The 71,402-nt window shown below is 48.0% G+C and overlaps 1 protein-coding gene across 1 annotated transcript; it reads right to left on the bottom strand.

The window, feature by feature from the left end:
• Window positions 1-1,357: 1,357 nt before the first annotated feature.
• Window positions 1,358-58,590, bottom strand: TAOK1 (TAO kinase 1). Its single transcript, XM_087702910.1, has 19 exons — window positions 58,353-58,590; window positions 52,278-52,349; window positions 50,434-50,535; window positions 49,127-49,172; window positions 46,918-47,014; window positions 43,399-43,512; window positions 41,828-41,919; window positions 38,206-38,299; window positions 36,623-36,704; window positions 29,212-29,379; window positions 27,949-28,152; window positions 25,944-26,078; window positions 22,986-23,222; window positions 20,716-20,844; window positions 17,984-18,187; window positions 16,453-16,692; window positions 14,902-15,114; window positions 12,764-12,946; window positions 1,358-3,931 (listed from the first exon to the last, which is right to left on the bottom strand). The coding sequence occupies exons 1-19, from the start codon at window positions 58,482-58,484 to the stop codon at window positions 3,470-3,472; spliced, it is 3,006 nt and encodes a 1,001-aa protein (XP_087559036.1). The 5' UTR covers window positions 58,485-58,590; the 3' UTR covers window positions 1,358-3,469.
• Window positions 58,591-71,402: the final 12,812 nt, after the last annotated feature.

The raw sequence follows: 71,402 nt of genomic DNA on the forward strand, positions 1-71,402 counted from the left end.
CATTACCAAACTAGGTAACATCATCAGTGCTAGAAGGGAGAGGGGTTTGTGGAGGAAGAGGGGGGGAAAAGAAGGCACCAGACTGTTTTGAGATGCTCTCTGAGCTGGGCTGTTTTCTTGCAGGCGTTTCATGACCCAACTAGGTAACACTAGCAGTGCTAGTAGGGACAGGTGTTTGGGGAAGAGGACGACTGTGGGGTCCTTGGTGCTCTCTGACGGTTGTTTTCTTGCAGGCGTTTCATGACCCAACTAGGTAACACCATCAGTGATAGGAGAGGAGGATGACGATTACGAGGCCCTTGGTGCTCTCTCAGCTTATTCTTGCAGACATTTCAGTACCCAACTAGGTAACAGCATCAGTGCTAGAAGGGAATGGGGTTTGTGGAGAGAATATGAGGACTGTGGGGTGCTTGTTACTCTGAGCTTGGTGGTTTTCTTGCAGACATTTCATGACCCAACTAGGCGACATCATCAGTGCGAGGAGGAGGAGGAGGAGGACTGTGTGGTGCTTGTTACTCTCTTATTTTCTTGCAGGCGTTTCCATGGTAGGTAACGTCATCAGTGCTGAAAGCGACCCAGGTTTGATCTCTTCATATACTCCCTGTTTATATGACTGGGGAAGACGGTTTTCTTCTGGGTGTATCCTTGAGTAGGCTGCTTTTCACTTCTAAACTGCCGGCAAACCGCTCGTACATAAACCAAGCGCAAACCCGCCCTCCCATCGAGAACTGATGACGTTGCCTAGCTGGGTCACGAGACGTCTGCAGGGAAACCACCCCACCTCAAAGGCCACGGAACGATTTTGCAAGGCAGGCGAAAGGGAGCTCCCCAAAGAGGATGAAGCGGAGGTTGAAAAATCCTGCAAAACCCCCAATTCTGAAAATGCGCAACTTTCATCCCGGAAAAATCTTCTTATGCGGCTAAACGAAACATTCCTCGCGCCGGAGGAAACGCGTTTCGTTAACGGGCGTGAAAGGAACACTTTCCAAAAACCTGCATTTGTCTCTCCCTGCATTGCGACTTTCAGAAGAGCACAAAGCCCACGGAGGTTTTTGGAGACCCACACACACACGCACACAAACTCTCTCCTTTCCGCACACACCAAACACTGAAGACCAAGGCAGCTGGCGGGGTTTGGCAAATTGTTTTACTTAAAATATTAATTTCATGGAGAGCCTGGCACGGATGGATGTACATGGCAGAGGAGGAGGAGGGGGAGGAGGAGGAGGAGGGGGGCGCGTAGAGAAAAATGGCTTCCATCGCGAATCTTCCCCGGCAACGGAAACGCCAATATCGCATTCGACGTCACTGTCGAGTTTCACTGTCGAGGCAAGCAAAGCTTTTGAGGGCTGGGGGGGGGGGGCGAGTGGGGGCTGGGGGGGCTGCTGGGCATGTCCAGAGTGCAACTCCTGGGTCGGGGAGGGTCTGCTGGCCCCTCCCTCAAATAACCGAGGTCGCGTGGCAGAAGGGGCATCTGGAGGAGTTGAGGAAAGCCTTAAAGATGCCACCTGGGCAAGGAGTTTGGGCTTGGTGGTCCTTGGTCGAGGACGATGGGTGTGTGGGGCCACTGCCCTCCCCTCCCTCCTTGCAACGGGTTCATTGGCTGAGCAGTGCAGACCCCACCCCAAAAGAGAGCTCGCAGCAACCCAAGGACTTACATCGAGTCAGGGGGCTCTGTTGCTCCCCCCCCCCCATGTTGGCCACTATAGCTGTGCCCCATTCAGGGAGCGGTGTGTGTGTGTCTTCTGTCCCCCTCCCATTTTTCAGGCCAGGCTCCAGGCCCCCTTCTGCTCCCCAGTCAGAAGCCGAAGTGGGATGGGGGGGTGGGAGGCGGAAGATGTAGCCGAACCGAAGGAGCTGGAGTGGTGTGTGTGTGTGTTTTAATTTAGCTAAATTAAAAGTCACACCGATTTTAAAAAAAGAAAGAGAGATTGAAAGTGTGACACGTACGAGAGTATATTCTTCTATACAGGTATGTCACGGGGAGACATTTAAAAAAAAAAAACTTTTACGTTTCTGAGCCCTATAGGTGTGTTAAAAGGCAAATCCTAAAGTTAGTAGCTAGTGTTTGCTTTTAAGTGTGCAAGAAAAATAATGTACAACAGAACGCCGGGTGGCACAGCTGGGTAGCGATTTGACCAAGCTGAAGAACCAGCTGCTCCCGGGGACCCCACGGGCACTAAAAGCCAGGCCCCCTTCCCTGCCGTGGCACAGAAGGTACCGAGAGCCAGCTCCCTCTGGGGCCGCGACGGGCCCCGCGTGGCTCCCCAGAGGCCGAGTCGCCCACAGAAACCGAGGCGCCCGCTCGACGCGGGCTTGGCAAGGACTGGCACCCACTCGGCCCTGCCCCGCGACCAACCTCTCCAGTCGCCGGCAGCAGCAGCCGCGACTCCCCGTGGCAAGTCAAACCCTTACAAACGGTTGCGGTTGGACGTGTAAACGAGAAAAATAATAATAATAACAACAACAATAATAATAATCATGTGGCAAGCCCAATAAAAACTGGGAAACGTAGTGTCAGGAGGAGCAGAGACTCCCGGTCTCTTGGCGGCGGCATTTAGGGGGCGATTTATGGCATCGTTCAGAAGAACCTCTGGCATCTGAGCGTGGTTGGCTGCGGGCCGGGAGGGTTCGGAAGGAGAGCAGGTGCACCGGCCGGGAATGTGGGTCCGGCACGGAGTTCTGAGGCTGAACTTGGGGAGATGTCACAGTATTAAGCCCTGAAAAAAAAGGCTCTCCTGCCCCTCCCCTTGGCTCCTCCCCCTCCCCTGCGCGCATGCACTCACGGCCACTTGCACGCCACCCAGCCCCTGGGGCCGAGCTGCACAAAGGGGTTCGAGCAGGTGCATTTTACTAGTGCAGTTCTGTCCAAGCCGCCGCGCGTGCCCGGAAATTCGCGAGGCTGCGCGTCGTAGTGCAACAGAAAACGCGCAAAAGCCCGCGGGCCTGGGGGGGCGGCCTCTTTTGATGGGCAAGGTCCTGGGGAGCTGCTTTGCTTGGGCCCCTCCCTACAAGGAACCCCATGGAGGGGGCGTTGGGGGGGCAGGTGAACCGACACGGGCGAAAGGGAGCTGGGACTCCAGGCCCCCTGGACAAAGTCACCCTCGGAGGTAAAGGGGGGACGCTCTCGCCTTCCTCCTTGAGCTGCAGGGGAGGCGGGGACCCCACTCTCCCCACAGCCCTGAAGAGGGGGAGGCATTCCTACCCCTTGTGCCCGCACGGAGCTTCCTTAAAGCCGGTGCGTGTCGGGTGAGAGAGCCACACTACAGCCAAATACTATGACATCCCAAATAGCAAACGCGGAACGCAATGCTTGCCGCGCAAGACGGGCCCACCGAACGGTACCCGGAGCCTGCGCTTGCCCGGGACCGGTTCCTGGGGGGGAAGAGGCCTGTCGGCAGTTCCTTTGGGCGGGCAGACGGTGCCGGCAGGGCGGCCAGCCCGTAAAAGGGGCACCGAACGGAAGGTATTATGTGTAAGACATGTGTGACCCATTGGATATTTGCGAGGTGACGCTGGCGCTGCGACTCATGCCCGGCTCAGTCCGTCCCCCGGAAGGCGTCCGCCTCAGGGCTTGGGGGCTGTTACGGACCCCGAGTGAGCCACCCCGAGGCACCGCCTGCAGGGGCCCTGAGGGGTGTCCCCACGGCTGGGGGCCCCCTTGCATGGGATGGCCCCAGGCCTGAGGCTGGCCTGCCATGGGGTGGCCCCAGGGAGGGCCCGGACCCCCCGAAGGGTGGTGGGACCAGCTGGAGGCTCCGGGGTAGCTGTGGCTGAAGGCCTCGGGGGAGAGGTTGGAGAGCAGCATGTTGCTGAAGCCCAGGCGCATGCTCTCCGAATCAAAGGCCTCGATTTCCCGCGCCTGGCGCTCCAGCAGGCCCCGGATCCGTTCCGTGCGCTCGTTCTGTAGAGCCAGCATCTCTTCCTCGATCTGGACAGGGAAAAAAATCGGGAAAGAGAAAGGGGATGTTACCCCGAAGGTCCCCCAGAGACCCCTTCCTGCTTTTCCCCTTGGCCGGGGTGGGACTCCCTTTTGCTGTGGCTCTTTGGAGAGTAAGCGGAACAAATCGTGCATTCCCAGTCGTGGGAACCCTCTGCCAACCCTGAAGCTCCCCTGACCGAAGCCGTTTTGACAGCTTCAGGGCTGCCACCCTGGAACTCAGGGCTAGGGAGGTGGGGGGGGGGATTAGAGCTAGCTGGGGTTTTGGTAGCCAAAATAAAACACTTTCTCTTGGGAACCAAGGCCACTCTCACTCCTGGGGAGAGGAAGGAGGAGTGAGGTCACCAGGCAACCGGAAAAGGGAAAGACCTTTTAATTAGGTGAAAACCGTGGGACCCTTCAGAGCTGTTTTTCACCAGATCTGTGCCCATATGATATATCCGTGATGGTGAACCTGTGGCACACGTGCCAGGGGTGGCACACAGAGCCCTCTCTGTGGGAAGGCATGCTGCCACCACTGCTCTTCACGGGCACCTGAGTGCCACAAAATGGCCTGAGAACAGCCGAAAAACTGGCCAAAAACCAGATCATTTTTGGGGCCATTTTGAGGTGCTTTTCAGGCCATTTTTGGGCTGTTTTCAGGGTGTTTCCGGCCCCCAAACAGCATGAAAATGACCCCCAAAATGGCCTGAAAACTGCCCCAAAAACGGGTCTGTGTGCACCGGCCATCCTATCTTTGGGCTTCCGGTGCTCTGTTGTGCATGTGCACACTTGCATGCACGCATGTTCCGATTTAGCAATAACAATAGAACTCGGTGCCAAAAAGGTTCACCATCACTGTGATATATCCCAAAAGCTACCATATTTTTTGGACTACAAGATGCACCGGAGTATAAGACGCATCATGGTTTTGAAGAGGTACATATTTTTTTTTTAAAAAAGGTTTTTGCATTTTGCAGGCCTCCCAAACCCTCTGAACACCTCATTTTTTGCAACAACAACAACAAAAAGGGGCACGCAGAGGCTTTGGGAGGCTCTTAGGGTGCTCCTGGAGGCTGGGGGGGGGGGGAAGGGGGGAAACGAGCAAAAAACCGGGCCATCTTTTGCAAAAGAAAGAGCATGCAGAGGCTTTGGGAGGCTTTGGTCGTGCCAAAAAACAAAAGAATATTGGCGGAAAATCCAAAAGTGGCTGATAGAGATAACCGAAGAGGAAATAGAATTCAAACCAGAACTATTTCTTTTGGGAATCATAAATGATAATTTATTTAATAATACATATTATTAGGGCAGCAAGAAGGGTCTTTGCCCAAAACAGGGAAATCCCACAGGAAGGGGAAATAATTAGGAATGACCGTTGTCTTACCTGAACGGTCCTTCTATGGGTGCTGCGAAGGGAATCCAATCATGGGTTAACTTAGCCTTCTAGCCTTGAGACTGAGTATGCAAATATCAAAGTTACGCCTCCTCTGACTGGACTTCCGCTTCCTCCCCAGTTCTTATTACGAAGTCCACCGAAGAAGCATTATGTCAATCCTCAACAAGCCGCAAGTCATCCGGCACTACGGAGTCAAGTCCAGTCAGTAACTAGTCACAGTCAAATGGAGCCCTGACCAGCCGAAGCTGCGGGCGGGTTTGGATTCCCTTCGCAGCACCCATAGAAGGACCGTTCAGGTAAGACAACGGTCATTCTCCTGTGTGCTGCTCCGGGAATCCAATCATGGGATATATCAAAGCAATGAACTCCCAGGGCGGGAGCTAGGCTGGTCAGGCTCCTCCGCAGACGGAAGGACCCTTTGCAACACTCTCCGCCCAAAGGACGCCTCGGCCGAGGCGAAGACATCAATCTTGTAGTGGCGAATAAAGGGCGAGGGGGATGCCCAAGTGGCCGCCCTGCAAATCTCTTCCACAGATGCTTGCGTCGCCCAGGCCGCTGTGGTGGCCGCACTCCTGGTGGAATGAGGAGTGATCCGCCTTGGAACCGGTCTGGAGTGGGTGTCATACGCCAACGCAATGCAAGCTTTCAACCATCGGCCGATGGTGTGGGAGGACACCTTCTGTCCCATTGAAGATGGCTGGAAGGAGACGAACAGGGCCTCCGATCTTCGGAACGACGCCGTGCGCTTCACATAGCGACGAAGGGCCCTGCGCACATCCAGATGGTGCCACTGACGTTCCCGCGGATGAGACGGGTGAGGACAAAAGTCCGGCAGGACAAGTTCTTGAGTTCTGTGAAACAATGAGTTTATCTTTGGAAGAAAGGTCGGATCCAAACGAAGCACTACCTTGTTCGGGTGGAAGATACAAAGATCCGCACGAACCGAAAGGGCTGCTAGCTCCGACACCCTCCTGGCCGATGTTATGGCCACCAGGAAAGCCGTCTTGAGTGTCAGCAAGCGGAGGCTGATGGAGTGTAGAGGCTCAAAGGGGGCAGCTGTAAGGGCCCTGAGAACCAAGGTCAAATCCCACGTGGGATAACGATGTACCGTCGGCGGTCGTAAGTTGGAAGCACCCTTAAGGAAGGTTCGAACTCGCAAGTGCTGGGATAAGGAGCGGCCTTGGCCACCCCCGACCACCGTTGACAAGGCTGTGACCTGACGGCGAAGTGTGTTTGGTGCCAACCCCTTGTTGAGGCCGGACTGCAAGAAATCCAGAACTTGGGGCACCGAGGCCTTGATGGGATCGACCCCGGTGCGTCGGCACCAGCGGCAGAAGGCCTGCCAGGTAGCTTCGTAAATACGGGTAGTCGACGGGCGACGGGCCGCTTGAATTGTAGAGATGACTTCGTCTGAATAGTGGAGGGCCGCTAGCATCTCCCGCTCACGTGCCACACGGCTAACTGCAACAGCTGAGGGCCCGGGTGCCGGAGAGCCCCTTGGTGGAGCTGAATCTTGTCGTCCGGGATCCTCCAAGGACGCGAAACGGACAGATGGACGAGGTCTGCGTACCAGGGACGTCTGGGCCACATTGGAGCGACCAGCAGCACTTCCGCCTGTTCTGTCAATATCTTCTGAATGAACGACGGAAGGATCGGGAGAGGAGGAAAGGCATAGAGAAAGGCCGGCCGGCCAACGGCTGCGTAGAGCGTCTACCCCCTCCGCCCCCGGAGCCTGGTATCGGGAGTAAAACCGGGGAAGTTGTGCGTTGTGCGGTGAGCGAACAGATCCACCTCGGGGGCAGGCCGAAGCGGCGAGAGAGCTCCTGGAAGAGAATGGGGTGGAGCTGCCACTCCCCCTGATCCACAGTCGCTCTGCTCAGCCAGTCCGCCTGAGTGTTGGCTTCGCCCGAGATGTGCTCCGCCCGAATCGATGAGAGTCTGGGCTCCGCCCAATGGAAACAACCTTTCCGCTTCCAGCATCAGAGCTCTGGACTGCGTCCCCCTTGGCGGTTGATGTGAGCCTTGGAGGCCACATTGTCGGTCAGGATTAACACATGGTGATGAGATACAATGTCCCGAAATTCCAGGGAGAGCCAGACGGATGGCCCGCAACTCCAGCCAGTTTATGCTGTTCGCCAGCTCCTGGTCCACCATCGACCTTGGGCCACCTTGTCCAGGGCATGGGCCCCCATCCGAATAAGCTGGCGTCCGTTGTAACTTGAACGCGGTCCGGCTCCTTGAATGGACATCCCCTGAGGAGCCTGGACGACATCCACCAATGCAGGGGACCGCCTGGCCTTGCCCGGGAGCTGCACCTTGATGTGGGAATGACTGGTATGCGCTCTTTGGAAGGGCAGCAGGAACCACTGGAGAGGACGCGCATGGAACCTGGCCCAGGGCACCACGCTGATGCAGGAGATCATCTTCCCTAGCAGTTTGGAAAGCGACAGCAGCGGTACTCGCCGATGGGATAGCGCATGATGCGCTAGGCGGTATATGCTCTGCCTCCTTTCCGGGGACAGGAAAACCTCGCACGACATCGAGTTGATGGTGGTTCCCAGATGAAGGAGGGACGTGGTTGGGCGCAGGTGGCTCTTGGGCAGATTGAGGACAAAGCCATGGTCCCGCAATGCGGTCCATCGTGACCTGTAGGTCTCGGAGGGCCTGATCTCGAGAGGACGACAGCACCAACACGTCGTCCAAATAACAATTGATGCGTATTGGAATTGAGCGAAGGGAGGCTGCCAATACTGCCAGAAGCTTGGTGAACGTGCGCGGGGCCGAGGAGAGGCCGAATGGCAAGGCCCGGTATTGATAATGACGGCCGTTGAAGTGAAACCGCAGGAACTTCCGATGTGCCGGATGAATGGGCCACATGGAGGTACGCTTCTTTGATGTCTATGGAAGTCATCATGTCGCCTTGGCGGATGGGAGCAAATATGCTCTTTAGAGAGTGCATTTTGAATTTTTGGTATTTGATATACTGATTGAGCTGTTTCAAATCTAGGATTGCCCTCCATCCCCCGAAGTTCTTTGGTACTAGGAACAAGATGGAATAAAACCCTAGGCCTCCCTGCCCTTTGGGAACTTGCTCTATGGCCCTGATGGTGAGAAGATGAGATATCTCGGTGTCCATAAGGCGCCGCTTTGACGGGCACCTGGGCACAGGGCACCTGATGAACCTTCTCGGGGGGATGGGATAGAAATTTCTAGCGTGAGACCCAAACTCACTACTTGAAGGGCCCAGGCGTCTGACGTGAGCTCCGCCCACCGGTGGGCGAAGGCCAAGAGACGTCCTCCTATGGGCCCTACCTCCTGCGAGTCAGCGGTATCTGCGAAAGATCGGTTGCCCGCTCCTCGGAATGACCGTCTACTCTGCGCCTGACTCTGCTGGCGCCCCCTGTCTCTGGCCCCGGCTCGGTCCTGGCCACGGTCCTGTGCCTGGAGAACCCCCTGGTATAGTTGGGGAAATAGGGGGCAGAAGGTAAACCCCGAGTCCCCAGACCGAAAGGGCTGCCGTCTACCATAAGGCTGTGGCCTTCTGGCCACACGGGCACTTGTGGAGGGAAGCACCCTACGTCTGTCCCGAGTCTCAATGAGAATTGGATCCAGCACCGAACCAAACAAGGCCCCGCCCTTAAAGGGCGTGGACGCTAGACGCCACTTGGATTTGATATCAGCTTGCCAGTGGCGGAGCCAGAGCAAACGGCGAGAGGCCACATTGGAAGCCACGGCTCGGGAAGCAAACTTTGCCGCGCTAAGGGTGGCATCAGCAGAAAACTCTAGGCCGCTATCAGTTTGGTGACATCCTGATGGAGGCGCAGTTCCTCCGGATCCAGCCTTTCCTGTAGCTGTCTCAGCCAAACTAAAGGAAGTCCTATTAAAGAAGGAAGCCTGCAGTGGCTGATCGCAAGGCCCACGCTGCTGCCTGATGAGTCTTGCGAAGGACCGATTCGGCCTTGCGGTCCTCGGCCTTCAATCCTTCCGAAATTTCAGAAGGAATTAACGCCGGTGAAGCAAGAGCCGCTATGGGAGCATCCACTGTGGGAAACTGCAGGAGGGCCTCCAACTCTGGGGAAGATGTGAAAAGCTTCCTATCACCAGACCCAGGGGGCTTAACCGCGGTCGGCTCATCCCACTGCTTTTGGATTAAATCAAGAAAAAAGCTTGGGAGATGGGATAAAATCCTGCAGAGCCACCTGCTCAGCAAAGAGCCGCTCGGTGGCATCCAGGCCCACAGCAGCACTTTCTGCAGAAATTGCCTCCCCCATGTGGGTGGTAGTCTTGGCCTTATATAGCAGGGATTTGAAAAGAGTGTGCCTGAAAAGCCCAGGGGGCGGAGGCAGGTCCACAGGAAGGCCCTCGTCACCAGAGAGTTCCCTATCCTGGATTTCACCTTCTTCCACTAAGGGAGATTGTGCGCTAAAACACAGAGTGTAAAGGGGAAGGAGGATCAGTTTGCAGAATGGAAGAATCCCCTTGTACTGCTTGGGGAGCCAGGCCTGAGTAGGCCAGAGTAGGCCTGGAGACCTGGGATCTACGCGCTAATTCCGCATCCACCCCTCTGGAAATAGCCTCTGAGATCATGCTGTAGAATTCAGCAGAAAAGGCCCAAATCCTGGCCTCCAGAGGCCTGAGGCCTGCAGCTGTGGGGGTGAACGTGGCAGAGGGCCCAGCGCGTGGAGGTGAACGAAGAGAAGCCCACTAGCCTCCGAAATAATTGGGGGAGAACGAGGCCCGAAAGCCCCCTACCTCGGGAATAGGGCCCTGGGGAAGTTGAATATCAGGAGACCAACCCTGCTCAACAACCTCACCGGAGACACAGGCTGCTGAACCAAAACCGGAGGGGAAGAAATGGGAGCCCCAGATGCCTTGGGGGGGAAACTTTGGCCTTGTCCTTGCGCTTGTGCGACTTATCCCGAACAGTAGATGAGGCTCGAGGCCTACTAGTAGAGGCCCTGGTCGCGGCCCTGTTGGGCCCAGGGCTGGCCCCTCCTCGCCAGGGGAACGGGGCTCAGAGACTGGCCGGACAGTACCTTGCAATTGATCAGCCATGATATGAGTTTGAAAGAGCTCAATCAGCGAGACAAAGGAATGCAATTGAAAGCACTTCGCCAAGAACGCCACGTGGAAGCAGAGACTAAGAGAAGCGACCTCCTCCCTGAGTCAGCAAACTCGAGTGAGGGAAAAGGGAGGGGCGGAAGCAGTGCGCAGACTCAAGCGCGCGAACAAAATCTGCCTTCTCATCCCAGGCGTTAGAGCGCATGCGTGAAAAGCGCTTCCAAATAAGGTCACCGGCTTCAAAGGCGCGAAAATTCAAAGGAAACCGCAAGGGAAATTCCCAACAGCCGATCCGTGTAATTCTCCGGCAGCCGCTCCAGCGAGGGCACAAAGGAGGGAGGCGGGGGAAGGGGGGGGAAAGCCCCGCTCCGACAAGCCAAGCCCTCGGATCTGACCGCGCCCGCGGGCGGGTGCTATCCGGCAGGGGTGGCAGCGCTGGGAGACTCAGCTTCCTTGGCGCGCTGATGATAAGGGAGGGCAGGCGGAGAAGCCCACTCCAGCTGCAGCGATCCGATATCCCTTTAAGGGAAATAGCGAGGGAGGAATCCGCCTGACAGCAATCTGCCGCTTTACCTCCAATCCAGCAAGAAATCCACAGTGAAAAACCAAGTAATTTCATCCTTAACCTAGAAATATTAGCAATTAGTCAAGAGAGCGTTGAAAATAAGTCTCGTAGCTTGACTGAGTAATAAGGACTGGGGAGGAAGCGGAAGTCCAGTCAGAGGAGGCGTAACTTTGATATTTGCATACTCAGTCTCAAGGCTAGAAGGCTAAGTTAACCCATGATTGGATTCCCGGAGCAGCACACAGGAGAAAATTCTGACTTGTGCTGAAATGGATAAATGACGTGGGGAATTGAAGAACAAAGACGAATCCGAATATTATTAAGATCTGGGACAAATTTTATCGATGGTTGGAACAGAAAAGACCCAAAATAAGGAATGACTAAGATTTATAGAATAGAGCAGTGTTTCTCAACCTTGTCAACTTGAAGATGTCCGGACTTCAACTCCCAAAATTCCCCAGCCAGCATTCGCTGGCTGGGGAATTCTGGGAGTTGAAGTCCAGACATCTTCAAGTTGACAAGGTTGAGAAACACTGGAATAGAGATTAGAATTATGTATGAAATCATAAGAGGGAAAATGTATAAGACAAGAACTAAGCAACAGGGATGGAAATATGATGTCCTGATATTTGTAAATACTGAACAGGCCAATTGTAAATAAACACGGAGGTTATAATATTTAAGTTTATATTTTAGTATGCATGGCAAAGGCATTGCCGGGACGGTTGCACTGGGTCCAATGTTTTAAAAAAGAGCCGAGGTGGCGCAGTGGTTAGGGTGCAGCACTGCAGGCCACTTCAGCTGACTGCTAGCTGCAGTTCGGCGGTTCAAATCTCACCGGCTCAAGGTTGACTCAGCCTTCCATCCTTCCGAGGTGGGTGAAATGAGGACCCAGACTGTGGGGGCGATATGCTGACTCTGTAAACCGCTTAGAGAGGGCTGAAAGCCCTATGAAGCGGTATATAAGTCTAACTGCTATTGCTATTGCTATTAATGTGTGTTTTTATTTTAAAAAATTGGATGCTTGTCAACTGCGCTATATTGACAATGGATTTAGAGGGTCCCTGGCTCAGGTGATCACCACTTGTGACCCTCCCAGCTGGCTTCAAAGCAAAGGCAATGGAGAAGCTGGATTCGCTTAATGACTGTGTGATTCGCTTAATGATGTAGTAATTTGGTTAACGACCATGGCAAAAAAAGGGCCGTAAAACTAGACGGGCTCCCTTAACAGCCGTCTTGCTTAGCAACAGAAACTCTGCTCTCAGTTGTGGTCGAGTGTCAAGGACTAGCTAGTGGGAGTCCCCGACTTACGACCCACAATGGAGCCTAATATTTATGCTGGCAGGTGAGAAATGCGTTAGGTGAGTTTTGCCCCATTTTACGACTTTTTTTTGCCACGGTCGCTAAGTGAACCCCTGCAAGTTGTTAGATTAGTTGTTAAGTGAATCTGGCTTCCCCACCGAATTTGCTTGTCAAGGAGGTCGCAAAGCTGCAATTGTTGTAAATGTGAGTCAGTGGTCAAAGCATCGGAGCGTCAAATCACGTGGCCACGGGGATGAGGGAAACGGTCGTAAGTGTGAAAAGTTGTCCTAAGTCACTTGTTCCAGTGCCGTTGCAACTTGGAACGGCCACTAAGTGAAGCGTTGTAAGTTTAGGACTACCTGTGTAGGTGGAGGGTGGAATTTAAGGGAAGGAAACTGCCGGGGAAATTATGGCCGCCCCAACTGGCCCAACCCCTGGGGACTGCGGGGGGCCTTCCGCGGAGGAGGAGAATTGGGCCAAAGAGGGCAGGAGGAAGACCCTGCTCCCCTCCCCTCCGTACCTTCTGCTCCAGGAGAGCCCTCCGTAGGGACACCCTCTGCTCCAGTTCGCGCAGCTCCCGGTCGTGCTGGGCCTCGGCCTGCATCTTGATTTTGCTCTGGTAGGCGTTGAGCAGCTCCAGTTCCTGCTGTAGTTGCATCTTCAAGACCTGGCACTCCGCTTCCTGGGCTTCGTCCAGACGCAGCTGGAAGACAAGGCCGGAGGGCTCACCGTGACACGCTTGCTCCGGAGGGAACCTGCCCAACCTCGGCCCCTTTAAGACAGGGGCACTCCGCGACACCCGGGACCCCCCAGTTGGCATGCTTTCAGAAATCGGTGGCGGGATTTAGCCGGTTCGCACCGGCTCGGTAGAACGGATGGCTAGCTGTTTGCCAGTTTGGCGAACCGGCTGAAGACTTGCCCCTCCCCTCATAGCCCACTCCTCGCCCGGCGGCTCGCCCGAGCTTATTAGAGCCGCTTCGTGCTGCGACATCACCCGAGGGGAGCGGGAGAAGGAAGGTTCGCTCGCTCTCTTTCTCTGCGTTTGCGCTGTTCGGCCTTCCTTCTCGGCATCCGAGCCACGTGACTACCGCCATGGGCCACCCGCAACTATTCTGGAGCCACCCCGGGAAGTCTAGGCAGGGCTCATGCTGCTGGTAGGTCTCCGACACTCCCCGACTCCCTCCTTTCGGCCATATAGAGCCGAGGTGGCGCAGTGGTTAGGGCGCAGTACTGCAGGCCACTTCAGCTGACTGTTATCTGCAGTTCAGCGGTTCAAATCCCACTAGGCTCAGGGTTGACTCAGCCTTCCATCCTTCCGAGGTGGGTGAAATGAGGACCCAGACTGTGGGGGCGATATGCCGACTCTGTAAACCGCTTAGAGAGGGCTGAAAGCCCTATGAAGCGGTATATAAGTCTAACTGCTATTGCTATTGCTCTGCTGGGCTCATGGCCAAGGCCGTCTGGCCCCCATAGGCCTCTACAACCGGGCCTGGCTGCGGCGGGGAACATGGGATCTCCTGGCAGCAGGGAGGGAGAGGGCGGCCGCTAGCAGAGAGAGGAGAGCTTGAGGTTGGTGCTTCTGGGATGAGTGGCGGAAAATGTCCAGCTCAGCCGGCCTCCTTTTAACCGGTTGTTAAATTATTTGAATCCTACCACTGAGAAGGGTGGACTTCCACTCCCAGAATCCTCCAATTACTGGCTGGGAAGTTCTGGGGCTGGATGTCCACAAAGTTGAGGAAATCTGCCCCAGAGATCCCACTACAACTATCTATCCCTGGTCAAGAGAGCCGAGGTGGCGCAGTGGTTAAATGCAGCACTGCAGGCTACTTCAGCTGACTGCAGTTCTGCAGTTCGGCGGTTCAAATCTCACCGGCTCAAAGGTTGACTCAGCCTTCCATCCTTCCGAGGTGGGTAAAATGAGGACCTGGATTGTTGTTGGGGGCAATATGCTGACTCTGTAAACCGCTTAGAGAGGGGCTGAAAGCCCTATGAAGCGGTATATAAGTCTAACTGCAATTGCTATCTATCTATCTATCTATCTATCTATCTATCTATCTATCTATCTATCTATCTCTATCTATCTATCTATCTATCTATCTATCATCTCTATCTATCTATGTATGTATGTATGTATGTATGTATGTATGTTATGTATCTATGTATGTATGTATGTATGTATGTATGTATGTTATGTATCTATGTATGTATGTATGTATGTATGTATGTATGTATGTATGTATCTATCTATCTATCTATCTATCTATCTATCTATCTATCTATCTATCTATCTATCTATCTATCTATCTATCTATCATCTATCTATCTATCTATCTATCTGGGTGAAATGAGGACCCGGACTGTGGGGCGATATGCTGACTCTGTACACCGCTTAGAGGGGGCTGAAAGCCCTATGAAGCGGTATATAAGTCTAAATGCTATTGCTATCTATCTATCTATCTATCTATCTATCTATCTATCTATCTATCTATCTATCTATCTATCTATCTATCAATCTATCATCTATCCATCTATCTATCTGGGTGAAATGAGGACCCGGATTGTTGGGGGTGATATGCTGACTCTGTAAACCGCTTAGAGAGGGCTGAAAGCCCTATGAAGCGGTATATAAGTCTAACTGCTATTGCTAAGAGTCCTTACCGCTTGCGTGGAGAGCATCTCATTGATGCTGTGGTCGTACTGCTCGGCCAGGATGGCCAGCTTGCGGGTCTGCTCCTCCTTCAGCCGCTTGAGCACGGCCTTGTGCTCGCTCTTGGGCGTGGTCTCCAGCAGGTGGTTGCGCAGGGCCTTGTACTGCCGGGTCTGGATCTTGCAGGTGTCCTGGAACTGCTTCTTGATCTGGAGCTCCTTGGACTGGGAGGGGGAGACGCAGAAAAGAGACAGGCGGGTCAGGCGGGCAGCGGGCACAGGGTGGCATCCCTGCCCACCGAGGATAAGAGGTCCCACCAGTTTCGCAGCAGGAGGGGACCTGCGGCAACGTATCCAGAGGGGAGCGAGATGGGGCAAAACGCGCTGAGCAATTGTCTCACTTAACAACAGATAGTCTCAGCCTCGCATCCCCTTGCCTCGTGCCTCAGTGGACAACCAGTTAAAGACGAGCCAGGCATGTGTGGCAGCAGCCAAAAAAGCCAACGCAATCCTAAATTGCATTAACAGAGGGATACAATCAAGATCAAGGGAGGGACTAATACCACTTTGTAAAGCCTTAGTAAGGCCACACCTAGAGTCCTGCATCCAGTTTTGGTCACCACACTATAAAAACGATGTGGAGACTCTGGAAAAAGTGCAGAGAAGATCAACCAGGATGATGAAGGGACTGGAGGCTCAAACATACGAAGAACAGTTGCAGGAACTGGGCCTGGCTAGTCTAGGGAAGAGGAGGACCAGGGGAGACAGGAGAGCATCTTCCAATATTTGAGGGGCTGCCCCAGAGAGGAGGAAGGGAGTCAAGCAAAGCACCCAAAGGCCAGAGAAGGAAGAATGGATGGAAACTGATCAATGAGAGATTCAATCTGGAAATAAGGAGGAATTTCCTGACAGTGAGAACAATCAACCCATGGAAGAGAAGTTGCCTTCGGAGGTTGTGGGAGCTTCATCCCTGGAGGCTTTCAAGAAGAGACTGGACTGCCATTGGTCAGAAATGGTGTAGAGTTTCCTGCTTGGGCAGGGGGTTGGACTAGATGACCTACAAGGTCCCTTCCAAGTCTGTTAATCTGAATCTAAGACGATCAAAGGCCTGGAGGCTCAAACATAGGAAGAACGGTTGCAGGAACTGGGCCTGGCTAGTCTAGGGAAGAGAAGGACCAGGGGAGACAGGAGAGCATCTTCCAATATTGGGGGGGCTGCCCCAAAGATTAGAGGGGTCAAGCTATTCCCCAAAGCCAGACAAGGAAGAATGGATGGAAACTGATCAAGGAGAGATTCAGCCTGGAAATAAGGAGGGATTTCCTGACAAGTGAGAAACCATCAACCGACGGAACTGAAGCTGCCTTCGGAAGTCGTGGGAACTTCATCCCTGGAGGCTTTCAAGAAGAGCCTGGACTGACATATGTCAGGAATGGTGCAGGGTCTCCTACTTGGGGCCAGAGGGGTTGGACTAGATGACCTACAAGGTCCTGCTAATCTGTTAAAACTCCCTTTGCTCCTGCGAGGCCCGTGACGCCCCCCCCACCCCCCGGGGGGGAAAGGTACCTTCAGACTTTTGGGTTGCTGCCGAACTTCCATGACGTGTTTCCGCCTCAGTTCCCTCTCGCGGCGCTTGTTGTACTCCAGCTGGTTGGTCAGCTCGGTCTGGTGCTGCAGCCGGATGAGTTCGCAGCGCATCTTCTGGATGGTGCTGAGGTGCCGGAATTCCAGCTCCTGCATGGACTCGTGCTGGCGCAGCAGCATGGCGTGTTCCAGGTCCTTCTGGGTCTGCCTCTTGTTCAGCTCCTGGGTGGGAGGAAGGGGGCACTGAGGAAGGGCTGCCTGGCACTGGGAAAGCGGGCGCAGGGAGAGCGGAGGCCGAGAGCGGAGCCTAGGAATCTGGCCGGCCGGCCGAGCCACGAACTGGGCTAGAGTGAGTCACCACCCAAAGGCCAACGAAGACCAGAATTTGCCCACCTACCTCCTCTACGGGTAGGCCACAGAGAGGGCCCTTTGCCGGCTAGAGAGCACCGCAGCCTCCTTCTGCCCACTGCCGCCTTCCTGCAATTTGGCAGTTCGAATCTCACAAGGCTCTGGGTTGACTCGGCCTTCCCTCCTTCCGAGGTGGGTAAAACGAGGACCCAGATGGTTTGGGGGCAAGAGGCCGACTCTGTCAAACCCCAACCCTCAGTCTGTGGCCTGGTGTAGGGCCAAGCAGCCCGTTTGGAACTGGGCCATGAGGTGGTGGGGGAATAGGTGGGCACTGGGGTGTTTTCCGCAGGCACAAAACCATCCCGTCTCCCTCTTCCCTCCCGCTGCCGGTCTGCCAAGATTGAAAGATTGGGGACCACTGCCTTAGGACAGATGGGTGATATAGGAATGTGGGAAGGAAGGAAGGAAGGAAGGAGGGAAGGAAGGAAGGAAAGAGGAAGGAAGGAAAGAGGGAAGGAAGGAAAGAAGATGAGCAAGGTAAAATGAGGGAGGGAAGGAAGGCAGGAAAGAGGGAAGGAAGGCAGGAAGGAGGGAAGGAAGAAAGGAAGGAAGATGACCAAGGTAAAATGAGGGAAGGAAGGAAGGCAGGAAAGAGGGAAAGAAGGCAGGAAGGAGGGAAGGAAAGAAAGAAGGAAGATGAGCAAGTTAAAAATGAGGGGAGGGGGGAAGGAAAGAAGAAGATGAGCAAGTTAAAAATGAGGGAAGGAAGGAAAGAAAGAAGGAAGATGAGCAAATTAAAAATGAGAGGAGGGAGGGAAGGAAGGAAGGAAGGAAGGAAGATGAACAAGTTAAAAATGAGGGAAGGAAGGAGGCAAGAAAGAGAAGGAAGGAAAGAAAGAAAGAATGGAGGGAGGGAGGAACTGAGACGCCTGCTCCATCCTAGCTTCAAACAGGCACGAAGTAGATTGAGGGGAGGTTCGTCATAACTCTGAATGGGTGCTAAGCGACCAGCCGTTAAGTCAAGGACGTATCCTGAAACCCGAGGCAGCCCTGGCCCATCCAGGACAGTGGAGAGAGCCGAGAACCGCTCCTTATGGACCAAGGGCTTCCCAGGGGGCCTCGTCTCCTCCCCGGAGAGGGGGGGGGGGGGGACAGACGCACTCACCTCCCGCACAAGGTCCTGCTCCAGATTATGGCGCGCCAGCAGCATCCTCCTCTTGAACCGCCGGCACTCCAGCTCCAGGTATTGCCTCTGGCGCCGCAGCAGGTTGGCCTCTTCCTCCGCCTGGAAGTGCTGGATGTTCTCCTTCTGCTTCGACAGCCACTCCTGCTTCTCCTTCTTGGGGGTGCTCTGGTTCTCGCTCAGCTCCTGGGAACAACAAGGGACCCCCGGAATGAGGAGCTCTGGGAGTGGGAAGTCCACACCGGGGGGGCTGAGGGGCTCTGGAAGTCCACGCGGGATGGGATGGAATAGAGCAGGGATGGCGAACCTGTTTGGCACCAAGTGCCCCAAAAGGGAACACTTTTACGTGTGCGTATGTCTGGGCCACGACAAGGAAGAGGAGGGGGCCAGGAAGCATGCGCGCGCCGGAAAATGAACTTCGGTTTCTGGCACTGGCATCGGCCAGCAAGTCTTTTTTTTTAAAAAAAATATACTTTTTTATTTTCCACTTTCATAACATACAATCACATGTATACTATTACGTAGAGAGTATCCTATTGCATTAAGTAGTAATTACATCAGTTCCTCTTGTCATCAACGCCCAGAAAGATAAAAACCCATTATTGGCTCTTCTGCTCTCCATACACCTCTTTCCTCTGCCTCTCTCCTACCTCCTTTCTTCCCTCCATCATCCTTTCCTACTCTACTTCCCCTTCCTTTCTCCTTCTCCTCTCTCTTCATTCCACTCCTCCTTATCCTCCTCATCTTCCCCCCTTACCCTCTCTCCTATCCTTCTCTTCCTATCTTTCTTCTCCCTTCTGTTTCCCACTCTTCCTCTCTCCTATCCCTCTCTTCCCATCTTTCTTCTCCCTTCTGTTTCCCACTCTTCCTCTTTCCTATCCCTCTCTTCCTATCTTTCTTCTCTCCTCTGTTTCCCACTCTTCCTCTCTCCTATCCCTCTCTTCCCATCTTTCTTCTCTCCTGTTTCCCACTCTTCCTCTCTCCTATCCCTCTCTTCCCATCTTTCTTCTCTCCTGTTTCCCACTCTTCCTCTCTCCTATCCCTCTCTTCCCATCTTTCTTCTCCCTTCTGTTTCCCACTCTTCCTCTTTCCTATCCCTCTCTTCCTATCTTTCTTCTCTCCTCTGTTTCCCACTCTTCCTCTCTCCTATCCCTCTCTTCCCATCTTTCTTCTCTCCTCTGTTTCCCACTCTTCCTCTCTCCTATCCCTCCCTTCCCATCTTTCTTCTCTCCTCTGTTTCCCACTCTTCCTCTCTCCTATCCCTCTCTTCCCATCTTTCTTCTCCCTTCTGTTTCCCACTCTTCCTCTCTCCTATCCCTCTCTTCCCATCTTTCTTCTCCCTTCTGTTTCCCACTCTTCCTCTCTCCTATCCCTCTCTTCCCATCTTTCTTCTCTCCTCTGTTTCCCACTCTTCCTCTCTCCTATCCCTCTCTTCCCATCTTTCTTCTCTCCTCTGTTTCCCACTCTTCCTCTCTCCTATCCCTCTCTTCCCATCTTTCTTCTCCCTTCTGTTTCTCACTCTTCCTCTCTCCTATCCCTCTCTTCCCATCTTCCCCGAGGTGGCGCAGTGGTTAAATGCAGCACTGCAGGCTACTGCTAGATCAGCAGTTCAGCGGTTCAAATCTCACCGGCTCAGGGTTGACTCAGCCTTCCATCCTTCCGAGGTGGGTAAAATGAGGACCCAGATTGTTGGGGGCAATATGCTGACTCTCTGTAAACCGCTTAGAGAGGGCTGAAGGCCCTATGAAGCGGTATATAAGTCTACTGCTATTGCTATATTCTTCTCCCTTCTGTTTCCCACTCTTCCTCTCTCCTATCCCTCTCTTCCCATCTTTCTTCTCCCCTCTGTTTCCCACTCTTCCTCTCATTGGTGTATTTCAGCTTCTGAGCAAACTCCACTCTATGTTGATGGTATTTATGCTTCCATATCAATATACTTAACATATCTTAGTTTAAAAAATAAATAAATAAGAGAAGACAGTATACATGTGCAATCATATTACATTAAAATCGTCAAGCCTAATATGCATCCCACCCTCTCCTCCACCACCCCCAACCTTCCCTCCCCTGACTTCCCAGAACCCATACACTGGGCCAGCAAGTCTTCTGGTTACTGCCGTGCCTGCACATGCGCCGATCAGCTGGCCGGCACGATGCTCGCGCCGGAAAACAGAAGACCAGCACTGCTGCAGCACAAAAGGACAGCCGATCATCGCGTGCGCATGCATGCTAGAAACCCGGAAGAGGAACAGGTCACTCCGCATGTGCGAGGCAACATGGCTCCATGCGCCATTTCAGGCACGCCTGCCATAGGGTTTGCCATCAGGGGAATAGAGAGAGGAGCTGGATTCCCAGGGAGGGAGGGGGAGGGAGGGAGGGAGGGAGGGAGGGAGGGAAGGGCTGCATCTTTATTGCTCCACGCCTACAGACCAAATCTTGCCGGAGTGAAGTCTACTATCTGCCTTTGCAAAGGAGGAGGAGGAAGAGGCAACTCAGCCTGGATATCAGGTGTGAGAGAAAGAGGGCGAAGAGGGCGCCTCCCTGATAGTTCCCAGGGTGTTTTGCAAAAGGCAAAGACAGCAGACTTCACTCCGGCAAGATTCTGTCTGTAGGTGTGAAGCAATAAAGTTCCCGGGTTGGAAGAAGGGACGTGGTTTGGGGGCCTGGCAATACATGAATGAGTCAACCCTGCCCCCCCCCCGGCCCCCGGTTACCTCTTTGAGCTGCTCTTTGCGGAGCTTGTACTCTCTCTTCTGGGATTCCAAAAAGCTGTTGAGCTCTTTCTTCTGCTGCGTCTGGATGTGTTGCTGAAACTTCTTCTCCTCGTTGGCCATCACTTTCGCCTGCGCAAGAGGAGAGCAAGAGGCTGAGCCCTTTAGGACCCACACCTTGGGGAGCCCCGGGCCTAACCTGGTTTAGGCAGACCGGCACCCCGACCTCACCTCTACGCCCAGCTGCCTTCCTTGTACCCAGTTCTCATAGGATCCCAAGGATGGACAGGACCTCGGAGGTCTTCTAGTCCAACCCCTTCCCTTGCTCCAGCAGGAGATTCCATGTCATTTCAGACAAATGGTTCTCCAGTCTCTTTCTGAAAGCATCCAGGGATGGGAGTACCCGCTACTCCTGGAAGGAAGTGTTTCCTTAGTTCTAAGTTGCTTCTCTCCTTCATTAGTTTCCATCCGTTAGCGTGGACATTGCCCTTCATTCCTCCCTTCCTCTCGTTTTCCCCTCCCTTGCTTCCTGTCTTGACTTTCTCTCTTCTAACCTTTCTTCCTCTCTTCCATCCTCCCCCTTCCTTCCTTCCTTCCTTCCTTCCTTCCTTCCTCCCCTTTTCCCCTCCCTTGGTTCCTGTCTTGATTTTCTCTCTTCTGTCCTTTTTTCCTCTCTCCCATCCTCTCCCTCCCTCCCTCCCTCCCTCCCTTCCTTCCTCCCCTTTTCCCCTCCTTGCTTCCTGTCTGGACTCTCTCTCTTCTTCCTCTCTTCCATCCTCCCCCTTCCTTCCTTCCTTCCTCCCCTTTTCCCCGCCCTTGCTTCCTGTCTTGGCTTTCTCTCTTCTGTCCTTTTTTCCTCTCTTCCTTCCTTCCTTCCCACCTTCCTTCCTTCTGTAGAATCCTAGAGCTGGAAGGGACCTTGGAGGTCTTCTAATCCAGTGTTTCTCAACCTTGGCAACTTGAAGACGTCTGGACTTCAGCTCCCAGAATTCCCCAGCCAGCGAATGCTGGCTGGGGAATTCTGGGAGTTGAAGTCCAGACATCTTCAAGTTGCCAAGGTTGAGAAACACTGTTCTAATCCAACCCCCTGCTGAAGCAGGAGGCCCCTCTAACATCCCAGTCAAAATGGTTGTCCAATCTCTTCTTGAAAACTCCCTTGTTGGCGCACCCACAACTTCCACTGGAGGGAAGCCCTTCCACTCATTAATTGTCCTCACCGTCAGGAAATTACTCCTCAGTTTTCATCTGTTGCTTCTTGTCCTGCCTTCGGGAGCCTTGGAGATGAGGTGGAGCCCCTCTTCTTTGGGGAAGCCCCTCAAATACTAGAATGGTGCTATCACGACCCCCCCTAGTCCTCTTCAATGGGCTAGACACACCTAGCTTCTTGGTGCTCGCTAAGCTTGGCTGTTTCTTTGAAACTAGGTAATATCATCAGGGCTAGTCGTGAGGATGATGTTATCTAGCTGGGTCATGAGACGTCGGCAAGAAAACCACCAAGTTCAGAGAACATCAAAGACCCCACAGTTCTTCTCCTCCTCCTCCTCTCCACAACCCCTACTCCCTTCTAGCACTGATGATGTTCCCTAGTTGGGTCATGAAACGTCTGCAAGAAAACCACCAAGCTCAGAGAGCACCCAGGACCCCCCAGTCCTCCTCCTCTTTCCTTTCCTCTTCCTCCTTTCCACAACCCCTACTCCCTTCTAGAATTGATGATGTTCCCTAGTTGAGTCTTGAAACGTCTGCAAGAAAACCACCAAGCTCAGAGAGCACCAAGAGACCCTACAATCTTCCTCCTCCTCCTCTTCTTCTTCTTCTCCTTCTTCCTCCTCCTTTCCACAACCCCTACTCTCTTCTAGCACTGATGATGTTCCCTAGTTGGGTCATGAAACGTCTGCAAGAAAACCACCAAGCTCCGAGAGCACCCAGGACCCCACAGTCCTCCTCCTCCTCCTCCTCTTTCCTTTCCTCTTCCTCCTCCTCCTCTCCACAACCCCCCTCCCTTCCAGCACTGATGATGTTCCCTAGTTGGGTCATGAAACGTCTGCAAGAAAACCGCCCAGCTTAGCCTTAAGAACCCTGAGCTGCAACTCTTCTCCTTTATCGAAACTCGGCTTCCTCAGACGGTTAACCTCCAGCCACCTTAATCCTCGAGAAGGATTCGTTGCTCTTCTCCGCTCTCTTCCTACGGCCTCAACATCTTTCCTGTCTCGCGGTGACCAGAACTGGGAAGAGTGGCCACAGAGAAGCCTTGGCGCCCACCGGTGCCCCCTCACCTCTTTCTCCATGGCCGCCTGGTGTTTCTTGACCAGCTTCTCCATCTCCGCCGCAAAGTTGTTGCGCTGCGTTTCCAGGTCCTTGTCCAGCCGCAGGCGATGGTCGTCCATCTCCGTTTTCAGCTTGTTCTCCAGCGCCATCAGCTGCTTCTGGTGCTGCCGCCTCATGCGCTTGTAGCCGGACATCTGTTCCCGCAGCTCCGAGTCCTGCTCATGTTCCTGCATCTGTCTGGTCACCTGAGAAGGAACGAGAAGCCCCACCGGGGGGCCCGTTTTTAGGCTGGGACGGTCGTAGTGTCCCGGGGTCACGTGATCCCCTTTTGCAACCTTCTTGATAAGCAGACCTAACGGGGAAGCCGGATTCGCTTAACGACTGGGTTACTGACTTTAAAATGCAGTCGTTCGCTCGACAAATTGGAGCAAAACTCACTTAACAAATTTCTCACTTAGAACATAAATTTTGGGCTCAATTGTGGTCGTTTGTTGAGGAGTACCTGTAACTAATACAGGAAGTGATAGATAGATAGATACGATAGATACGGTAGATAGATAGATAAGATAGATAGAGATAGATAGATAGACAGACAGACAGACAGACAGACAGAAAGACAGACAATAAGATTTTAGATAGATAGATAGATAGATAGATAGATAGATAGATAGATAGATAGATAGATAGGTAGGTAGGTAGGTAGGTAGGTAGGTAGGTAGGTAGGTAGGTAGGTAGGTAGGTAGGTAGGTAGGTAGATATAGATATAGACAGACAGACAGACAGACAATAAGATTTTAGATAGATAGATAGATAGATAGATAGATAGATAGATAGGTAGGTAGGTAGGTAGGTAGGTAGGTAGAGGTAGGTAGGTAGATATAGACAGACAGACAGACAGACAATAAGATTTTAGATAGATAGATAGATAAGATAGAGATAGATAGATAGATAGATAGATAGATAGATAGATATAGACAGACAGACAGACAATAAGATTTTAGATAGATAGATAGATAGATAGATAGATAGATAGATAGATAGATAGATAGATAGATAGATAAGATGGTTCCACCACAAAACCGCGATGCCCTTATCCGCGCCGACATAAGTGCGGAGGCAAATCCGCGGCGTCCGAAGCGCTAATAAAAAAACGACCCTACCGCCGCGACAACAGCGCGGTGACAGAAGGGCGTTCTACATGCTTCGTTCTTTGCCTCCAAAGGTAGCCCTCCTCCTCCAGCTGACAGCGGCAGCGGGCACGGGGCAAAGCGGGCTGCCCAGCAGCAGCAGCCCGCGGGAAGGGTCCAGCACAGCCGCGGGGGGCATCAGGAAGCGGAGGAGGACGCGGCAGCGGCGGCGGCTGAGGCTCTCCCGGGCCGGCGAAGCGGGCTTGCCCGGCGGAGGCAGGCTGCCCTCTTCTTCCTCAACAACATCTCCTTGGACGGGCGGCCTCCGCCGCCGGCGCCTCCCACGGAGGAAGAGGCAGGGCGGGCGGTAGCGGCGGCTGAGGCTCTCCCGGGGCCGGCGAAGCGGGCTTGCCCGGTGGCGGCGGCCGCCCATCCAAGGAGATGTTGTTGAGGAAGAAGAGGGCGGCCTGCCTCTGCCGGGCAAAGAACGAAGCATGTAGAACGCCCTTCTGTCACCGCGCTGTTGTCCCCGCGGTGATGACGCGCGATGATGACGTCGCAACTTTAGTGACGCGATTTAATCTCCGCTATTTTGCGTAGCGCGGTTTTGTCGTGCCACGGATAAGATAGAGCTAGATAGATAGATAAGATAGATAGATAGGTAGGTAGGTAGGTAGGTAGGTAGGTAGGTAGGTAGGTAGGTAGGTAGGTAGATAGATAGATAGATAGATAGATAGATAGATAGATAGATAGATAGATAGATAGATAGATAGATAGATAGATAGATAGATAGATAGATAGATAGATAGATAGATAGATAGATAGATATAGATATAGATATAGACAGACAGACAGAAAGACAGACAATAAGATTTTAGATAGATAGTGTTGTGACAGCAGTTCTGCTGAGAGGTTTTTCGGGATACAAAATTCAGTATGCAGCTGGGGCTTGTGGAAGGAAGTTTGGGAGATAAAAGGAAGGATGCTGCCACGCCCCAGTTGCTGGAGTCAACGTCGTTCCTTCGTGTGTTCCGTGTCTGGTACAATATTGCTTGCTTATTACTCGTGATTATGCCTGTTACACTTGGATAAGTGCTTTGGCGTTTTCATGTAAACCTGATCCGTGGAGACGGTGGAAGAAGGGCAGCGTTTGTAAGAGCTTTTGTTTTGAATTCTTATCAGAGATTTATGTTTATGTTATTTCTGGGCTCGAAGCCAGTTTGAACTGAAAACTGATAAAGAAAAGTCCTTTTAAGTTTGCCTGCCTGCATTTGTTAACGAGCCGTCAAGGAGGGGGTCAGAACAGATAGATAGATAGATAGATAGATAGATAGATAGATAGATAGATAGATAGATAGATAGATAGATAGACAGACAGACAGACAGACAGACAGACAGACAGACAGACAATAAGATTTTAGATATAGATATAGATATAGACAGAGACAATAAGATTTTAGATAGATAGATAGATAGATAGATAGATAGATAGATAGATAGATATAGAGATAGATAGATATAGATTTAGATATAGACAGACAGAGAGACAATAAGATTTTAGATAGACATAGATGACAGATTTTAGATATAAATAGCTAGATTGAAAGCGAGAGAGAGAGAGAGAGAGAGGGGGAGGGAGGGAGGGAGAGGGAGAGGGAGAGGGAGAGGGAGAGGGAGAGGGAGAGAGAGGGAGAGAGAGAGAGAGGGAGAGAGAGAGAGAGAGAGAGAGAGAGAGAGAGAGAATGAATGAATAGTTTTCTGAAAACGAGATGGGCAGCGAGGGGCTGGTCTGAAGGGCCCGCCAGCGCATGGCCAGGGTGTTCAAGCCCGCCTACTCACCAGGGAAGCTGTGCGTATGGTAGCAAAGTGCTCTCGGTTGCGGTAGTGGGCTCGGTGGCGGGTCGCTTGGGGCGGAGACTGGGGCTCCGATCCTCTCAGCCGGGCGTCTGAATCCTCCCTGTAGTTTTCTTCCTCCTGGGGACGGGAGAAGAGAATGGAGGTGGTGAAGGCCATTGGGATGAAATCAAAGGCAGGTCCCAACACCAGAGACTAGGAGCCAAGCTTTTAAGTTCAGCAGCCCCCAAACTTTAAGCACCAGGGCAGTGTTTCTCAACCTTGGCAACTTGAAGAGGTCCGGACTTCAACTCCTAGAATTCCCCAGCCAGCGAATGCTGGCTGGGGAATTCTGGGAGTGGAAGTCCGGACCTCTTCAAGTTGCCAAGGTTGAGAAACACTGCACCAGGGACTGGCTTGTGCGGAAGATAATTTCCCCAAAGACTGCAGAAAGGGGGTGGGGGGTGGGAGGAGTGCGCAACCAAGATCCCTCACATGCGAGGTTTCCTTTGCCTGTCGCTCACGTTCCATCTTTGTGGCTTGGTTCTTAACAGGCCACAGACCGGTACTGACCCCTGGCCTGGGGTTGGGGACCCCCTGTTTTAGTTGACCCCCCCCCCCGAAATGTTAACTTTCTGGTTGAAGCCACAACGGTATCACGAGATCCTTAAAGGAGAATATTTGTAGCTCGGGGCTGAAATGAGGGGTCCTTAGTGCTCTCTCTCTCTCGAGCCGGGGTGTTTTCTTGTAGACATTTCATTACCCAAACTAGGTAATGTCATCAGTGCTAGGAAGAGGGAGGGAAGGAGAAGAGGAGGAGGAGGACGGAAGTGTCCTTGCTTCTCCATGAGCCTGGTGGCTTTTTTCTAGAAGTTTCATTAGGTGACATCATCGGGGCTAGAAGGGAGGGGGGGTTGTGGAGAGGAGGAGGAGGAGGAGGAAGAGAGGAAGAGGAAGGGGAAGAGGACTGTGGGGTCCTTGATGCTCTCTGAGCTTAGTGGTTTTATTGCAGACGTTTCATTACCCAACTAGGGAACATCATCAGTGTTAGAAGGGAGGGGGGTTGTGGAGAGGAAGAGGAGGAGGAGGAGAAAGAGGAGGAGGAGAAAGAGGAGAAAGAGGAGGAGGAGAAAGAGGAAGAGGAGGATGAAGAGGACTGTGGCGTCCTTGGCACTCTCTGAGCTTAATGGTTTTATTGCAGATGTTTCGTGGCCCAACTAGGTAATGTCATCAGTGCTAGAAGGGAGGGGGGGTTGTGGAGAGGAAGAGGAGAAAGAGGAGGAGAAAGAGGACGAGGAAGAGGAGGATGAAGAGGAAGAGGACTGTGGGGTCCTTGGTGCTCTCTGAGCTTAGTGGTTTTATTGCAGACGTTTCATTACCCAACTAGGTAATGTCATCAGTGCTAAAAGGGAGGGGGGGTTGTGGAGAGGAAGAGGAGGAGGAGGAGAAAGAGGAGGAAGAGGAGAAAGAGGACGTGGAAGAGGAGGATGAAGATGGAGAGGACCGTGGTGTCCTTGGCACTCTCTGAGCTTAGTGGTTTTATTGCAGACCTTTCGTGGCCCAACTAGGTAATGTCATCAGTGCTAGAAGGGACGGGAGGTTTGTGGAGAGGAGAAGGAGGGGTGGGGAGGAGAAGGACGACTGAAGAGTTCCTGGATCTCCCTAAGATTCTTGGTTTCCTTGTAGGCATTTCATCACCCAGCCAGGGAACACCATCAGGGTGAGAAGTGCCAGCACCGACGACGTTATTTCGTTTGCGTCGTGAAAGGCCTGCCAGAGAACCGCCATGCTCAGAGAGCTCTCCAGACCCCCCCAGAAGTCCTCCTCCTCCTCCTTCCTTCTAGCACTGATGACGTTCCCTAGTTCAGCTAACGAAACGCTTGGCAAGGAAACGACCCGGCTCAGAGGGAGCCAAGGACCGCCTGGCGGGGCCCTCCGTCCAGACGCGGGTGAGGTCACTTCCTGCCCCCGCCCCTTCGCAAAGCGCCTCCACGCCCCCCAGCCCAATCACCGGCTTCAGGTGGATGACGGAGCTGTTGGACATCACCGTGTGGTCTCCTTCCATGATGTCCAGCTCGCTCTTGTCGTCGGAGGCGTCCGGGAGGCTGTTGACGCTGCTGCTTTGGCTACTGGCGCTGATGGACATACTGGGAATGGACTGGTTGCTCCCCACGCTGTTGACGGTTCCCGTCCGGCCCATGCTGGCGTCTTGCTCCTGCGTAGGGGCGGGGAGAGAAGAGAGAAGGGTTGAGAGCAGGGCCGTCCCGTCCAAGGAGAAGTGCAAAGGGAGTCCTCGACTTACGGCGGTTCATTTAGTGACTGAAGTTACAACGGCACCGAGAGAAATGACTTAAGAGCACTTTAAACACTTATGGCAGGGGGTGTCCAAACTTGGGAACTTTTAAGATTTGTGGACTTCAACTCCCAGAATTCCCCAGCCAGCCATTTCGCCCCCCTCCAACTTTCCATCTTCCCTCCATCATTCCCCTCTACCCTAATACGATACAATACAATACAAAAGCAGAGTTGGAAGAGACCTTGGAGGTCTTCTAGTCCAACCCCCTGCCTAGGTAGGGAACCCTACACCGTTCCAGACAAATGGCTTTCCAATATCTTCTTAAAGATTTCCAGTGTTGGGGCCTTCACAACTTCTGGAGGCAACTTCTGTCCCACTGATTCACTGTTCTGACTGTCAGGAAGTTTCTCCTCAGTTCTAAGTTGCTTCTCTCCTTGATTAGTTTCCACCCATTGCTTCTTGTTCTGCCCTCAGGTGCCTTGGAGAATAGCTTGACTCCCTCTTCTTTGGGGCAACCCCTGAGATATTGGAAGACTGCTATCATGTCTCCCCTAGTTCTTTTCATTAATACAATTACAGTACAACACAATTCAATAGCAGAGTTGGAAAGGGCCTTGGAGGTCTTCTAGTCCAACCCCCTGCCTAGGCAGGAAACCCTATACCATTTCAGACAAATGGCTATCCAACATCTTCTTAAAGACTCCCAGTGTTGGGCCATTCACAACTTCTGGAGGCGACTTCTGTTCCATTGGTTAACTGTCCTCACTGTCAGGAAATTCCTCCTCAGTTCTCAGTTGCTTCTCTCCTTGATTAGTTTCCACCCATTGCTTCTTGTCCTGCCCTCAGGTGCCCTGGAGAATAGCTTGACTCCCTTCTGCTCCTCTTCCTCCACATCACAAACTAGGTAATGAAACCCCTGGCAGAAAACCACCCAGATCAGAGAGCAAGGAGCCTAGAGAGCCTTCCCTCCCCTCCTACCTCTTCCTCCTCCTGGGCTTCCACTGCTGGTCCGTTGTGGGCCTCCTGGAAGAGGAGCTTCTTCATTTTGCGATACTGAAGGTTGTCCAGCTCCCTCACGGCGTCCTTGGTTCTCTGGATCAGGTCTATCAACACCGTTTCCGGGCGGTCTCGGACCACAAAGACATGCTGTGGGGCAGAGCACAAGGAATAGCAATAGCAATAGCAGTTAGACTTATATACCGCTTCATAGGGCTTTCAGCCCTCTCTAAGCGGTTTACAGAGTCAGCATATCGCCCCCACAGTCTGGGTCCTCATTTCACCCAGATAGACGATAGATAGATAGATAGATAGATAGATAGAGAGAGAGAGAGAGAGAGAGAGAGAGAGAGAGAGAGAGAGAGAGGAGAGAGAGAGAGAGAGAGAGAGAGAGATATGATGGATGATAGGTAGAGAGACAGAGAAAGACAGATGGCTGATAGATAGGATAAGAAGATTAGATAGATAGATAGATAGATAGATAGATGATAGATAGATAGATAGATAGATAGATAGATAGATGATAGATAGATAGCCATAGCAGTTAGACTTATCTACCGCTTCATAGGGCTTTCAGCCCTCTCTAAGCGGTTTACAGAGTCAGCATATCGCCCCCACAGTCTGGGTCCTCATTTCACCCAGATAGACGATAGATAGATAGATAGATAGATAGATAGAGAGAGAGAGAGAGAGAGAGAGAGAGAGAGAGAGAGAGAGAGAGAGAGAGAGAGATGATGGATGATAGGTAGAGAGACAGAGAAAGACAGATGGCTGATAGATAGGATAAGAAGATTAGATAGATAGATAGATAGATAGATAGATAGATAGATAGATAGATGATAGATAGATAGATAGATAGATAGATAGATAGATAGATAGATAGATAGATAGATAGATGATAGATAGATAGCCATAGCAGTTAGACTTATCTACCGCTTCATAGGGCTTTCAGCCCTCTCTAAGCGGTTTACAGAGTCAGCATATCGCCCCCACAGTCTGGGTCCTCATTTCACCCAGATAGACGATAGATAGATAGATAGATAGATAGATAGAGAGAGAGAGAGAGAGAGAGAGAGAGAGAGAGAGAGAGAGAGAGAGAGAGAGAGAGAGATGATGGATGATAGGTAGAGAGACAGAGAAAGACAGATGGCTGATAGATAGGATAAGAAGATTAGATAGATAGATAGATAGATAGATGATAGATAGATAGATAGATAGATAGATAGATAGATAGATAGATAGATAGATAGATGATAGATAGATAGCCATAGCAGTTAGACTTATCTACCGCTTCATAGGGCTTTCAGCCCTCTCTAAGCGGTTTACAGAGTCAGCATATTGCCCCCACAGTCTGGGTCCTTATTTCACCCACCTCGGAAGGATGGAAGGCTGAGTCAACCTTGAGCCGGTGAGATTTGAACCGCTGAACTGCAGATAACAGTCAGCTGAAGTGGCCTGCAGTACTGCACCCTAACCACTGCGCCACCTCGGCTCGGTTAGCCCTCTCCCCAAGACCTCCCCTCCCCCAGAGAAATGAGCCTCCAGGGAGATCCTCGATCCGGAATCCTGAAACAGGATGAGATGATGCCCTGGTCTCTTCTCTCGGGCGCGGGGGCGCACGAAGGGGATTTCTCCCGGAAGAAAAACATAGGTAGTTTTGGACTGACAACCGAAATGGAGCTCAAGGTTTCCGTTGCCAAGACAAGACAGTTGTTGAGTGCGCTTTGCCTCGTTTTTACGACCTTTCTTGCCACGGTTGTTAAGGGAATCGCTGCAGATGTTAAGTTAGAAACATGGTTCCCAAGAGAGAGTGTCTTCCAAAGAATAGAATAGAAAATGGAACAGAAATTAGGATAGAATAGAACGTAATAGAATAGAATAGGAATTAGAATGGTAAAGAATAGAGTAGAATAGAATAGAATGCAGAATAGAACAGAACAGAATAAAAAAATACAGAATAGAATAGAATAAAAAATACAGAATAGAACAGAATAAAAAATACAGAATAGAATAGAATAAAAAATACAGAATAGAACAGAATAAAAAAATACAGAATAGAATAGAATAAAAAATACAGAATAGAACAGAATAAAAAAATACAGAATAGAATAGAATAAAAAATACAGAATAGAACAGAATAAAAAAATACAGAATAGAATAGAATAAAAAATACAGAATAGAACAGAATAAAAAATACAGAATAGAATAGAATAAAAAATACAGAATAGAACAGAATAAAAAATACAGAATAGAATAGAATAAAAAATACAGAATAGAATAGAATAAAAAATACAGAATAGAATAGAATAAAAATACAGAATAGAATAGAATAAAAAATACAGAATAGAATAGAATAAAAAATACAGAATAGAACAGAATAAAAAATACAGAATAGAATAGAATAAAAAATACAGAATAGAACAGAATAAAAAATACAGAATAGAATAGAATAAAAAATACAGAATAGAATAGAATAGAAAATACAGAATAGAATAGAATAAAAAATACAGAATAGAATAGAATAAAAAATACAGAATAGAATAGAATAAAAAATACAGAATAGAATAGAAAAATACAGAATAGAATAGAATAAAAAATACAGAATAGAATAGAATAAAAAATACAGAATAGAACAGAATAAAAAATACAGAATAGAATAGAATAAAAAATACAGAATAGAACAGAATAGAAAATACAGAATAGAATAGAATAAAAAATACAGAATAGAATAGAATAAAAAATACAGAATAGAATAGAATAAAAAATACAGAATAGAATAGAATAAAAATACAGAATAGAATAGAATAAAAAATACAGAATAGAATAGAATAAAAAATACAGAATAGAATAGAATAAAAACTACAGAATACAATAAAAACTACAGAATAGAATAAAAATACAGAATAGAATAGAATAAAAATACAGAATAGAATAGAATAAAAAATACAGAATAGAATAGAATAAAAATACAGAATAGAATAGAATAAAAAATACAGAATAGAACAGAATAAAAAATACAGAATAGAATAGAATAAAAAATACAGAATAGAATAGAATAAAAAATACAGAATAGAATAGAATAAAAAATACAGAATAGAACAGAATAAAAAATACAGAATAGAATAGAATAAAAAATACAGAATAGAACAGAATAGAAAATACAGAATAGAATAGAATAAAAAATACAGAATAGAATAGAATAAAAAATACAGAATAGAATAGAATAAAAAATACAGAATAGAATAGAATAAAAATACAGAATAGAATAGAATAAAAAATACAGAATAGAATAGAATAAAAAATACAGAATAGAATAGAATAAAAACTACAGAATACAATAAAAACTACAGAATAGAATAAAAATACAGAATAGAATAGAATAAAAATACAGAATAGAATAGAATAAAAAATACAGAATAGAATAGAATAAAAATACAGAATAGAATAGAATAAAAAATACAGAATAGAATAGAATAAAAACTACAGAATACAATAAAAACTACAGAATAGAATAAAAAATACAGAATAGAATAGAATAAAAAATACAGAATAGAATAGAATAAAAAATACAGAATAGAACAGAATAGAAAATACAGAATAGAATAGAATAAAAAATACAGAATAGAATAGAATAAAAATACAGAATAGAACAGAATAAAAAAATACAGAATAGAATAGAATAAAAAATACAGAATAGAACAGAATAAAAAATACAGAATAGAATAGAATAAAAAATACAGAATAGAACAGAATAAAAAATACAGAATAGAATAGAATAAAAAATACAGAATAGAATAGAATAAAAAATACAGAATAGAATAGAATAAAAATACAGAATAGAATAGAATAAAAAATACAGAATAGAATAGAATAAAAAATACAGAATAGAACAGAATAAAAAATACAGAATAGAATAGAATAAAAAATACAGAATAGAACAGAATAGAAAATACAGAATAGAATAGAATAAAAAATACAGAATAGAATAGAATAAAAATACAGAATAGAATAGAATAAAAAATACAGAATAGAATAGAATAAAAAATACAGAATAGAACAGAATAAAAAATACAGAATAGAATAGAATAAAAAATACAGAATAGAACAGAATAGAAAATACAGAATAGAATAGAATAAAAAATACAGAATAGAATAGAATAAAAAATACAGAATAGAACAGAATAAAAAATACAGAATAGAATAGAATAAAAAATACAGAATAGAATAGAATAGAAAATACAGAATAGAATAGAATAGAAAATACAGAATAGAATAAAAAATACAGAATAGAATAGAATAAAAAATACAGAATAGAATAGAATAAAAAATACAGAATAGAACAGAATAGAAAATACAAAATAGAATAGAATAAAAAATACAGAATAGAACAGAATAAAAAATACAGAATAGAATAGAATAAAAAATACAGAATAGAACAGAATAGAAAATACAGAATAGAACAGAATAAAAAATACAGAATAGAATAGAATAAAAAATACAGAATAGAATAGAATAAAAAATACAGAATAGAATAGAATAAAAAATACAGAATAGAATAGAATAAAAACTACAGAATAGAATAGAATAAAAAATACAGAATAGAATAGAATAAAAACTACAGAATACAATAAAAACTACAGAATAGAATAAAAATACAGAATAGAATAGAATAAAAATACAGAATAGAATAGAATAAAAAATACAGAATAGAATAGAATAGCAGAGCATAGAATAGAACAGAACAGGAACAGAACAGAACAGAACAGAACAGAACAGAACAGAACAGATTTGAAAAGGATCTAGGAGGTTTTCTAGTCTTGCCCCCTGCTTAGGCAGGAAACCCTACACCATATCACATAAATGGCTATTCAGTTTCTTCATAAAAATCTCCAGGGATGGAACACACAGAAGTTCTGGAGGCAAGTAGTTCCATGGATTAATTGTTCTCACTGTCAGGAAATTCCTCCTCGGTTCTAAGTTGCTTCTCCCCTTGATTAGTTTCCACCCATTGCTTCTTGTTCTGCCCTCAGGTGCCTTGGAGAATAGCTTGACTCCCTCTTCTTTGGGGCAGCCCCTGAGATATTGGAAGATGTTATCATGTCTCCCCTGGTCCTTCTTTTCATTAAACTAGACATACCCAGTTCCTGCAACCGTTCCTCATATGTTTTAGCCTCCAGTCCCCTAATCCTCTTTGTTGCTCTTCTCTGCTCTCTTTCTAGAGTCTCCATGTCTTTTCTACATCGTGGCTGACCGCAACCGGAGGCAGGATTCCCCATTGACTTTGCTTGGCAGAAGGTTGCAAAAGGGGAATCCCGTGACTGCAACCGTCGTAAATACAGGTCGCTTGAAGAGCACCTGGATTTTGACCCTGTGACCAGGAGGATGCTGTGAAGGTCACAAATCTGGAATACTGCAATGTGCTCTACATGGGGCTGCCCTTGAAGAGCATCCGGCGTCTTCAGCTGGTGCAGAACGCGGCCGTGCGAGCGATTGTGGGTGCACCGCGGTTCACCCACATTACACCTATCCTCCGCGAGCTGCGCTGGCTACCTGTCGACTTCCGGATGCGCTTCAAGGTGCTGTTAATCACCCATAAAGCCCTACATGGTAGTGGATCTGGATACTTGAGAGACCGCCTTCTGCCAATTACCTCCCTGCGACCAATAAGATCACACAGATTGGGCCTCCTCCGTATTCCATCGGCCAGCCAGTGTCGGCTGGCAACTACAAGGAGGAGGGCCTTCTCAGTAGTAGCCCCGACCCTTTGGAACGAACTCCCCATGGAGATTCGTACCCTCACCACCGTCCAGGCCTTCCGCACAGCCTTGAAGAACTGGCTAGCCCGTCAGGCCTGGGGATGAAGATAGTTGCCCCTCCCGAATGATGAATGCATGTTGGTTACTGTTTTATTATATGTGTCTTTGTTATTGTCTGCATTTCCCCTTCCCTGATTTATGTGAGCCGCCCTGAGTCCCCTCAGGGAAAAGGGCGGCCTACAAATGTCAATAAATCACTAAAATCACTGGTCGTCCAATCGGGCCAAAGTCACTGAACTGAGCTGTCTTGCTTAACAACGGACATTTGAGACTCCACTTGGTCACAAGTGGAGGCGTACCTGTATCCTTTCTCTCCTGGTCCAGCCCAACCCGGCATGGCGGGATGGATTGGGCCTCTCGTCCTCCCAGAGCTCTTAGGGAAGGGGATTCTGGGAAACCAAGGAGCACCAAGGCTGCATTCAGGCCAGGGGTGGGGTTTTTTTTGCTACGGGTTCAGTGGGCGTGGCTAGATGAAAGGGGGGGCTGTGACCGAGTGGGCATGGCCAACTTGACATCACTCACGCACACTCAGTCACATGACCTCCCCCCTCACCAAGCCACGCCCACCAAAACAGTGGTGAAAAGTTTTTTTTTTCCCCCAGGAGTTTAAAAGTTTTTATTTTTCCATTTTGTCATTTTCATACACTCACATATATACTGTGCATAGCTGGCGCCATACAATATTAAACAATAATCGCAATTCCTCTTGTCAAAAATACCCTCCCCCAAATACAAACCCAATATACCTCTTCCCCTCTCCGTATACCTCTTTCTTCCACCCCCCTCCAACTTTCTATCTTCCCTCCATCATCCTCCTCTACCCTACTTCCCCTCCTCTCTCCCGATCCACTCCCTCCCTTCCTTCTCACCCTCCCTCCCATCCTCTCTCCCATCCCTCTCTACCCGTCTTGACAGTGGTGAAAAGTTTTGATATGGGGAGGGGGAAGGGGCTCCAGCCTTGTCGGCGCGAAGGGAGCACCTACAAACTACCCTGTAAGAAAAAAAAGTTTTTGTCCTCCCCCCCACCACCTCCCCCTGGGGGAAGGGAAAAACTCCCTCGGCCAGAAAATGGGCCGTTTTGTTTTTTTTTTGCAAAAACGGAGTCATTTTCCCCTTCCCCTAGCCCTGCTGAAGCCTGCAGAGGGATTCTAGAGGCTGGGGTATGGCAAAAACACCTCAATTTTGGCAAAAAATGGCCCATCTCTGATTCTGGCATGCGCACAGTATTAAAAAAAAAAGGGGGGGGGATACATTTTTTCAATGGAGATTGTTCTGAGCAGGTGGCAGAACAGAAAATAAAAATGGCGGCGCCCAGGGTAGAACCGGTATCGTCACATGTCCAGCCGAGTTGCTACCTATTCGGCCGGACCGGTCCAAACTGGAAGGAACCTCCCTCTGATCTCAAGGTCAAGAGATCCACAGATAACCGGGAAAAACTCTCATGCAGACCCCGAGCTCCAGAGGTTGGGGGGGTGGGGTGTTGGGCTCGGTAGAGAATATGGGCGGAAGCCAGAGCGGAAGAGAGATGGCCCCCCAACTCTCTGCCTCGAAGGGGAGGGGGCCGATGCCGGACCCACCTTCAGGAGCTCCTCGGACGTTGGTCTGTCTTGGGGGATTTTCTGGAGACAGGAATCTACAAAGTTTCGGAAATAGTCAGACCTGCAGAGGGGAGGAACGGAGGGGGACGTGGATTTTAGGCTTCGGGCCCCAAATTCATTTTCCTCTGGAGATTTTGGCTGGCTTTTTTTTTTTTTTTAAAGACCGAGGGGGGGGAGGAGACAAGAGAGGAGGGGCTGACGGGGGCTTTCTGCCCCATTCAGACAGGTGGGGAAAGCCTTTATTGTCATTGTGTGCAAAACAAATCCAAAGAAATTGGTTAAAGAAGGAAAGAGTGGCTCAGAAGCTATGAGAGAAAGATCTTCAGAGGATGGATGGATGGATACACCGGTAGATGATGGGTGAGAAGAGAGATAATAGATGATGCAGATGATAAAGATTTACTGGTTTTCATCCCACCTTCCTTATTTTTAGAAATAGCCCAAGGCTGCCAAGGTGTACAATGGACCTTCCTCTTTCCCCCACAACACCCACCCTGTGATGTGGGTGGGGCTGAGAGAGAGCGGCTGGCCCAAAGACCCCCAGGTGGCTTTCATGGCTGAGGCGGGACTAGAACCCGTGGTCCATTGACAGACAGATTGATCGATTCATAGATAGATGACAGTGACAGGTGATAGATAGACAGACAGAGGCAGACAGAGGTAGATAGGTAGGTGGATAGATGATGGATGGATGGATGGATGGGTGGGCAGGCAGGCGGGCACATGGATAGACAGATAGACAGACAGTAGGTGGATGGATAGACAGACAGACAGACACAGACAAAGGTAGGTAGGTAGGTGGATAGATAGACGGACAGACAGACAGACAGACAGATATAGGTAGGTAGATAGATGGACAGACAGACATGGACAAACAGGTAGTTAAGTGGGTGGGTGGGTGGGTTGGTGGATGGATGGATGGACAGACAGACAGACAGACATTGCAGACAGAGGTAGGTAGGTAGGTGGATGGACAGACAGACAGACACGTAGGTAGGTGGGTGGATGGATAGACAGACAGACACAGGTAGGTAGGTGGGTAGATGGATGGACAGACGGACACGTAGGTAGGTAGGTGGACAGATAGACAGACAGACAGATGTTGGTAGGTAGATGGATGGACACAGACAGACATGGGCAAACAGGTAATTAAGTAGGTAGGTAGGTAGGTAGGTAGGTAGGTAGGTAGGTAGGTGGGTGGGTGGGTTGGTGGATGGATGGATGGACAGACAGACAGAGAGACATTGACAGACAGAGGTAGGTAGATGGGTGGATAGATGGACAGAGGGATGGACAAATGGGGAGATGGACAGATGGATAAATAATGGTAGATGATGTATATGGACAGATAGATGATATAGAGACAGACAGACAGACACGATATATATATATATATATATATAGACAGGTTAATGTTAGAGAAAAAGGGAGGATAGGTAGGTAGGCAGGTAGATGATAGACAGACAGATAAGCCGGCCAACCTGAGGGGGCTGCCCTCCCCAAGGGCTCAGCTCAGTCCCCAACCTCTTCCACGCCCCCCTCGGAGACCCGCCACGACTCACCACTCGCTGGACTGGAGGAGGGGGGATTCATTCTGCGCTATGTGATATAAGGCACTCATGGCGTTCATGTTAAACAACGGGGGCTTCCGTTCCGCTGTGCGAAAGAGAAAAGGGTGGGCTTTAGATCCTGCGGGGGATGCCTCCGCTCTCGCCCCCACTGACCCCCCCCCTCCTGTCCCTGAGACCCCGGGTTTGGGGGGACGGGAATGAGGAAGACCCACCGATGCAACCACACCCGTTGCCAACTCTCCCACTTTGCCCCCAGCGGAGAAAACCGCCCCGGCGGTCGCACCAAACGGATCTGTGAGACGTGGCGATTTAGAGTAGTGGTCCCCAAACCTTTTGGGGTTCCAGGGACTGGCAGTGGTGGCGGCAGGGGGTGGGTTTCTCGCGCGCAACCGAATCCCGCACGGGCGGAAATCAAGATTTGCATGCTCGCCTGTGGTTGTGCGGCAGATACCAGTTCACAGCCCCCAGGGTGTGTGGGGGGGGGGGGGGGTTGTGTGTGAGATATTTAGAGAATGAAGGTGAGATGTTATCCGCTTAATATTAATTTTAATGCTCTAGCTCCGTGATGGCACATGGAGCCATATTTGCCGGCACATGAGCTATCAGCTCCAGTGCACATGTGTGCGCCAGCCAGCTGATTTTCAGCTTTCCAGAAGAGGGGGGGGGGGCGTTTTCAACCTCCCCAGGCTCCAGAAAAGCTTCCATAGTCTGTAGAGCAGTGTTTCTCAACCTTGGCCACTTGAAGATGTCTGGACTTCAACTCCCAGAATTCCCCAGCCAGCATTCGCTGGCTGGGGAATTCTGGGAGTTGAAGTCCAGACATCTTCAAGTGGCCAAGGTTGAGAAACACTGGCCTCGATCATTCTTTATATGTGGACTTCGACTCCCAGAATCCTTTGCAATGATGATCATGGTGGCTGGGGAATTCTGGGAGTTGAAGTCCGGACATCTTCAAGTGGCCAAGGTTGAGAAACACTGGCCTAGGAGGCACCTCCTGATGCCTTAGAGCAGTGTTTCTCAACCTTGGCCACTTGAAGATGTCCGGACTTCAACTCCCAGAATTCCCCAGCCAGCATTCGCTGGCTGGGGAATTCTGGGAATTGAAGTCCAGACATCTTCAAGTGGCCAAGGTTGAGAAACACTGGCCTCGATCATTCTTTATATGTGGACTTCGACTCCCAGAATCCTTTGCAATGATGATCATGGTGGCTGGGGAATTCTGGGAGTTGAAGTCCGGACATCTTCAAGTGGCCAAGGTTGAGAAACACTGGCCTAGATCGTTCTTTATGTGTGGACTTCGACTCCCAGAATCCTTTGCAATGATGATCATGGTGGCTGAGGAATTCTGGGAGTTGAAGTCCAGACATCTTCAAGTTGCCAAGGTTGAGAAACACTGGCCTACATCGTTCTTTATGTGTGGACTTCGACTCCCAGAATCCTTTGCAATGATGATCATGGTGGCTGGGGAATTCTGGGAGTTGAAGTCCAGACATCTTCAAGTTGCCAAGGTTGAGAAACACTGGCCTAGATCATTCTTTATGTGTGGACTTCGACTCCCAGAATCCTTTGCAATGATGATCATGGTGGCTGGGGGATTCTGGGAGTTGAAGTCCGGACATCTTCAAGTGGCCAAGGTTGAGAAACACTGGCCTAGATCATTCTTTATGTGTGGACTTCGACTCCCAGAATCCTTTGCAATGATGATCATGGTGGCTGGGGAATTCTGGGAGTTGAAGTCCAGACATCTTCAAGTTGCCAAGGTTGAGAAACACTGCTGTAGGAGGGTGAAAAACAGGCCCAGTGGGACTACTGGAAGTTCGGAAATGATCCGTTTCCTGCTTCCGGAGGCTGGGGGAGGCCTTTCTTCACCCTCCCCAGGCTCCGGGGGCTTTCCTGAAGCCTGGGGAGGGCAAAAAGGGCCTTCCCCGCCCTCCACCCCCAGAGGAAAGACCAAGCTCAGGTTGGAGGTGAGCAGTGCAGTTCATATGGGGGGGTGGGGGTGGGGTTGTGCACGTATGCGCATGTGGGGGCGCACTTTGCATTATGGGTGCTGGCACACTATCGCATAGGCGTGCTCACATTTTTGATACCCAAGAACCAAAAGGTTAGCCATCCCTAGGCTAGCTTTTAAGGCAGGGGTGTCCAACTTCATTTTTGACCTGGGGGGGGGGGGTTGCGTTGCCAGGGTGGGCATATTGCCAGCTCAATATCACTCGTATCAGGGGCCCCTGTGGTGGTCCAAGTGCTCTGCCAGCGAAAACGGGGCCCCCCGAGTCCCGTTTTCGGCTGGGACGGCCTCCTGCAACCCTCTGCTCACTGGTGGGTTGGCCCTTTGCTATTGCCCCGGGGGGGGGGGGGTTCCCGCACAGCTGGATCTGGCCCGTGGGCCTTGAGTTTGACACCCCCGTTTTAAGGTCCGATGTTTTAATCCCACCATTGTTCGGTTCTGTTATTTAGGGGGTTATAAGCTGAACGTTCGCCTAGTGGAGAGAGGGGGCTGCATACCAATTTAATAAAAAAACAAGAAAAATAGGGGAGGAGAGAGGGAGGAAGGAAGAGGAGGACGACGACTCTGGGAACCTATGGCACACGTGGGCACACGCAACGTCACCAGCTGCACGCTGGTCTTCACTGGCGCTGGGGTGCCAGAAAACAGCCCGAAAAACAGCCTGAAAACGGCCCGAAAACAACCCAAAATTATCAAAAATATCAATATCAATAGCAGTTAGACTTATATACCGCTTCATGGGGCTTTCAACCCTCTCTAAGCGGGTTACAGAGTCAGCATATCGCCCCCAACAACAATCCGGGTCCTCATTTCACCCACCTCGGAAGGATGGAAGGCTGAGTCGACCTTGAGCCGGTGAGATTAGAACCGCTGAACTGCAGATAGCAGTCAGCTGAAGTGGCCTGCAGTACTGCACCCTAACCACTGTGCCACCTCGGCGTGCGCGTGCCAGACAGCTGGTCTTTGGGTTTCCCAGGCTCCAGCTTGCACGGGCATTCTGGTTTGGGCGCTCGGGTGCCGAAAACGTTTGCCATCACTGCTCTAGCCTCTCTGAGAGTATTTGTTTTCTCGCGGACATTTCATTACCCAGCTAGGTAACCGCATCAGTGCTTGTAGGGAGTGGGTGGGGTTTGCTCCGGTTTTATATACTAGCGGCTTGCCCTATCGGTGACAGTGGGAGAGTTCTTGGGGGGTTCCTTATTTATTAGGCTGTTGTCCACCGTTAGGTTGTCTAAGTTGGTGGTTCCTTGACTGGGTGAGGTGTTGTTTACAGTTTGGTGCTTGGGCCTAGTGTCAATCTTATTTGGGTGTTGAGTGCTACGGAGGAGGAGTTTGGGTCCTTTTTCTTCCCTTTTTGAGTTTATGGATTATCTCTTTTAAATGAGGACCCGGATTGTTGTTGGGGGCGATATGCCGACTCTGTAAACCGCTTAGAGAGGGCTGAAAGCCCTATGAAGCGGTATATAAGTCTGACTGCTATTGCTATAAATGGCGTGCAGCTGTGGTTGATCCCTGTGTGCCTGCTGATGGCCGACTTGTAAAGGAGCCAGTAGAACGGAAGCCAGGGACCCAAGTGGACCCACGGGGGGGGGGGGGGGGGCTCACCTAATTCAATGCAGGTGATCCCAAGAGACCACACGTCAACTTTACCATCGTACTGCCCTTCGTCCATGGCCAGGATCACCTCTGGGGCCATCCTAAAAAGCAAACGAAAGACACAGCGTTAGGTGCGAAGAGCCAGATCAGCTGTTCTGCTGCTCCTGCCGTTTTACGCAGGAATGTTTCCCCACATTGGCGGCTGTTGGCACCTGGATGCGACTTAGCTCTGCCTGGTACGGCTTGGCTCCTCACAGCCCCTCAAAGCAAGTTCTGTCCCCACCTCCCTGGCTTCCCAGAAGGGATCTGCTAACTGGCTTTGCGCTCCAAAAGGGGCGTCCCATTTTGGGGGGTGGTTAGTAGTAGATCAGAAGATCCCATCTCCATTCTGTTTGTGAACCGGTCCCTTTTTGTCTCGTTGTTGCTATTAAATTTGTTTGCTGCTCATCTCCCTTCAAAGCAGGCCTTGGCCCGCCTGCAACGTTAAAAGCAATGAAACGATAAACGTTCATTATTTTTAAAAAAACAAAGTTAAAAGGAGAAGAGCAATCCAAAGTAATGGATAGTTCGTGACGACGTTTAAAACCTTTTCATGTTTCCTGATGCACAAATTCTTATGTATTTTATTTTATGACACCGTAACCTGCCCAAAGAGATTTGAAAGGGAGACGGATGGCATATAAATTTAGTAAGTGAATCGTTTTAATTAATTTAATTACTGTATTCCCCTGAAAATAAAACAGGGTCTAATTTTCTTTTGATACCCGCCCCCCTCCGAAATAAGGCTTGGCCTTATTTTTTTGTTCCAAATTTTTTTTTTTTCTCTTACATACCATTGTAAGTATACATTACCATAATTCTTCTTCTTCTTTACATTTGTCATTCTTATACATTTCTTATTCCATTTAATAGGTTATGATACACAGTTTGGGTTGCTTTATTTACCATCCCTTCCTTCTTTTGCAACACCACCTTATTTTCCATTTCTTTTCTCCCACCCTCCTTTCTCTACTTTCTTCCTTCCTCCTCTCCTTTCCCTTCCTTCTTCCCTTACCTCTCCGCTACTCCTACTCTTCCTCTCCCCCTTCCTACCCTCTCTCCTTCTCTTTCTCTCCCTTCCAACTTCTCCTTCCCCTTCCTTCTTCCCTTAACTCTCCCCTATGTTTCCTCTCCCCCTTCTCACCCTCTCTCCTTCTCTTCCTCGCCCTTCCACCCTCCTCTCCTTTCCTTTTTCCCTCCTCTCCTTCCAATTCCTTCTTCCCTTACCTCGCCCTTACTCCTACTCTTCCTCCCCCCCTTTCTAGCCTCTCTCCTTCTCTTTCTCTCCCTTCCAACTTCTCCTTCCCCTTCCTTCTTCCCTTACCTCTCCCCTACATTTCCTCTCCCCCTTCCCACCCTCTCTCCTTCTCTTCCTCTCCCTTCCACCCTCCTCTCCTTTCCTTTTTCCCTCCTCTCCTTCCAATTCCTTCTTCCCTTACCTCTCCCGTATTCCTACTCTTCCTCCCCCCCTTTCTAGCCTCTCTCCTTCTCTTTTAAGCACTTTTAACTTAGGGAACACCCCCCACCACCACCCCGCTTACCAGTAGGGAGTCCCAACAAATGAATTGGCAGGGGACGCGATGGAAGCCGATCCAAAATCCGCCAGCTTCACCTGCCCGGGTTCCGTCAAAAGAATGTTCCCTGCCTTGATGTCCCTGGGAATGGAAGGAAGGCAAGCCACAGGTTGATCCACAAAGGGGGGGAAAAGACAATATGAGTAGTCCTTGACTTACAACCATTCACTGAGCAACAGCTTGAAGTTACAACATCACTGGAAAAAATCCGACCTGCTGGAAGTGCAGAAAAACGCAAGGGACCTTCTATCATATGTGGTGGAGCTGCCCGGAAACTCAAAAGTATTGGATTAAAATTTGGAAATAGATGCAACAAATTACAGAGGGACAAATAGAATATAAACCAGAACTCTTTCTGCTGGGAACAACCATGGGGAAATATAGAAAGAAAATTAAATACATACTGATACACCTGTTGACTACAGATAGAATAATGTTTGCCCAGTGTTGGAAACAAAGTGATATTCCCCCAGATGAATTAGTGATTCAGAAAATTCCAGGTTGCGCAGAAATGGGCAAGTTAACATTAAGATTAAAGGACAAAAAAGAGTCTGAATACTATGAAATTTGGGATAATTGGTATGAATGGTTGCATAAGAGGAATAAAGTTAATTCAGCCGAGAAACAATAAAGAAATGTATAGAATTGTAGGTGAATGTATATAAATATAGAAGCGATATAAGATTGATATATACAGGTATGGTGATACAACAATGTTAATGTGATGATTAGTAAGGTACTACATTTAGGCAAGAAAAACAAATGCACAGGTTCAGTATAAGTGGTACCTTGCTCAACAGTAATAACTGTGAATCGGGGATCTTGGAGTCCTAGTGGAGAACCATTTAAATATGAGCCAGCTGTGGGCAGCAGCTGCCCAAAAAACCAACACTGTTCTAGGCTGCATCAACAGAGGGAGAGAATCAAGATCAGGTGAAGGGTTAATACCACTTTACAAGGCCTTGGGAAGGCCACACTTGGAATATTTGCATTCAGTTTTGGTCACCACGATGTAGAAAAGATGTGGAGGCTCTGGAAAGAGTGCAGAGAAGAGCAAGAAAGAGGATTAGGGGACTGGAGGCTAAAACATATGAGGAACGGTTGCAGGAACTGGGGATGTCTAGTTTAATGAAAAGAAGGACCAGGGGAGACATGATAGCAGTCTTCCAATATCTCAGGGGTTGCCCCAAAGAAGAGGCAGTCAAGCTATTCTCCAAAGCACCTAAGGGCAGAACAAGAAGCAATGGGTGGAAACTAATCAAGGAGAGAAGCAACTTAGAACTGAGGAGAAATTTCCTGACAGTGAGAACAATGAATCAGTGGAACAGAAGTTGCCTCCAAAAGGTGCGAATGCCCAAACACTGAAAGTCTTTAAGAAGATGCTGGATAGCCATTTGTCTGGAACGGTATAGGGTTTCCTGCCTAGGCAGGGGGTTGGACTAGAAGACCTCCAAGGTCCCTTCCAACTCTGCTATTGTATTGCATTGCATTGCATTGTATTGTATTATTGTAAGATGTTACAGAGGGAAAAAACAATAAAAATTTGTCTACAAAAAAGAGAGAGAAAAAGTGTGTTATGACTGTTTTTCATACGACTGTTGCAGCGACCCCCGTGGCCACCTGATCAAAATGCAGGTGCTTGGCAACTGACTCGTATTTATGACCGTTGCTCTGTCCCCCGGGGGGGGGGGAATGTCATGCAATCTCCTTTTGCAACCTTCTGACAAGCAAAATCATTGGGGAAACTGGACTCATTTAACAACCACATTACTAACTTAACGACCGCAGTGGTTCACTTAACCACCGTGGAGCGAAGCATTTGTAAAATGGGGCCAAGCTCAATTAACAACGGTCTTGCTTAGCAACAGGAATTTTGGGCTCACGTTGAATACTAATAATTAACACCCACGCAGGTGGGTAATTTTCTAAAAATTAAAGTTTGCTTCATAAGTTATTTCTTTAAAAAATACAACATTTTTTTAAAGATCCCAATAAATGATGATGACGCTCCATTCTGTCTCCATAAAAGGGAATTTATTTATATCTCCTTTCCCTCTCTGCTGGCCCTACCATGCCACTTCAGCATTGCTAGATTTGTCCTTTGAAACCCAAAACTCGGGAAGGAGAAGCAGAAAACAGCTGATTCAGAAGGTTCACAAATAGAATATAGAACAACTGAAGGGACCTCAGAGGTCATTTAGTCCAACCCCTGCCTAGGCAGGAAACCCTACACCATTTCAGACAAATGGTTGTCCAGTCTCTTCTTAAAGACTTCCAGTGTTGGGGCATCCACAACTTCTGGAGGCAACTTGTTCCACTGGTTAATTGTTCTAGTAATAACTAATAATTCTAATGGGTTGGGTTGGCAATATATAAATCATGTAGCAATGTTGTACCTGTTTCTTTAAATCATACTGTAAAATGTAATTGGTTGTTGTTTTCCTCAATCGGCCATAAGAGGGAGCCAGAATGACTGTTAGTTCTCTCTGTTTTGTTAGATGCTGGGCTGACCTGATCTGAGTGTTTTGGAAGCTGGCTGTTAGGAAGTGCTGTGAGCTATTGTAAGTTTTGCAACTGTTAGCAAACTTTGTATACCGGCCTGTTTATATGATACTGCACTATGTTATTTGGATTATCCCTTAACTGAAAGACATTGATGACTGACTGTCTTATCCGTGTATGACTTGGACTGTTTAATGGACTCTGATATCTCTATTTCAACGACAGTAGAAGCCTATTTAAACTGCAGTGTCTCTGTATGCTGGTTTGTGTGTTCTCCAACACAACTCTCACAACGCTTCGCTGAACGTACTCGCTCGGGGAGCTTACTTAACATAACTATCAGGCAATTTCTCCTCAGTTCTAAGTTGCTTCTCTCCTTGATTAGTTTCCACCCATTGCTTCTTGTTCTGCCCTCAGGTGTCTTGGAGAATAACTTGACTCCCTCTTCTTTGTGGCAACCCCTGAGATGTTGGAAGATTGCTATCATGTCTCCCCTAGTCCTTCTTTTCATTAAACTAGACATGCCCAGTTCCTGCAACCGTTCTTCATATGTTTTAGTTTCCAGTCCCCTAATCCTCTTTCTTGCTCTTCTCTGCACTCTTTCTAGAGTGTCCGCATCCTTTTTTCAATTGTGGCGACAAAACTAGATGGAAAAATTCCAGGTGTGGCCTTACCAAGGCCTTATAAAGTGGTATTAACCCTTGACATGATCTTCATTCTGTCCCTCTGTTGATGTAGCCTAGAACTGTGTTGGCTTTTTTGGCAGCTGCTGCACACGGCTGGCTCCTATTTAAGTAGTTGTCCACTCGGACTGCAAGGTCCATCTCGCAGTTACTACTATTGAACCAGGTACCACCTATACTGTACCTGTGCATTTCGTTTTTCTTGCCCAAATGTAGAACCTGACTCTTTTCACCACTGAATTTCATTTTGTGACTTGGAGCAGGAATCAAGGCAAGGAGAGGCCCAGAGGGAAGGACTCACCGATGGATCAGATTGTGGGAATGCAAGTAGGCCAATCCTTGAAGAGCACCGTGAGTGATTGCAGCAATTTCCACTTCTTGCAAAGGCTTTTTATGAACTGGAGGAAAGAGAGAGAGGCATTGTTAGCAGGGCAGTAATGGCATTAAGCGGGGCGTCCAATCTTGGGAACTTTTAAGATGGGTGGAGTTCAACTTCCAGAATTCCCCAGCCAGCAGAGCTGGCTGGGGAATTCTGGAAGTTAGCAATAGCAATAGCAGTAGACTTATATACCACTTCATAGGGCTTTCAGCCCTCTCTAAGCGGTTCACAGAGAGTCAGCATATTGCCCCCAACAACAATCTGGGTCCTCATTTTACCCACCTCGGAAGGATGGAAGGCTGAGTCAACCCTGAGCCGGTGAGATTTGAACCGCTGAACTGCTGATCTAGCAGTAGCCTGCAGTGCTGCATTTAACCACTGCGCCACCTTGGCTCTCCACCCATCTTAAAAGTTCCCAAGATGGGGAACTCTCATTTCAAGATTTCCTCTTCAGCTACACACAGCCTAAAATTCAAACTACCAATGATAGTTTAGGTAACCTAAAGAGCCGAGGTGGCGCAGTGGTTAAATGCAGCACTGCAGGCTACTTCAGCTGACTGCAGTTCAGCAGTTCGGCTGTTCAAATCCCACCAGGCTCAAGGTTGACTCAGCCTTCCATCCTTCCGAGGTGGGTGAAATGAGGACCCGGATTGTTGTTGGGGGCAATATGCTGACTCTGTAAACCGCTTAGAGAGGGCTGAAAGCCCTATGAAGCGGTTATATAAGTCTAACTATTGCTATTGCTAACCTTCCATCTCTTATGAAGTCCATGAGTGGATATATGCCCTTTTTGCTGAAAACTGCAAGAGGAATATCAAATAAAGGAAAAAGATTATTTCAGTAATAGTTAAGGGAAAAAAAACGATTAGAAATCTTTCTGGCAGTAGGGCAAAAAAGTAAAATAAAAAAAAACCCAGCTGAATTCAACAATCATTATAATATATAATATATTTCCTGCCGTCAGTTTTCTATATTTTTTTTAATGTCTTGTTGCTTGATGTATTGTGACGTCTTAAGTCACTGTGGCTTACAGACCATGGTTATGTGGCACAGTAGTTACAGACCATGGTTTATGTGGCACAGTAGTTACAGACCATGGTTTATGTGGCACAGTAGTTATAGACCATGGTTTATGTGGCACAGTAGACCATGGTTTATGTGGCACAGTAGTTACAGACCATGGTTTATATAGCGCAGAGCTATGGTGGTGCTGTGGTTAGAATACAGTACTGCAGGGCTGAATCACTGCCCACTCCAGGAGTTCAATCCTGACTGGCTCAAAGTTGACTCAGCCTTTCGTCCTTCCGAGGTGGGTCAAATGAGGACCCAGATTGTTGGGGGTAAATAGGCTGACTCTGTAAACCGCTGAGAGAGGGCTGGAAAGCACTGTGAAGCGGTATATACGTCTAAGGGCTATTGCTTGGGAAGGAAGTGAGGGAAGGAGGAAGGAAGTGAGGAAGGAAGACAAGAAGGAAAGAAGGAAGGAGGGGGGGAGGAAAGGAAGGAAGGATGAGAAGGAAGGATGGAAGACAAGAAGGAAGGAAGGGAGGGAGGAAAGGAAGAAGGAAAGAATGTTGCAGTTGTTAGAAGGCAGTATTGCAGGCTAAACTCTGCCCACAGCCTGGAAGTTCGATCCTGACTGGCTCAAGGCTGACTCATCCTTCCATCCTTCCGAGGTGGGTAAAATGAGGACCCAGATTGTTGGGGGGAAAGAGGCTGGCTCTGTAAACCGCTTAGAGAGGGCTGTGAAGCATTGTGAAGCACTATATAAGTCCTAAGGGCTATTGCTATTATAGAAATAGAAATTCAGTGTATTCAACAAGCCACTGTTAAGTAAACATGGTTTTATGGTTTTATGGTTTTATTATTTATAGGCCGCCCTTTTCCCTGAGGGGACTCAGGGCGGCTTACAATATATAGGGAGGGGAGTACAAGACAATAAGACATAAAACAATACATAAGTAAAAATAGTACACAACATTCATCATTCGGGTGGGGACGGATTAACATGACAACACGACACTTCTAACTACTATTAAAGTTTGAGAAACTGTCTCCAATACATTGCCCAAGTCCAATTTTTTGCGTGTAATTAATTAGGGTTCATTAAAAAAATATGAAAAGGACTTACCTTCTAGTAAATCTGAAGCTGATCCTAAACAATATTCCATAACAAGCTGCAGCAGAGAGAAAGGAAGAGGAATTTTTAAGAGGGCAGTTCAGGTGGCGAAGAAAGAAAGATTTTGATTTAAGTCTCCTGTCTTCACCAGTTTGTTCTAGATACAAATGCAGTTTCTCAAATTTATTTCTATTCGTTTTAAGTTTCATTTACAACTTTTTAAAATATATAATTCAAGGAGGTCAACATGCCTAATACTGCCTAATACTACCGGGTTGGGCTGGAAGGAGAATGGTTGATCCAAAATTACCCAGCTGGCTTTCAGGCCTCACGTGGGACTAGAACTCCAGCTGGGTGACTTTGGGCCAATCACCAGGAGATGGTGAGTTCTAGTCCTGCCTTAGGCATGAAAGCCAATTGGATGACTTTGGGCCAATCACCAGGAGACGGTGAGTTCTAGTCCTGCCTTAGGCATGAAAGCCAATTCGATGACTTTGGATCAATTACCAGGAGACGGTGAGTTCTAGTCCTGCCTTAGGCATGAAAGCCAATTGGATGACTTTGGGCCAATCACCAGGAGACGGTGAGTTCTAGTCCTGCCTTAGGCATGAAAGCCAATTGGATGACTTTGGGCCAATCACCAGGAGACGGTGAGTTCTAGTCCTGCCTTAGGCATGAAAGCCAATTGGATGACCTTGGGCCAATCACCAGGAGACGGTGAGTTCTAGTCCTGCCTTAGGCATGAAAGTCAATTGGATGACTTTGGGCCAATCACCAGGAGACGGTGAGTTCTAGTCCTGCCTTAGGCATGAAAGTCAACTGGATGACTTTGGGCCAATCACCAGGAGACGGTGAGTTCTAGTCCTGCCTTAGGCATGAAAGTCAATTGGATGACTTTGGGCCAATCACCAGGAGACGGTGAGTTCTAGTCCTGCCTTAGGCATGAAAGTCAATTGGATGACTTTGGGCCAATCACCAGGAGACGGTGAGTTCTAGTCCTGCCTTAGGCATGAAAGCCAGCTGGGTGACTTTGGGCCAATCACCAGGAGACGGTGAGTTCTAGTCCTGCCTTAGGCATGAAAGCCAATTGGATGACTTTGGGCCAATCACCAGGAGACGGTGAGTTCTAGTCCCGTCTTAGGTGTAAAAATCAGCTGGCCAGTTCCTCTCTCTCAGCCCAACCCAACCTCCCAGGGTCGTTGTTGTGTGGAGGAGAAAGGAGCAACAGATACGTTTGCTGCCTTGAGTTGTTTATAAAAATAATAAAGAGACAGGCTACTACTAAAATAATCAAATGAATAAAACAAATATCGGCTCACCCATGCTGTATGGTCCCGCAGGTAGCAGCCTTTGTACTCTATGCTGTTCGGATGCTTAATCCGTTGGAGGAATTTCACTTCCTTAATGATATCCTGCCATTTCTGGAGAGGAGAAAAAGGAGCCGCTTCGTAAGAGGGCAGTAAAACTTAAAAAGGAAGAAAGAGTAAAGTCATCTAATGAAGGAAACTGAACATGTGGGCCACCCAGGACAAATTCATTCTAATTCTCTGCCCAGAATGGCAGGGCTGTCACCAGAAATAAAAATAATAAATCAGTGCGCAGAAAGGAAGGACACTTCTTCAGCCATATAGCTATAGGATTGCTTATTTCCAAATTGAAACTTGCTTTTTGTTTGGCCAAAAGTATAATCTCTCAATTTTGTTATATCTATATCTCCATTTATCTATGTATTTCTACCTCTATCTCTATCTATCTATGGTATTTTTGGGGGTATAAGACGCACCAAGGTTTTGAAGAGGCAAATTAAAAAAAAAGTTTTTGCACTCTGCAGACCTCCCAAAAATGGTCCGTTTTTCGCTCGTTTGTGCCCTCCCCAGCCCCCAGGAGCACTCGGGAAGCCTCCTAAAGGCTCTGCATGGCCATTTTGGTGAAGGGGTGGGGGGAATTCGGGAGGCCAAAAATGCTGTATTCAGTCTATAAGATGCACCCAGATTTTCACCCTCTTTTTTGAGGGGAAAAAGGTGCGTCTTATACTACAAAAAATATGGTCGGTCTGTCTGTCTGTCTGTCTGTCTGTCTGTCTGTCTGTCTATCTATCTATCTATCTATCTATCTATCTCTATCATCTATCTATCTATCCACCTATCTCTCTCTATCTCTATCATCTATCTATCTATCTATCTATCTATCTATCTATCTATCTATCTATCTATCTATCTCTATCATCTATCTATCCACCTATCTCTCTCTATCTCTATCATCTATCTATCTACCATCTATCTATCTACCATCTATCTATCTATCTATCTATCTATCTATCTATCTATCTATCTATCTATCTATCTATCTATCTATCTATCTATCTATCTCTATCATCTATCTATCCACCTATCTCTCTCTATCTCTATCATCTATATCTACCATCTATCTATCCATCCATCATCTATCTATCTATCTATCTATCTATCTATCTATCTATCTATCTATCTATCTATCTATCTATCTATCTATCTATCCATCCATCTATCCATCTATCCATCAATCTAACAATCTATATCATCTATCTATCTATCTATCTATCTATCTATCTATCTATCTATCTATCTATCTATCTATCTATCTATCTATCTATCTATCTATCTATCTCTATCATCTATCTATCTATCTATCTATCATCTATCAATCAATCAATCTATCTCTATCATCTATCTATCTATCTATCTATCTATCTATCTATCTATCTATCTATCTATCTATCTATCTATCTATCTATCTATCCATCCATCCATCCATCCATCCATCCATCCATCCATCCATCCATCCATCCATCCATCCATCCACCCACCCAACCCACCCACCCACCCACCTACCCACCCACCTACCTACCTACCTACCTACCTACCTACCTACCTATCTCTGGCAAAAACCTTTCCTGCCATATCTCATTCTTTCCCAGAATTCTCCTGGACATGCTAAAGGGCCCCTTCACTGTCAGTATCACAATGCCCTCCTTGCCATCTTCTGTATACTTTGTCGGCTCCTGTGCTGCTCACATTTCCCATCCCCTTAATTCTCCTGGCGTGCTGGTTTCCTTCCTCCGGGCAGGCAGGATTCGAACCCGCCAACAGTTCGGAGCCTTCTGGGCACCAAAGGCTTTGCTTACCTCGTTCGACTGCTTCCCACTGTAAGACATTTTCTTGATGGCCACCACTTCGTTGGTGCGCACATCCCGTGCCTGCAAGACCAAAAACACAGAAAGCTTGAGTTGGTTTTTTTTTCCCCCCCAAAAGCTCTACTCCTTTGATGGAGAATGTATGGCGCACGAGCCGACGCCCAACTCAGCTCCACCACGCATGCATGGTGTCTCTCACCGCCCACCTGATTTTGGGGGTCTCTGCCACGCATGTGGGAGACGTGCGCGCTTGTGCAGTGGGGCGGGGAGTTGCATGCACATGCACGGGGAGGCAGGGTGGTCACGCACACATATGCGAGGGTGGGGGAGTGCGGGGAGTGACGCATCCTCCCCCCCCCCCCCGCAGCCCATTTTTGGTCACAGGAACGAGGGGAGTGCGCGGAGTCGTGTGCATGCAGGAGGAGCATGGGTGGATTAGCCAGTGGAACAGCTCGCCTCCAGAGGTTGTGGGTGCTCCATCGCTGGAGATTTTTAAAGAAAAGAGTGGACAACCGTTTGTCCAGAATGATAAGAGGGTCTCCTGCTCAGGCAGGAGGTTGGATTAGAAGACCTCCAAGGTCCCTTCCAACTCTGTTACTCTCTTATGAAAGGTGTGTCCTCTGTTTCCCTTTTCCTTCCTTCCTTCTTTTCCCTTTCTCCCTTTCTTCATCTTTTCCCCTTTCCTTCCTTCCTTCCTCCCACCCATCCTTTTTTCCCTTTCTCCCTTTCTTCATCTTTTCCCATTTCCTTCCTTCCTTCCTTCCACCCATCCATTCATCCTTTTTTCCCTTTCTCGTTTTCCTCATCTTTTCCCTTTTCCTTCTTTCCGTCCTTCTTTCCCCTCATTTTCCTCATCTTTTCCCCTTTCCTTCCTTCCTTCCTTCCTTCCACCCACCCACCCATTCATCCTTTTTTCCCTTTCTCATTTTCCTCAGCTTTTCCCCTTTCCTTCCTTCCTTCCTTCCTTCCTTCCTTCCTTCCTTCCTTCCTTCCTTCCTTCCTTCCACCCACTCATCCTTTTTTCCCTTTCTCATTTTCCTCAGCTTTTCCCTTTTCCTTCTTTCCATCCTTCTTTTCCCCTCATTTTCCTCCTCATCTTTTCCCCCTTCCTTCCTTCCTTCCTTCCTTCCTTCCTTCCTTCCTTCCTTCCTTCCTTCCTTCCTTCTTTCCTTCCTTCCACCCACCCACCCACCCACCCACCCACCCACCCGTCCATTCATCCTTTTTTCCCTTTCTCATTTTCCTCCTCTTTCCCCTTACGTGAAGGTTCAATTAAGTTGGGTGTTTTTGCTAAAGGCCCCATGCGCAGGAATCTTCTGGTCCGCACCTGTTTGGGGACTCTGCAGAATTTAAAGGGGGCTGGACTTAGTTCACTTGTGGCTATGTGGGGATGCTGGGCTGATTGCTCTTTTAACGTCCGTCCCCCCCCAGGTTTTGCTACTCCTCCTTTTTACAGCCGGTCCCTGGGTTGCTACGGACCTTCGTGTCTCTCTCAGTGTCTAAGAGGAGCAACAAATATTGTGGCAATTAATCTGTGCTACGCAATCTGTTGCCAGAGGGCCAAGTGGGGAGTGGCGGGGGGGGGGGGGAATAAAATGATGCTGTTAAAAGCAACGACCTCTGAGCTGAGATTCCTACAAAAGGAGCTTGCAACTCTGGATGGAAAGAGGTTGGCTTGGCCAGGAGCAAAAAAAATGCAAGTTATCCTTAATGCAGGCTGGGCACCAGGAACCGCAGCATTGGCAGAGCTCAGCTAGGCTGGTTTGCAGCGCCAACATGATGTAATATCTGGGGAAGATCACGCATGGGGTGGGGTGGGGTGGGGGGGAGAGCTGCTTGTTTTCCAAGCCCTCAATGCAGCCCTTTCATCCGATCTGCCTCATCATTCCTGCTTTGAGCTGCAGAGGCCCAGGAAGGGCAGGGCGGAGGCTGGGCAGTCCTAAGTAGTGGGCAAGAGCCACGCCAGGGAGATGGTTAGATGCCTAGCCCTCCACCCCACTCCCTGGCGATCAGGAGAAGCACCCCCCGCCCTCAATTGCCACCTCCTGAAAACAGAGCCAGGCCTTAAACTCAAGTTTAAACTCCTGGGCTTCCTCCTTCCCAGCTTTCGGTGTGTTGGATGGTTTCAAGAACTCTAAAACTAAGTTAATATCATGGTTCTCTTAGGCGCTGTGCGGGCTGCCAGCCACCTTACCCGATGCAGTCCTTACACTGCGCTGATGGCATTCCCTGGTTGGGTGGTGAGAGGCATGCAAGAAAACCTCCAAGCTCGGAGCGCACGAAGGATCCCACAATCCTCTTCCTTTTCATAATCCCCCCCTCCCTTCTAGCACTGATGATGTCCCCTAGTTGGGTCATGAAACGTCTGTAAGAGAAAAACTAAACTCAGAGTGCACCAAGGAGCCCATCGTCCATTTCCTTCTTCTTCCCACCTCCTCCCTTTTGCAAACGTCACACTCCCTTCTAGCACTGATGATGTCCCCTACTTGGGTCGAGAAACGTCTGCAAGGAAGCCACCAAGCTTGGTCAGCACCAAGGACCACACAGTCTTTTTCCCCGCTGCAACTCCCCCTCCCTTCTAGCACTGATGATGTTCCCTAGTTGGGTCATGAAATGTCTGCAAGAAAACCACTAAGCTCAGAGAGCACCACGGACCCCAACAGTCCTCCTCCCCCTCCCTCTCCTCCTCCTCCTCTTTTTTCTCCTCCTCCTCTTTCTTCTCCTCCTCCTCCTCCTCTTTCTTCTCCTCCTCCTCCTCTGTGCAAACCTTCTCCCTTCTAGCATTGATGACGATTCCCTAGGTGGGTAATGAAATGTATGCAAGAAAACCGCCATGCTTGGAGAGCAACATGGACCCCACAGTCATCCTCGTCCTCCTCCTCCTCCTCCTGCTTCTTTCTCCTCCCTGCAAACCCCACTCCCTCTAGCACTGATGATGTTCCCTAGTTGGGTCATGAAACGTCTGCAAGAAAAACACCAAACCACCAAGGACCCCACAATCCTCCTCCTCCTCCCTGCAATCCCCCCCCCCTTCCTTCTAGCCCTGATGATGTTCCCTAGTTGGGTCGTAAAACGTCTGCAAGGAAACCACCCATCTCAGAGAGCACCACAGTCCTTTCTTCTACTCCTCCTCCTCTTTGCAAACTCCTCTCCCTTCTAGCCCTGATGATGTTCCCTAGTTGGGTCGTGAAATGTCTGCAAAAAGCCACCCAGCTCAGAGAGCGTCAAGGAGCCCACAAGTCAACCCTGAGCTACAGAGATTCTCTTCTCTTCGCCATCTTTACCGCTAGCGCCTTCTGCCTTGGGAAACCCGAGAAAGATTTTTCTTTTTTCTGCTCTACAAAACGTTGCAGTTCAAGGGTGTGTGTGTGTGTGTGTGTGTGTGTGTGTGTGTGTGTGTGTCCTAAAGGAAGACACCCAAATCCTGCGCTAGAAGACCTCCAAGGTCCATTCCAACTCTCTTAATTCTCTTAACCTGCCACCCCGTCCGCCATCCAGGTGGTGCCACCAGGAGCTGGCGCTGCCTCCCGCAGACCCTCATCCTGCCTCGACGGGAGGCAGCTGCGTGACGCCGGCAGGAAATCGCACGACTTCCAGCTGCCTTCCCCAACGCCGCGCTTGACAATGGAAGCCAGTCTGTGGGTTTCCAGGCACAACAATAACGTGCCTTTTGTTAGGTTTGGCTATTGTTCGAGGAGAACCGTGTTTCCCCCCCTTGGAGGAGAGGAGGGGGGAGGACCCTGGGGCCAAGTATCGAGAGCCTGAAGGAGCAGCTTGCCACTCGAAGCTCATCAGCAGCCAAGGAAAGCTGGGTTGGGGGTGCATCCGTGGGAAATGGGTCACAAGGAATCCCCCCTCTCTGATGCCCGCTGTTAACTCCCTGCGGCATGAGCTGGCTGCCTTCATCTATATGCCAAGGGTGTCCAACCCTGGCAGCTTTTAAGGCCTGTGGACTTCAACCTCCCAGAATGCCCCAGCCGGCATGAACCACAAGACTTCAAAAAGGCCAAGGTTGGCCACCTCTGGTCTAAGGGGAAGGCAAAAGATTTAACATCACTTGAAGACTCCCACAATGCTGGCTGGGGAATTCTGGGAGTTGAAGTCCACAGAGGAAGCTGTCAAGGTTGGACACCTGGTTTAGATGATTACCTATCAGAGAGATGGTAGATAGGTAGGTAGGTAGGTAGGTAGGTAGATGATTGATAGATAGATAGATAGATAGATAGATAGATAGATAGATAGATAGATAGATAGATAGATAGATAGATGATAGATAGATGATAGATAGATGATAGAGAGAGAGAGAGAGAGATAGATAGATAGATAGATAGATAGAGAGAGAGAGAGAGAGAGAGAGAGAGAGAGATGATAGATAGATAGATAGATAGATAGATAGATAGATTAGATAGATAGATGATAGATAAATGATAGAGAGAGAGAGAGATAGATAGATGATAGATAGATAGATAGATGATAGATAGATAGATAGATGATAGATAGATGATAGAGAGAGAGAGAGAGAGAGAGAGAGAGAGAGAGAGAGAGAGATAGATGATAGAGAGAGAGAGAGATAGATAGATAGATAGATAGATAGATGATAGAGAGAGAGAGAGAGAGAGATGATAGATAGATAGATAGATAGATAGATAGATAGATAGATAGATGATAGATAGATGATAGAGAGAGAGAGAGAGAGAGAGAGAGATAGATAGATAGATGATAGAGAGAGAGAGAGAGAGAGAGAGACAGATAGATAGATAGATAGATAGATGATAGAGAGAGAGAGAGAGAGATGATAGATAGATAGATAGATAGATAGATAGATAGATAGATAGATAGATAGATAGATAGATAGATAGATGATAGATAGATAGATATGGCAGGTAGGTAGGTAGGTAGGTAGGTATAGATTATAGGTAGGTAGGTAGACAGACAGACAGACAGACAGACAGACACAGATAGTTGATAGATGATAGATAGATAGATATGGTAGGTAGGTAGGTATAGATGATAGATAGATAGATAGATAGATAGATAGATAGATAGATAGATAGATAGATAGATAGATAGATAGATAGATAGATATGGTAGGTAGGTAGGTATAGATGATAGATAGATAGATAGATAGATAGATAGATAGATAGATAGATAGATAGATATAGAGATAGATAGATGATAGATAGATGATAGATAGATAGATAGATAGATAGATAGATAGATAGATAGATAGATAGATAGATAGATAGATAGAAATAGGTCATAGATAGATGATAGATATGGCAGGTAGGCAGGTAGACAGACAGACAGAGATAGATGATGGATGGATGGATAGATGGAAAGAGATTGATATAGATGATAGATAAATAGATAGATTAAATAGAGATAGATAAATAAGATAGATATGATAGATGATACAGTAGATATTGATGATTGATAGATGTGTCAGGCCTGCAGTTATATCCCTTTTAGGATCTTTGGCCTGCCACACTCTCTCTTATTTCATTATGCTGTTTCATTAGTGTAGTAGTTGGGAGGGGGGAATAGAAAGGAGTAGAATGGTGGAATGTGTTGTTGTCATTCTTTTCTAGAAGCCCAAGGTCATCTTTTGTCTCTGCACCTCTGCACCTGACCGGAAGCAGCCGGGTCGAGATGCCAGCGTGGAAGAAGAAGATTGGACCATGTGATGGATTGTGGGTGTGGGGACAAGATCATGAACTTTCAACTGGGTGGGAATCCTAGGTAACCTCCAGAATTGGGATTTACACAGATGTGCTAAGATGTCTGATTTATTAAATTGGAACTTTAAGGATCGTTTTGCCTTGGACTCTGATTTAATTCTACATGATACGTGGAACGCTGACAAGATGATTGATCCAGAGACCAGTTAAAAATTTAAAGACTGTGTGATTCATTTAACAACCACAGCAATCCACTTAACAACCGTGCCAAATAAGGTTGCAAAAAAGGTTAGGGTGGTCATAAATCGAGGACAACCTGGTGGTGCCCCCCCTTTCCCATGTCCCTTGCAGGAATTCCCCCCCCCCCCAAAAAAGAAAGACTGCTTACAAAATAAACGGCTCCAAAGCTTCCATGGCCGATCTCCCGGAGGTCGGTGAAGAGCTTCTCCGGATCTTCTTTGTAAAACAACTCGGCGATTTCCGGGTCCTTCAGGCTGCCTGCTCGGCTGGTGGACGGCATTCTGCTGGGCGGGGGTGGGTGAGTGGGAGCCCACCAGCTATCTGGGCCGGAAATGCCCCGTCAGCCCTGGGGGGCTCATCTGGGTGCAGGAAGTGTCGTTCACATGGATCACTGCAAGGGGAGAGGAAGGGAGAGAAGGCAGCAGGTTAGGGAAGCAAAAGAAAGATTCCCACGGGTTCAATGATATTATTTACTAGCCAATAACCTGCAGGGTATTTATTTAGTCCCGGAGTCCTACGGGATTGGGCGGCATATAAATTTATTAAATTACAATTACAATTAAATTACAATTACAATTTATAGGAGGAAAATGTCCGGACCAAACGTAATTTATAATGTTGGATTTTCCCTCGTACCAGAGGGAGCCCCCTTGTGGAGAACTGTGAAGCCGTTACCATGGCAGCTCCACTGTGCTGTACAGTAGAAGCCATTTTAAGGCACAACAGGCTGTATCTTAACAGAACACACACCCCGAGGGGTTTTAGGGGGGTCTTACTCCCACAGTATTTGTCTCCAGAGAGTACGTCATCTGTGTACCAATTTCTCAAGGCGTTCCATGAGGTTGGCTGGGCTGAGAGAGAGAGAGGGAGAGGGAGGGACTGGCATGTATGATGGTGGTAGTGTCCTGGTAGGGGGGAAGGTGTCACGTTATCCCCTTTTGCGACCTTCCGAGAAGCGAAGTCTACGAGAAAGCAGGAGTCACTTAACAAAAAATTTAGTAATGTAATAACTGCAGCAATTCACTTAACGATGGGGGCAAGAAAGGTCGTAAAGCAGGACCGAACTTGCTTGACAAATGTCTTGCTTAGCAACGGAAATTTTGAGCCTGACTGTGGTCATACGTCAAGGACTACCTGTAATAATCTGTAATAAGGGATCTGGGAGTCTTAGTGGACGATCCCTTAAATATGAGCCAGCCGTGTGTGGCGGCAGCTAAAAAAGCCAATGCAATCCTAAATTGCATTAAGAGAGGGATGCAATCAAGATTGAGGGAGGTACAACCACTCGATAAACCCTTAGTAAGGCCACACCTAGAGACCTGCATCCAATTTTGGTCCCCACAGTATAAAAAAGATGTGGAGACTCTGGAAAAAGTGCAGAGAAGAGCAACAGAGATGAAGAGGGGACTGGAGGCTCAAACGTACGATGAACGGTTGCAGGAACTGGGCCTGGCTAGTCGAGGGAAGAGAAGGACCAGGGGAGACAGGAGAGCATCTTCCAATATTTGAGGGGCTGCCCCAGAGAGGAGGAAGGGGGTCCAGCTATTCTCCAAGGCACCCGAAGGCCAGAAGAAGGAATAATGGATGGAAACTGATCAATGAGAGATTCAACCTGGAAATAAGGAGGAACTTTCTGACAGTGAGAACAATCAACCCATGGAAGAGAAGTTTCCTTCGGAAGTTGTGGGAGCTTCATCATTTGAGACTTCCAAGAAGAGACTGGACTGCCATTGGTCAGAAATGCTGTAGGGCAGCAATGGTGAACCCATGGCATGTGTTCCAGAGGTGGCACGTGGAGCCATATTTGCCAGCATGGCAGCCCTCAGGTCCGGCACAGATGTGTGCACTAGCCAGCTGATTTTCCCCCTTCCAGAGGGCTGGGGGAGGCCATTTTCGCCCTCCCCACACTCCAGGAAAGCCCCCGGAGCCTAGAGAGGGCCAAAAACAGGCCCAAGGGGAAGTAGAGGAATGAACTTCCTAGCTGGAACGGTCCTTGTGGTCTCCTCTTTTTATCAGCTTGCTCTGTGTAACTTTCTGCCGCTTTGTGTAGCGCCTCCGTAACCTTCTCCCACGGCCCTTTCGGCCGTGGGATCCACCCCTGTAGGCCTATATCGTCGGGTGGTGATTGTGGGCACAGGGAGACATCAGTTGAGCGAGTTTGGTCCCGTTTCACGACCTTTCTTGCCAGAGTTGTTAAGTGAATGGCTGCAGTTGTTATGTTAGTTGTTAAGTGAATCTGTCAGATGGCAGCAAAAAGGGATCGCGTGACCCTGGGACACTGCAACCGTCATAGGTACATGCCAGTTGCCAAGCCTTTTAATTTCAATCAGCTGACCATGGGGAGGCTGAGACGGTCCTAAGTGGGGAAAATAAGGGATAGGTCACCTTCGGGCAGTCATTAAATGAACTGTTGTAAGTCAAGGACGACTTATATTCAACCAAATACTTATGTTTCTCTCCTCAAGATCATGTGTGACTTTCTCCTTCACCTCCCAACTTTCCCCAAACATCATATTTCCCCCACGACCTCCCCACTTATTCTGCTCCTGGGATTGATCCTGGGGTTTCTTTTGCGGCTTTCATTGTGTTTTCTGGTGTGTTTTGTTGGTTCAAGAAAAGAACAAAAATAAACCCTTCAACGTTCGGACCGTCCTGGACAAGATAAACCAAACATCTAAGTTTATACAAAGGAAAAACATCCAGTAGATTTTTTTAAATCCCCAAATTTTATACAGATGGGAAGGTGCTGTCTTCTCAGACAGTCCTCGGCTTACAACCACAATGGAGGCCCAAATTTCCATGGCTAAGGAAGGAAGTTGTCAAGTGGGTTTTGTCCCGTTTCACGAACTTTCCTGCGGCAGTTGTTAAGGGAATCACTGCAGATGTTCAGTTAGCAACGTAGTTGTTAAGGGAATCACTGCAGATGTTCAGTTAGCAACGTAGTTGTTAAGGGAATCACTGCAGATGTTCAGTTAGCAACGTGGTCGTTAAGTGAATCTGGCTTCCCCGTGAACTTTTGCTTGTCGGAAGTCGCGAAAAGGGGATCACGTGACCCCAGGGAGTCTGCGACCGTCATAAATATGAGCCAGTCGCCAAGCGTCTGAGTTTTGATCACGTGAATGTAGGGACGCCCGTGAATGGTCCCAAGTGTGAAATATGGTCGTAAATCACTGTCATTGTAAATTTGAACGGCCACTAAGCGAATGGGTTATAAGTCCAGGACTCCTTCTACCTCCATAAGGTTATGCAATCAGTCATCACCACCAACACCGCCCTGAATTGCCCATGAGAGAATTCAAAATATCCCAGTTTTCACAGCAAACGGAGTGAGAACCTCAGCTTTGTGCCTTCCACCTTGGACCAAACCCAAGAAAACGCCAGAAACCATTTCAGAAATAATTCATCCCTTGACTGCAGGCCAGAGAATAAAAACCACATTCCCAACATTATGTCCTTGGCAACTTCTTCAAGGCTGCTAGAGGTGCTGCAACCGAGCCTATGGGGAGGGGGGGGGGCAGTGCTCTGGAGAAGCAAGGAGTAGTGAAATCAAAGTTCTTCTCTCCTTTTCAGCTTATTTCCCAGGAAATTCCAGAGCTTCTGGAAGAGTCACATCTGTTCTTCAGGTGGACCTTCCCAACAAGGTCATCTGTTCTGATCTGAACTTGCTAAAGGTGGGAGGAGGAGGAGGAGGCACCCCCTGATGCCTTAGAGCAGTGTTTCTCAACCTTGGCCACTTGAAGATGTCCGGACTTCAACTCCCAGAATTCCCCAGCCAGCATTCGCTGGCTGGGGAATTCTGGGAGTTGAAGTCCAGACATCTTCAAGTGGCCAAGGTTGAGAAACACTGCCTTAGAGAATGGAATGGAACAGAAGAATAGAACAGAATAAGGAATAGAATAGAATACAACACAACAGAAGAATAGAGTAAGGAATAGAGTAGAAGAAGGAATAGAATAGAATAAATAGAGTAGAAAAAAGTAGAGTAGAATAGAATAAGGAACAGAATAGAAAAGAACACAACAGAAGAATAGAAGGATAGAATAGAATGCAACAGAAGAATAGAACAGAATAAAATAAGGAATAGAATAGAAAATAGAATAGAATAGCACAACAGAAGAATAGAATAGAATAAAATGAGGAATAGAATAGAAAATAGAATAGAATAGAACACAACAGAAGAATAGAATAGAATAAGGAATAGAGTAGAAGAAGGAATAGAATAGAATAGAGTAGAAAAAAGTAGAGTAGAATAGAATAAGGAATAGAATAAAAAAGAACACAACAGAAGAATAGAAGAATAGAATAGAATGCAACAGAAGAATAGAATAGAATAAAATAAGGAATAGAATAGAAAAGAACACAACAGAAGAATAGAATAGAACGCAACAGAAGAATAGAATAGAATAAGGAATAGAGTAGAGTAGAAGAAGGAATAGAATAGAATAAATAGAGTAGAAAAAAGTAGAGTAGAATAGAATAAGGAACAGAATAGAAAAGAACACAACAGAAGAATAGAATAGAATGCAACAGAAGAATAGAACAGAATAAAATAAGGAATAGAATAGAATAGAAAATAGAATACAACACAACAGAAGAACAGAATAGAATAAGGAATAGAATAGAGCAGAAGAAGGAATAGAATAGAATAAATAGAGTAGAAAAAAGTAGAGTAGAATAGAATAAGGAACAGAATAGAAAAGAACACAACAGAAGAATAGAAGAATAGAATAGAATGCAACAGAAGAATAGAACAGAATAAAATAAGGAATAGAATATAATAGAAGAATAGAATAGAATGGAACAGAAGATTAGAGGTGGTGGAAGATGACTGGGGTCCTCGGTACTCTTTGAACTGGAATGTTTTCTTGCAGACGTTTCATTACCAAACTAGGTAACATCATTAATGCTAGGAGGGGGGGAAGAGAGGTGGTGACTATGGGGGCCTAGCTGCTCTCTCAGCTTGGTGCCTTTTTTTTTGCAGGCGTTTCATGACCCCAAACTGGGTAACATCAGTGCCATGTTTGCAAGGTTTGCAGAGAGCAAACCCTACTCACTCCCAGCACTGATGATGTTACCTAACTGGGCCATGAAACGTCTGCAAGAAAACAACCGAGCTCAGAGAGTAGCAAGGACCCCGCATTTCAACCCTGAGCCAGAAATATTCTCCTTTACTGATTAGGATACTTTCTGGAACTTTATGGTCATAGGCCTTTAGAGGAAAGCAGCCAGGTGCTTCAAGGGGTGTGGTACTCTTTGAAGGAATCCGAAATAAAGCCTGCCATCTAAGGGCAAGAGAGATACACAACTACACAACCGTTGTGGAGTACCCAGGAAGACCACAGAAAAGGAAGACCAGCAAGAATTCAGGCTGCAGGTCAACTATTACGACAACAGAGAATGGGGTTGTGTTTGCATACGACAATAAAACTCATTCCCAATCCCAAGAATCCTTGGGATTAATTACCAAGAATCTTACTTCCTGCTCATGGCTTAAGACATTGGCACAAACGAGTTTTTATTCTGTTAAACATATGAAGAACGGTTGCAGGAACTGGGAATGTCTAGTTTAATGAAAAGAAGGACCAGGGGAGACATGATGGGAGTCTTCCAATATCTCAGGGGTTGCCACAAAGAAGAGGGAGTCAAGCTATTCTCCAAGGCACCTGAAGGCAGAACAAGAAGCAATGGGTGGAAACTAATCAAGGAGAGAAGGAATTAAGGAGAAATTTCCTGACAGTGAGGACAATTAATCAGTGGAAGAGAAGTTGCCTCCAGAAGTTGTGAATACTCCAATACTGGAAGACTTTAAGAAGATGTTGGATAGCCATTTGTCTGAAACGGTATAGGGTTTCCTGCCTAGGCAGGGGGTTGGACTCGATGACCACATCTGCATAGCTGGCTGGGGAATTCTGGGAGTTGAAGTCCACGAGTCTTAAAAATGGCCCCAGGTTGGACACCCCTATTCTAGAAAGTGTACGGATCTGCACTGGGGAAACAAAACAACCACTTCACAAACGCATGGCGCAACATAGGAGAACAAACCCATCAGGAATAGATTCAGCAGGCCAGCAGAAAGAGAAAGAGAAAGTCCACCTTTTGGACAGAGAGGACCGCTGGTTTGAAAGAGGGGTCAAAAAGGCCATCTAGATCAAAATTGATGCCCTCTCTCAACAGAGGGGGGGGGGGTGTATGACATCATTTATCTCAAGTCTACAACACAGTCCTTTCCACTGTTCCAAGAAGGCTCCACCCCTATTTGCCCCACTCAGGTGACCCTGAGGACACAGGTAAACCTCCAGATGGCCTCAACGGCCTTCTAAAAGGATGCAAATGACCAGCTGTCTGCAAGGAGTAGAAATCTCTTCCATTCCCCACCATCCAGTCAGAGTGGAAGAAGCTTCTTGGATGAGGAGGGAAACGTCTTCAAAGAAAAACAAGGACATCCAGTTGCCTCTTGAAAAATCACCTTTGGGATATCTGTTCAAAGGTAACTTTTTAAGGAAGACACCCAACCAATATTATTATTACAAATGAAGGCGAATATATGTGTCACGGGATAACATTACAGGATCCAATCTGGGTCACAAAATAATTTTGCAGCTACTAAGATTGTTGGAGGAGCAGGCACAAAAACAGCCGGGGAAGTGAGGGAAGTCTGGGAAATGGGCCCAGTCAATGGACAAGAGTGTGGTTTACCCCCCCCCCCCCAAGCTTCTCAAGTACTTAGGGATGCAGTTGCTCAGTGGCTAAGATACTGAGCTTGTCGATCAGACAGCTCGACAGCTCGGCAGTTCGAATCCCCGTAACGGAGGGAGCTCCCGTGACTTGTCCCAGCTTCTGCCAACCTAGCAGTTCGAAAGCAGGTAAAAAATGCAAGTAGAAAAATAGGAGCCACCTTTGGTGGGAAGGGAAGAGCGTTCCGTGCGCCTTCGGGCGTTGAGTCATGCCGGCCACATGACCACGGAGATGTCTTCGGACAGCGCTGGCTCTTCGGCTTTGAAACGGAGATGAGCACCGCCACCTAGAGTCGGGAACGACTAGCACAGATGTGCAAGGGGAACCTTTGCCATTACCAAGTTCTTGGCAGAAAAAGCAAACAGCCAACGGCTTAAAACCCAGCTATCACACCCCAATCAACATCTAAAAAGCCACACACACAATAGGCACCATGTGAATGCCAAGCACAGAACCGCACACTCTGCTAGAGAGAAGTTCTCCGAGGATGGGCTCAACCACGAGTCCAAAAGCTCGGAAGACAAAACAAAACTTCTGGTCTGGGGTGACCGACCCAGAGTGGACCCTGCAACATGACAGGCAGTCCTCAACTTACGACCACAATTGAGCCCCAAATTGAGAAATCTGCTAAGTGAGTTTTGCCCCATTTTACGACCTTCCTGGCCACTTAGTGAATCACTGCAGTAGTTACGTTAAGTAAGATGGCTGTTAAGTGAATCCGGCTTCCCCATGGACTTTGCTTGTCAGAAGGGTCACAGAAAGGGATGACATGACACTGCGACCGTCGTAAATACGAGCCAGTTGCCGAGTGTCTGAATTTTGATCATGTGAACCATGTGGGGGTGCTGTAACAGTCGTAAGTGTGAAAAACGGTGACAAGCCACTGTTTTCAGTGCCGGACAGTCACTAAATGAACTGTTGTCCCAAAGCGAAGCTACTGGAGTTTCTGGTTTTTCTTTTGAAGACATTTTCCTTCTCCTCCAAGGAGCTTCTTCAGCTCTGACTGGATGGTGAAGAATGGAAGGATTTCTATTCCTTGCAGACAGCTGGGCATTTGCATAGTGAGTTGTTAAGGTCACATGGAGGTTTATCTCTGTCCTCAGGGTCACCTGAGGACAGAGATAAACCTCTAGGTCACTGTTTCTCAACCTTGGCAACTTGAAGATGTCCGGACTTCAATTCCCAGAATTCCCCAGCCAGCGAATGCTGGCTGGGGAATTCTGGGAATTAAAGTCCGGACATCTTCAAGTGGCCAAGGTTGAGAAACACTGCTCTAGGTGACCTTAGCAAATGGGTTTGGAGGCTTCTTGGAACTGCTGAAAGGACGGAGTTTTAGACAGGAGATGGATGACGTCGTATCCCTCCCCCCTCGGTTGAGGGAGGGCTGTTCAGTTTGGACCTAGATGGCCTCTTGGACCCCTCGTTCAAACCAGCTGCCCTCTCTGTCCAAAATGTGGACTTTGCTGCCTTCAAAAAGAGGGATTTTGTCCTTAAAATGCTGAATCTGTTCCTGATGGGTTTGTTCTCCCCAAGGTTGCGCCATGCGGTTATGAAGTGGTTGTTTTGTTTCCCCAATGCACAGATCCCCACATGGCTGTAAAGCAATGTTTCTCAACCTTGACAGCTTGAAGATGTGTGAACTTCAACCCCCAGCAATGCTGGCTGGGGAACTCTGGGAATTGAAGTCCACACATCTTCAAGCTTGCCAAGGTTGAGAAACGCTGCTCTAAAGGAACGGTTGTATCTCAAGCACTACCTGTAGTACTGCTTTCAAACTTGTTTCTCCGGGATTTGCTTTTTTTGGGGGGGGCTGGCTGACAGCCCAGGATTTGCTTTTGGGGGGGGGCCTAGCTGACAGCCCAGGATTTGCTTTTGGGGGGGGGGGCTTGCACCTACGTAGTGCAAATAAGTTTCTAGATGGCTTGCTTTGGCTTCTTGCAGCCACATTGTTTGCAGACGTGACCCGTCAAAACCACGGAGGACAAAATCGCGCTCGACGAAAGCGCGCATTTGACGTCATCACAGCGCGACGGAAAAAATTAAAAATTGAAATAAAATTAAAATTAAAGCAAGCCGATTCACATAAAGGTAAGGGTTAGGTTTAGGGTTTTAGAGCGTTAGGGTTACGTTTAGCGTTAGGTTAAGGGTTAGCATTAGGTTTAGCGTTAGGTTAAGGGTTACGTTTAGGGTTAGATTTAGGGTTACGTTTAGGGTTAGATTTAGGGTTAGGTTAAGGGTTAGGTTTAGGGTTAGGTTTGGGGTTACGTTTAGGGTTAGATTTAGGGTTACGTTTAGGGTTAGATTTAGGGTTAGGTTAAGGGTTAGGTTTAGGGTTAGGTTTGGGGGGGTTAGGGTAAGGTTTTCGCTTTATTTTTACATTTTTCGATCACAGCGCGATGTTTTCGTCGCGCTGTGATGACGTCAAATGCGCGCTTTCGTCGAGCGCGATTTTGTCCTCCGCGTTTTTGTGGTGGAACCGTTTGCAGAACCCTCTTATTGAGAAGAGAGAGAGGAAGTTTGCAAACCACTCAGCAAAAAATACCTGCGCAACGTTAAGCACCAGACCTGCAGAAGCTAGTTGGGAGCCACATCTATTCTCCAAGGAGGAAACTTATGAGGTCTGCTTCCGTGACCTCTCTACTCACAAGATCAGAATGTTCAGTTATGTTCCAGGAGGTTGCTTACAAATCCAGAGAGGGCAGACAGCAGAGATTAAAATTATCTCCAGGATACATGGTTAAATCCTCCTTGAAATGCCTTCAGCTGGCAATAGGGACAGTTATCTCTTGTAAGGAACATCAAAACATTTTCTGATCCACCAAGAGTTTCGCCTTGGGAACTTCTAAGATGAAGCTGAAAGATTTAACTATTCAACCCTGGCAACTTGAAGACTTGTGGGACTTCAACTCCCAGAATCCCCCAGGTCACCTTAAACCCTAAATCCCAATTAATCAAGCGGGAGGATTTTGTGTTTTTTTTTAAAGCTGTGTTTCTCAACCGTGGCAACTTTTAAAACTTGTCTGGCTGTGGAATTCTGGGAGTTGAAGTCCATAGGTCTTAAAAGTTTGCCGAGGTTGGACAGCTCTGGTTTAAATGGGAATTATGGCTACTGCCACTCTGTGGGTCTCTGCCCAGATCTGGTGGCAATAAATTAAGACTTTGGTTTTTATTATTGTTTTGTAAGGCGCCCAGAGTTTTGACACATAAGAGGGACAGCCTAAATATTGGAGGGGCTGCCACAAAAGAAGAGGGGAGTCAACTTATTTTCCAAAGCACCAGAGGGCAGGACAAGAAGCAACGGATGGAAACTAATTAAGGAGAGAAGCATTTCAGGAGAAACCTCCTGACAGTGAGGACAATTAACCAGTGGAACGGCTGGCCAACAGAAATTGTGGGTGCTCCATCATTGGAAGTTCTTAAGAAGAGACTGGATGGCCATTTGTCTGAAATGGTACAGGGTTCCCTGCCTGAGCAGAGGGGTTGGACTAGACCACCTCCAAGGTCCCTTCCAACTCTGTTACTCTGTTCAGTGTCCCTGGGTCACATGATCCCCTTTCTCTACAAAGTCCATGGAGAAGCCAGATTCGCTTAACGACCGTGATATTAACTTAACAACTGCAGGGTTCTTCTTCTTCTCCTCCATCTTTCTTTTCTTTCTTTCTTTCTTTCTTTCTTTCTTTCTTTCTTTCTTTCTTTCTTTCTTTCTTTCTTTCTATCCATCCATCCATCCACCCACCCTCCCTCCCTCCACCTACCTATCATCCATCCATCCACCCACCCTCCCTCCATCCATCCATCCACCTACCTATCATCTATCTATCCATCCATCCATCCATCCATCCATCCATCCATCCATCCATCTATCTCTATCTACCTACCTACCAACCTACCTATCATCTATCTACCTATCTACCTATCTACCTATCTACCTATCTACCTTCCTCCTCCTCCTCCTCCTCTTCCCTCCTCCTCCTCCTCTCCTATTATTCTAATTCAGCCTTTTTGTTCTTGTTGGCCTTTAATTCCTTGACTGCAAACTCCTTTTGAGGTCTGCTGATATGGAAAGTGGTACAGATAAGGAAAATAAATAAAGGTGTGTCATCGAACAGACAGGGCAGGAGGTAAGAGGCCGGCTGGCAGGTGAATGAAAAGATCTGACGTAAGGACTTGACTCATCTCCGCTTCCAAATTATGACTTCCTCGTTCCTTAGAACAGAAACTCGGCTCTTAAGACCAGCAAGTTCCAACCTAACCATCATTTTTGTCATTTGGACATATTGTACAAGAGACAGGACAGAGTGTAGGAGGAGCTCCTGCTTAAGCAGGGGGCTGGACCAGAAGACCCCCCCAAGGTCCCTTCCAGCTCTATTCTGATTCTGTACAACTACGCCGTTATTTATTTATTGAGCGTGTGGCATATCATAACTAGGCTGGACTACTGCAACGCGCTCTACATGGGACTGCCCCTGAAAAGTGTTCGGAGACTGCAACTAGTCCAGAATGCAGCCGCGCGAGCGATATTGGGTGTACCTAGATACACCCACGTCACACCGATCCTCCGCGAGCTGCACTGGCTACCTATTGGTCTCCGGATGCAATTCAAGGTGTTGGTTATTACCTTTAAAGCCATACATGGCTTAGGGCCAGCATACCTCCGAGACCGCCTACTGCCACATTCCTCCCAGCGGCCGGTGAGATCCCACAGGGTGGGCCTCCTTCGGATGCCGTCAACCAGACAATGTCAGCTGGCGGCTCCCCGGAGGAGGGCCTTCTCTGTGGCTGCTCCGACCCTTTGGAATGAGCTACCCCCAGAGATCCGGACCTCACCCACCCTCATGGCCTTCAGGAAAGCCGTTAAAACCTGGCTGTTCCGGCAGGCCTGGGGCTGTTGACCTTATTATGTAGGGTCCAGCCCTGATCAGATTGAGTGCATGTGTGATGTTTTTAAATTGTCTACCTTTATTTTTTTTATTATTTCTTTTTTCTTTGTAAGCCGCCCGGAGTCCTTCGGGATTGGGCGGCCTATAAATTTTATTAACAAATAATAAATAAACTAGCAATATGGAATACAGAATAAGGGAGTTGGAAGGGACCTTGGGAGATCTTCTGGTCCTATATGTATTAACATTTCAGTTTGATCAGCAGAACCCAATAAAATACAAATGTCAAAAAGATCCATGTCCAAATATCCTTTAACCGCAATGGAGCCCCAAATTTCCGTTGCTAAGTGAAACATTTCTTAAGTGAGTTTTGTCCCATTTTACGACCTTTCTTTCCAGTTGTTAAGTGAATCACTGCAGTTTTTTTTAAGTCGGCCACACGGTTGTTAAGCGAATCTGGTTTCCCTGTTGGCTTTGCTTGTCAGGAGGTCACAAAAGGGGACCACGTGATCCCAGGTGGCTGCAACCGTCGTAAACATGAGTCAGTTGACAATGCACCTGAGTTTTGATCACGTGACCAGGGGGTTGCGGCAACAGTCTTAAAACTTGTGTTAAACTTCTCACCTGTTATTTAGATCAGGGGTGTCCAACCCTGGAAACTTTTAAGACCGGTGGACTTCAACTCCCATAATCCCCCTGCTCGCTGGGAATTACGGGAGTTGAAGTCTTCAAGATGGAAGAATTCCCCAGCCATCATTCTAGGAGTTGAAGTTCACAAAATTGTGTTAAACTTCTCACCTTCTCTTTAGATCAAGGGGTGTCCAACTTTGGCAACTTTTAAGACCTGTGGAGTTCAACTCCCAGAATCCCCCTGCTGGCTGGGGAATTCTGGGAGTTGGAAGTTACCAAAGTTGGTCAGCTGGTTAGAGCGTCATGGATGAAGCCAGATTAATGCATATAAAGAGGATATATAATGTATTAATACAGATGGATTCAGAAACAGAATTAGTTAAAGATTGTATGATAAAATGGGCTCAAAATATTGAGGAACCAATAATGTTGGATACATGGGAAAGAATCTGGGTAAGAAATGTGAAATTTACACAAGCTCAAAACCTGAGAGAAAATTTTTATAAGATGTTCTATAGATGGCATTTAGATCCTAAAAAGTTGGCTTCTATGTACCCGAATGTACAGCCTAAATGTTGGAGGTGTGGTTCTCTCGATGCTACATATTTTCATATATGGTGGACCTGCCAAAAGGTTAAGGCATTCTGGATAAAAATGTGGTGGATCATGCAAAATATCTTTAAAAGAAGGATAAAGTTTACTTCTCAGTTATTTTTACTAGGTATATGTACTGACTTTACAGTGGTAGAGACTAACTTGATTCTGCATCTAATAACTGCAGCAAGACTGTTGGTGGCACAATACTGGAAGAAGGAAGACTTGCCTACAATCCAAGAATGGACATTGAAAGTTACAAACTTAGCCGAGATGGCTAAAATATCGGCATATCTTAAAGATCACTCAAATGAGAGATATAAACGAGACTGGAAAAAATGGATTGACTATATACAAAA

The sequence above is a fragment of the Thamnophis sirtalis genome, unplaced genomic scaffold, assembly GCF_051295495.1.
Source record: "Thamnophis sirtalis isolate CommonGarterSnake01/CBP01778 unplaced genomic scaffold, rThaSir2_p1.2 scaffold_17, whole genome shotgun sequence".
NCBI lineage: Eukaryota > Metazoa > Chordata > Lepidosauria > Squamata > Natricidae > Thamnophis > Thamnophis sirtalis.

Excerpts from the sequence above, each read along its gene's own strand:
- TAOK1 (XM_087702910.1), bottom strand. The coding sequence starts at position 58,484 with ATGCCGTCCACCAGCCGAGCAGGCAGCCTGAAGGACCCGGAAATCGCC. Across the intron at positions 47,015-49,126 it reads AGCTTCAGATTTACTAGAAG|TTCATAAAAAGCCTTTGCAA; the intron begins GTAAGTCCTTTT and ends TCTTTCCTCCAG. Across the intron at positions 43,513-46,917 it reads TCCCACAATCTGATCCATCG|GGACATCAAGGCAGGGAACA; the intron begins GTGAGTCCTTCC and ends TTCCATTCCCAG.